This window comes from Nannobrachium achirus (assembly GCF_963921795.1).
Source record: "Nannobrachium achirus genome assembly, chromosome: 19".
Lineage (NCBI taxonomy): Eukaryota > Metazoa > Chordata > Actinopteri > Myctophiformes > Myctophidae > Nannobrachium > Nannobrachium achirus.
This window is the reverse complement of record NC_137826.1, coordinates 50,361,763-50,433,851: the sequence shown is the minus strand read 5'-3', so window position 1 is coordinate 50,433,851 and position 72,089 is coordinate 50,361,763. Positions and strand designations below refer to the sequence as shown.

At 43.2% G+C, this 72,089-nt stretch overlaps 5 protein-coding genes across 5 annotated transcripts; 2 read left to right on the top strand and 3 right to left on the bottom strand.

Moving 5' to 3' along the window:
- Window positions 1-21,480: 21,480 nt before the first annotated feature.
- Window positions 21,481-22,263, top strand: LOC308305080 (3-hydroxyacyl-CoA dehydrogenase type-2-like; the record flags this gene model as incomplete). Its single annotated transcript, XM_080749736.1, has 1 exon — window positions 21,481-22,263. The coding sequence occupies one exon, from the start codon at window positions 21,481-21,483 to the stop codon at window positions 22,261-22,263; it is 783 nt and encodes a 260-aa protein (XP_080605862.1).
- Window positions 22,264-40,967: 18,704 nt separating this feature from the next.
- On the top strand, window positions 40,968-42,086 carry LOC308304915 (casein kinase I-like; the record flags this gene model as incomplete). The annotated part of the gene is made up of 1 exon (XM_080749540.1): window positions 40,968-42,086. One exon carries the CDS (start codon window positions 40,968-40,970, stop codon window positions 42,084-42,086), a length of 1,119 nt encoding a protein of 372 aa, XP_080605666.1.
- A 4,145-nt stretch (window positions 42,087-46,231) lies between these two features.
- Window positions 46,232-47,422, bottom strand: LOC308304912 (casein kinase I-like; the record flags this gene model as incomplete). The annotated part of the gene is made up of 1 exon (XM_080749537.1): window positions 46,232-47,422. The coding sequence occupies one exon, from the start codon at window positions 47,420-47,422 to the stop codon at window positions 46,232-46,234; it is 1,191 nt and encodes a 396-aa protein (XP_080605663.1).
- Window positions 47,423-48,239: 817 nt separating this feature from the next.
- On the bottom strand, window positions 48,240-50,119 carry LOC308304911 (casein kinase I-like; the record flags this gene model as incomplete). Its single annotated transcript, XM_080749536.1, has 2 exons — window positions 48,240-49,303; window positions 50,065-50,119. The coding sequence occupies 2 exons, from the start codon at window positions 50,117-50,119 to the stop codon at window positions 48,240-48,242; spliced, it is 1,119 nt and encodes a 372-aa protein (XP_080605662.1).
- Window positions 50,120-50,662: 543 nt separating this feature from the next.
- LOC308304910 (casein kinase I-like) lies at window positions 50,663-51,769 on the bottom strand (the record flags this gene model as incomplete). The annotated part of the gene is made up of 1 exon (XM_080749535.1): window positions 50,663-51,769. One exon carries the CDS (start codon window positions 51,767-51,769, stop codon window positions 50,663-50,665), a length of 1,107 nt encoding a protein of 368 aa, XP_080605661.1.
- Window positions 51,770-72,089: the final 20,320 nt, after the last annotated feature.

Here is a 72,089-nt window from a genome sequence, read left to right as displayed (position 1 = left end):
TCACCGCTGAGTAGAAACTATAGCAGTAAAACTGTGCAGGGAAACACACTTCAATTGCACGTGGGACACACACTTTAATTGCACGTGGGACACACACTTTAATTGCACGTGGGGGACACACTTTAATTGCACCTGGGGGACCCACACATGTTAATTGATTTCTTGCAACCCAACATTCTGGCAGAGACCCCCAGACCACCAAGAAAACACAACCACGCACGCACGCACGCACGCACGCACGCACGCACACACACACACACACACACACACACACACACACACACACACACACACACACACACACACACACACACACACACACACACACACACACACACACACCATTCATCACACTGCAGCTCTAATGAAGCTCAGTGGTGTAAAGTAGCTAAGAGCATTTACTCAGATACTGTACTTATGTAGGCCTGCCCTATTGTATTTTATGGTTTTACTTAACTTGAATATTTCATATTTTCTATGCTTACGTTTACTTTTACTTAATCTGTCCCCTGCGTGTTGGCTGCAGCCTGTAAATAAAAAAAAGGCTTTGATTTAGCTCCAGTGCCTTTCCTTCTTCTAGAAAATGATACACTTTGTAAGTCTTTTTTGTTGTGTGTAGTTCTCTTTGTCAACAGAGAACTAACCAAGACAACACCGCCACAGGACACGCTGAAGTATTTGGTCTACGAGGATTGCCTGCTTGACCTTTATGATACACAGAGCAATGAAGTAAAGAGCAATGTAGAGGGAACCTTGACACAGCTGGTGTCAAGGTGAAGTCCCCGGACAACAAACGGGTTCTAAAAGGTTCTATGCATTTACAAAATGTCTATGGTTTTTAATCATGTCAAACCACGTCATTGATTTTGGTTGTTAAAATATCGATGGTTGTTTATTATTGATGCACGGCACCATTGGCAAAACGGTTTTGCTAGAGGGATGTCGGTTGGATCAGCTCCACGAATCAAAGCGCTCCTCTAAACGTGCAGGTCACAGATCAGTTGAAAGTGGGACATTTAAACATCAGTCGCATTTTTATTTAAACATCTGTCATTAACGGCACTGCAAACTAACGACATAAGACAAACAATTGGTCTGTCCGCAAGAGAGAATGTGATTGTTTGCGACTGCTCAGACATCTAAGATTGTGTGTGTGTGTGTGTGTGTGTGTGTGTGTGTGTGTGTGTGTGTGTGTGTGTGTGTGTGTGTGTGTGTGTGTGTGTGTGTGTGTGTGTGTGTGTGTGTGTGTGTGTGTGTGTGTCTATGTGTGTGTGTTATTTGAGACTGGTCATACTTGTGTTTCCCAGGAATGTGTATAACATTTTAGTTTTTTATATGAACAGTTTTACTTGTACACAGGCCCAATCATGCTGAACGACGATTCATGTTAAAGATGATCAGGCGATTAATCACAATTTTCTTTATTACTTTCTCTGGGGATAAATATTCTGTCAAAAAAGTATGTCCTACAATGTGCATAATGCTGTACACCTGGCAGAGGACGTCATGGAGTGCTTGAAATTTCAGTTTCGTTAAAAGCAAAAGCTGAAGAAATTAGTGAGAAACCACAGCACCCACTAATTATTAATTACATTAAAAAGCAACCTCTCTGGTCCTGTACCACAGTCCTTTTCTGGTTCAGAAGTCACGCTGTATTGTGAAGTCAGAATGGGGCACTTCACATACATTGTTTTTAGGAAGCTAAGCAATCAAAGGTAATTTTTCCAATTTCCACTACTGGTATATCTGACACATTTGGCTTTAAAAGGTCATGTTCCTGATTTAAAAAAAAAAAAAGATTGCCATGGTAGAACATAAGATGGTTCCGGTACCCTTTGAGGACAGATTCATTTTCATACCAGCAGACCTCATGCATACATTCTGAATGCTACAAGACCATGGACGGATTAACGCTTGTGCAAACTGTTCATCTGCACAGGGCCCACAGCCAATAGGGGCCCACCAATTTATAGGCTTTCAAAAAAAAAAAGTAAAAGAAAAAAGTAAAAAAATATATATATATATATATATATATTTTTTTTATTAAATGTAATTTTTGTAATTATAATTATACGTTTTAATATGTTTTTAACCGATTAAAATCAAGCAGTGTCACATAACATTCTGCCAATGAATGAGTGTGACGTTGTCACGTTGGTAGCTTACACAGGTGGTATGGTTCATACTTGATGAGTCGAGCGAGACACAGGTGACTGATGGGACATTTCATTTCAAATATGCCGACTGTTGACTTGACAAGATGCCGGGCAAACCGAAGAAGCACTTGAGTGGACACCAAAAACGTATAAAGAAATCACAAAAAGGAAGCTAAGCATGCTGCTATGGTGCAACAAACACCATCCATTTCATCTTTCTTCCAAAAGAATGAGGATGATGACCCTGAGGAAGGAGGAGATGGGGGCGCATCTGTTTCTTCAGGCGACGGCGGTGATATTGTTGTTAGCAACATTAGCAACAGTGCTGCTGAGCGGCCTGAGCCCGGCGCCGCCGACGGCCCCGGCCCCTCGGCCGGGTCGGCGTTGGCCCCGCAGCTGGCCGAGGTCGAGGCCATGGAGCGGGGAGACGGTAGTAGTGTTATGGATCTAATTGAGCTGGATGCATCATCGGCGGACCCCATTTCTTCACGATCACAACAACCAGGTCAGTCAGTGAGTGATGTGGTAGCTACTCTTTTAGTTTTATTTAGATCATTTTAACCAAATTGAAAGTGTGCCCCAAAATCTTCTTCTAAACAAAAGAAATGTGTTTCCCCTCAAACCCAGTGACACTGGGAGACGACAGCGTGACTGGAATGCAAGCCGAAAATAAGAGTCTGTGTGCAAGCGAGACCCTCGCCCCGCCTCGCCCCTTCGGTGAAGATGGTGTGTCCTGGTGGGAAAATGTTAAGGATCCTGCTCTGTGGGGAGATGCAACCGCGAGTGACAGGGTAGGCTATATAATTAGTATTTTATTAAGCTGGTGTCCTTACTGTATCCTAGTATTTTCGCAGAAACTAGGTTAAGTTCTTATTTCATCTCATTTCTTATCTTAGGTCAAACAGATTCTCATTGGAAGAGGGGCCTCCGCATTTCATAACCGAAAAGCCAAATATCCTGCTTCGGCTAGAGACTGTGGACTTGGTGGTCGATCCCGTCATTTCACAAACGACATGTTGAACACTAAATTGCCAAATGGACAAGTAGTACAGCGGGAATGGATGTTGTATTCACCATCGACAGGTGATGTGTTCTGCTTTGCCTGTAAACTACTTGGGAAAACTAAGAATGCATTTACAGAGGGTTATTCTGACTGGGCCCACGTAACAGCCCGTTTGGGTTCCCATGAAACAAGCCCAGAGCACAGGGCCAGCATGTTGGCATTGATACTGAGGGCACGGGACACTGGGACAATTGATTCTGCAAAAAACAGGCTTTGGATGTCAAGGGGGCTGGCTTTCAGGGGTGACGACGAGCTCTTAGGCTCGCCGCACAACGGCAATTATTTGGAAATTTTGGAGTTGATTGCACAATTTGACCCGTTTCTGGCTCAACACATAGAGAGACACGGCCAGAAGGGCAAAGGTAGTGTGTCCTATTTATCATCAACAATATGTGAGGAGTTCATTGAATTAATGGGAGAAAAAACAAGGCAAAAAATAGCAGAGGAGCTCCTTGAAGCGAAATATTTTTCCATTATTGTAGATTCAACTCCAGATCTTTCTCATGTAGACCATTACACTCTTAAAATTGTTGGGTCAAAAACAACCCAAGTTGGTTATTTATGTAACCCAACACGTAACACTGTTTTGGACCAGCCCAACATGGGTTATTGCAGACCAACAGGGTTGGGTTAAGGCTGTGACCCAGCATGTTGGGTTGGGATTGTACAACCAAATAATGGGTTAAAAGTGACTTTGCTGTTGGGTTAATGTGATACTGCTGATGGGTTGGAATCTAACACCCAAAAATGGCTTAAAAGTGACCTTGTTGTTGGGATTGTATGCTCATTCACATTAAATCTATTCATTTTTTTTTTTACAATATTTTCTTCAATGACATTTTCATGCTTAATCTACTCAAGGAAGAATGCATGCGTAGTAAAGTATGCATTTAATCGTGGCAATATATCACAACTTTGAACACAACAGATTATGTGGTGCTTCACATTAAAAGAACAGCAAACCTGTTTGTATGTGTCAGTCTGGACCATCTTAGTCATGGTTTCTGTTTCTGTAAGCAACTATGTTTTTTTATATATTTTTTAATTAGGGATTATGACTGGGCTACATCCACTGCGATCATCTACAATACAATGTTGTTTTCTCTATCTAAAACCATAAAATAATGGAAACGTTTGTAAAAAATATCTGTTTGGGAGCACAGTTGCATGCTGGGTAACTGCCCACCCACTTAGTTTAACCCAATAGTGGTGCAATTCACAAACCAATGTGTTGATAGACAGAGAGGGCGGGTCTATTTTAACCCAAGTTGGTGCAATGCAGTGAACCATGTGTTGGGTAAACTCGAATTCAAAAGCCTATACCAACACTTGGGTTATGAACTCAATGCATTTTATCTGATGATGTGGGCGGGCCATCCATAGCCCAACAGATGGTTTACTAATTTTAAGTATTTTTAATCCAATGTTTGGTCAAACTGACCCAACCTTTGACCCAACAGTGTCAACCCAGCAAAAGGGTTGAACATTTGACCCAACATTTTTAAGAGTGTACCATTTATCTTTAGATTCGTTAGCAAGGCAGGCAAGCCAGTTGAGCGATTTCTGGCATTTGAGCCAATTCACAGTCACACAGGAAAAAGTTTAGCTGATGTTGTTTGTACCATGGTGCACAGGCTTGGTTTGGATTTATCGAATTGCAGAGGACAATCATTTGATAATGCCAGCAATATGTCTGGGCGGTACAATGGCCTACAGGCGCACTTGAAACAAAAAAACCCGTTAATGCATTATGTGCCTTGTGCAGCCCATTCGCTTAATTTAGTAGGTGTTAATAGCATAGATGGAAGCAGTACAGAGGTGAGAGATTATTTTGATTTATTGAAATCACTCTATGCCTTCTGCTCGGCATCAACACATAGGTGGGATCTAGTTTTTCGGAATGCAAATATACATATAGATTTAACATTAAAGGCTCTCTCAAACACTCGGTGGAGCAGCCGAGCTGATTCTACAAAAGCTCTATGGAAGAATTACCCCAAAATACGGGCAGCTTTACAGAGCATAGCTGAAAATGAAGATGAAATGACAGACAGCCGTGATGAAGCCAGCGCGCTCTGTGAAAAATTGGACAAATTAGAAACTGCATTTATGGCTAATTTCTGGGATTCCATTCTCTCTCGATTCCACAAGACAAGTTTGAGCCTTCAAAAATCAGACATAGATCTCATGACAGCAGTGGAACTAATCGGGTCTCTCCGTGATTTTGTCACAAAACAAAGAGTTCGCTTTGCAGAGTATGAATCTATTGCTAAAGCTGTACCAGGTGTGAGCCAGGTGTACGTTCACGATACCCAGCGCATTAGAAAACGAAAAAAAACATTTTGATGACAGTGGAGAAGATGATGTTGTGTTGGATGGGAAAAGCAAATTAAAAATAGAAACATTTAATGTGGTTATTGATAAGTTGGTTAGCTGTCTTGACCACAGACTTGAGGCGTATAAGCACGTCTGTGATCTGTTTGCTGTTCTGTTCATTCCTGAGCTCGCTGGTGACACTGAAGTAATTGATAAAGCAAACACGCTTGCTTCTGCTTATCCATCAGATTTAAATGCATCAGATTTCGCTGATGAAATTATTCAATTCAGATCTTTCATTCGACCAACAACTCAAGGTCTTGTCTTGCCTCCGCCAAAACTCCTGAAAACAATAATTGGTTCTTCATCGCAGTCAACATTTCCTAATGTTTATTGAAGATCCCCCACAAACTCCACCCTCTCCCACCCTGACGCCACACAATTTGTTTTAAATTTCTCAAACAAACACTTTGCTCAGCCAGGTCAATCCTTAACAACACTTCACAGCCAAACTTGTTGTGCGGGGCACCGCTGGACTAGCGGTCCAGGCACATACCACATAGGCTCTGATGCTTGACATCCCCACAAAGGCAATTCCAGACAAGTTTTACACAGCAAAATATTTCAGGCCCGCAATTTGGGAGAGAAGAGGTTCAAGGTTTCCAGAGATACCGACGAGACCTCAAACTCCAGTTGTGAGATAAGACTATCCCAGTGAGTTCCAAAGCTTTTATAAACAAATGCCTTATAAACCACAATATTCAGCAATTATGTTGACCAGTTAAAGACCACGCTATCAGAATAATTCTGTTTTGTTCTATGTAATTACAGAATCATCAGACCGATCCTGGCCAGATGAGGCGGATGAGTAGGAAAGCGAGGGGGAAGAGTGAGGAGGCAGAGTGAGGAGGAAAATACCCCCCAAAACGACGACATGCCGTGGGTGGCAGTCCTACTGTATGTGTGCAGAGCCTTCATAAATGTGTCTTTGCATAGGTACATTTATATTATGTTAATGGCCTTGTACAGTTGTAATGTTTAATACACAGTATATATGTATTCCTTTGGTCTTGAAGTCTTTGAAATGGTACTATATTTGCACTTCATATCAATCATATCATTATTAAAATTGATTGATAATAATCACACATTCGATGTGACACAGACCAATTTATAATCAGCAGCAGTAGACAGTAGGAGTAAAAGGAGTAGTAGTAGCCTGTATATTTACCGTGTAGTAGTAGTGGAGAGTCTTTGCACCAAGCTTAAGTCTAAAAGCAAGACTTCACATGGCCGCAAACGCCCTAGTGCTGCTGCTCATCCCCCCCGAGATACCCCCATCCCAAGGAGTAGCACGGATCGAGGTCCTCGCCAACGTTAGTTCTGACATCCCTGTCATAGCCTAAGGCGTCCTTGTGTTCCTGCAATGCTCATTTGAAAGCTGTTCAATTTTAGCAAACCACTTGGCAAAGCAAGTTGTACAGTCACCTCTGTCCAGAAGCACAGTAGACAGACAGATGAGCAGAAGAGAGTTGATACTAGCCTAGTATTTGTCACCTTTAACATGGTGGAGTGAAGAAGAAAACATTTACAAGTTATTTTGTTAATATTATATATTTAAACTTATATTAAAAATCAAGGGTTGGGTTCGTCGCCATGTCGTGCCGGAGATCCAGATGGACCGCGTCCCAGACCCTGCTGTCCAGGCGGCTTTAGTCGCGCAGCGCCCCGCGGTTGCAGATGAGACCGAGTCAGACCCCTCGATCTCGGATGGCGGCGAGGAAATAGTCCCCGTCCCCCTCCCGCTCCCCACTACATCCAACTGCAGCTGACAGCGAGCCATTGGTTGGCTTTAGTCAAGGTAAGGTTATTTACCTACATTTATCCTACCAGTAAGACTCCCTAATCGGGAGATAAGCGACCGTAGGTCACATGTATACACAAAGAGGGCTGTAACTGCCATTGGTTCCTAGTTGTGTGGGCAATGTGTAGACATACTGTGTACCGATGTGCGTGATTTTAGGGCAAAATCTGTAGGAGCAGTGTCTAAAAATGTGTTTTGCAAGAATCGGCCTCATGGTGGCGCTAGAAGAGGGCCATGTGAGAAATGAGGGGTGGGGTCTCCGCGTTGCCTTGGCGGACGAATAGGTACCGGCCCCGGCTCTCCCGGACGCTCCTAGCCCGAGTTACGGCATTTAATGTGAGCTGCAGTGGAGGGGGTCCTCCACTGGGGGCGCCACCACTTTTGCATCCGTTCTGGAGCAGCAGGAGTCGGTGGTCCCCGGGAATTCCCCGTGAGCAGCCCCGTTGGGGTGGTCATTTGGTCATTTTTGCACATTTGGTCATTTTTTACATCTGGGGGTCCCCCAGGGACCTGGGGGTCCCTGGAGCTCCGGGGGTCCTTGGAGGTTGTAGTTTGGCAGGCAAGGAGTGTGTGTGCAAAATTTGGCATGGATCGGGGCAACGGTTGCGGAGATATGAGCAGGGCAATAGTGTGACGTGTGAGGTGTGACAGACAGACGGACAGACAGACAGACAGACAGACAGACAGACAGACAGACAGACAGACAGACAGACAGACAGACAGACAGACAGACAGACAGACAGACAGACTGACTGACTGACTGACTGACTGACTGACTGACTGACAGTTTGTGCAGGTTTTGATAGTAAGTGCGACCTATGGTCGCAATTATGTGTTCAATGCTTTTATCAATCTAAAAATCCAAACATCCACATAGCAACTGTGTCAAAATGCATGCCTCAGAGACATGATAGGGATGTAAATAATGTATTGATTTTGTATTACTGCTAATATCGCCACAGAAGCGCTGGAAACTTTTCCACCGAAATGGAAGGGAATATTCCATGGATAATCTTTGTATTTTATTGGGCATACCATAACTGTAACTATAGCAACTGATAGGGATGTATAATGTATTGATTTTATGCCCATATTTACCTTACCATAACTATAACTAGCCTTTTTGCTATATTTCGTTTTCAGCTTCTGAGCCAGTGGTGTCACAGCCAAGCTCTTCTGGACCACCGGTTGGCACTGGTTGGCAGTGCAAAGCGAGGTATGGACAAAACGTTTCTCAACACACACACACACACACACACACACACACACACACACACACACACAAATACATTGTATGTAACAATTGTTTTTATTATATTTTGACACTTGCTTTGTGTAAATTCATGTATTGCAATGTACAGTATGTATTTTATGGTAATTATTTATATAATTTACAGGTTGCCCACAGAAAGAAAAGGCCGTTCCTCCTGTGTGGTTTCACCTGGATGACCCGGATCAGCCGTGGCAGCCAGAGGACATCCCCTTCACTGCTGTTCCTGGACCCCGCAAAACAGGGCTGCTGAACTCCAGTCGGACGACCCACTGGACTTCCTGGAGTTGATCCTCACGGATGAGCTGCTTCAGATGATCGTGGAGCAGACCAACCTCTACGCTGACAAGACCATCCCCACTGTTACAAACAGGGCAGCGTCCCAAGTCCACGCCTGGAAACTTTGGAGGAGATGAAGACATTTCTTGGGCTCATGTTCCTGACCGGCATCATTGTCAAGCCGGAGCTTGACATGAATTGGAGCACAGATGAAGTGTATGAGACGCCCTATTTCGACAAGTGTATGTCCCGGAATAGGTTCCAACTCATCCTTAGGTTTCTTCACTTCGCTGACAACGCCACCTGTGACAAGAGTGACAGAGTTTCCGTGTGTACAACCCACAGAAGCCTATCCGGTATAGCATAAAGTCCTACATCCTGGCAGAGTCGAAAAATAGGGTAATGCTACAGCCTCAGGGCATACTGTGGAGACTACAGCCCCCTAGCTGACACCGTTGTGGGTCTCCTTGGTGACCTTGAAGGTCAAGGTTACAAGTTGGCACACTCCAAAAGGGCAGAGGAGCACCACCTGTCATCGATTCAGCCACCAATCTCGACCTGCGTGGTGGGGAGGACCACATATAGCACGCCACAACAAGAGGGTCATGGCATTGGCCTGGAAGGACAACAATGTTGTGAGGATGGTGACGACATTCCACCAGGACGAGGTGTGGGAAAGGAAGCAGAAGAAACGGGTGCCGAAACCAAAGCTGATCTGTGTGATGGACTACAATGTGCACATGAATGGAATGGACAGGTTGGGCCAAGTCCTTTCTTATTACCCGATCGTCCGCAAAACATACAAGTGGCCCAAAAGGTTTGTCCTGTACATGTTTCAGATTTGCTTGCACAACGCCTTTGTGCTGTACAAGGCAAAAAATCCAGATGGCCGCTGCAAAACCATGCTTCACTGGATCATCACTGACTCACAACTAGCCTAACTCACAACAGCTTCTCAACAGATTTATCGACACTTCGGTCTTTTTCTCCCCCTAGTGCTATATTTCATGGACCGGGCGATAAAGGGCTGGACTCGCCCGACACGCAGACCCATTGCTCCACGCCCTGCTATTGCCTGGCAGGGACCCCCAGCCCATGTCACTGTCTATCATCCATGATTTTGTATTGTTGCCCAACAGGGCAACAATACAAAAACAGTGCAAAGCGAGGTATGGACAACACGTTTCTCATCACACACACACACACACACACACACACACACACACACACACACACACACACACACACACACACACACTAGAGGATGACATTTGACAGGAATTCCCGTGGGTCCCATGGGATTCCCGCAGGACAGGAGTCAAATTTGTATTAATGCCAGGATCGGGACGGGACAGGAATGAAAATCAACAGGAGTGGGCAGGAGCGGGAATCATCCCAGACCAGTTCATCAAATCGCAGATATAAATTGCACAGGAAAGTGAGGTCTTTGAACTGCGAACATTATAAAATTATACATTATATAATAATAAACATGATATCAAATATAAGATGGATCAAAATAGAAAAACATCTGCACGATTTTATTTTATTTTATTTTTTTTTCGGGAGCGGGATGTGAACGGGAGTGATTTTGACCAGGAACGGGATGGGACCAGGAGTCATTGTACAGGAGTGGGACAGGACGGGATTTATTTTTTTTACTCTGGCCCAGGATTGGGATGGGACAGGATTTTTTCTACGGGAGTGGGACGGGACAGGAGTGAAAATCCACTCCCGTGTCATCCTCTAACACACACACACACACACACACACACACACACACACACACACACACAAAATACATTGTATGTAACAATTGTTTTTATTATATTTTGACACTTGCTTTGTGTAAATTCATGTATTGCAATGTATATGTATTTTATGGTAATTATTTATATAATTTACAGGTTGCCCACAGAAAGAAAAGGCCGTTTCTCCTGTGTGGTTTCACCTGGATGACCCGGATCAGCCGTGGCAGCCAGAGGACATCCCCTTCACTGCTGTTCCTGGACCCCGCAAAACAGGGCTGCTGAACTCCAGTCGGACGACCCACTGGACTTCCTGGAGTTGATCCTCACGGATGAGCTGCTCCAGATGATCGTGGAGCAGACCAACCTCTACGCTGACAAGACCATCCCCACTGTTACAAACAAGGCAGCGTCCCGAGTCCACACCTGGAAACTCTGGAGGAGATGAAGACATTTCTTGGGCTCATGTTCCTGACCGGCATCATTGTCAAGCTGGAGCTTGACATGAATTGGAGCACAGATGAAGTGTATGAGACGCCCTATTTCAGCAAGTGTATGTCCCGGAATAGGTTCCAACTCATCCTGAGGTTTCTTCACTTCGCTGACAACACCACCTGTGACAAGAGTGACAGAATGTACAAGGTCCAGTCTCAGATTACTTGGTCAAGATATTTCAGCAGCTGTACCAGCCAGATGTTTGCATCTCCATTGATGAAGTGAGCCTTCTGTGGCGTGGGCGCCTGAGTTTCCGTGTGTACAACCCACAGAAGCCTATCCGGTATGGCATAAAGTCCTACAGTACATCCTGGCAGAGTCGAAAATAGGGTACTGCTACAGCCTCAGGGCATACTGTGGAGACTACAGCCCCTTAGCTGACACCGTTGTGGGTCTCCTTGGTGACCTTGAAGGTCAAGGTTACAAGTTTATATGTGTGGCACACTCCGGAAGGGCAGAGGAGCACCACCGGTCATCGACTCAGCCACCAATCTCGACCTGCGTGGTACCGCATGGCAAGAGGGTCATGGCATTGGCCTGGAAGGACTAGCCTGATTTCAGACTCAGCTCACGCTTTAGTCTGAAACTGTGCTCCATTCTGAGCGATTTACGGGGGACTTTTTTGCGAGCGTGCACGCGCGTGATCGCGACGCACGGTGATCGAGACGCACGGTGGACGCGACGCACCGTCGGGGAGTGTGTGTGTGATTGTGTGTGTGTCTCTGTCTGTGCCAGTGACTGCTTCCACACAGAACTGCGACCAGAAACTTGTAATCAACATTAAACAGCTTGGTGAAATCAGTGCGCTCGTGCGTGTGTGTGTGTGTGCCTTCCTCAGCCTGCCTGTGTGTGTTTGTGTGAACTTCGTTTGAATCGTTTCAACTGCTGCGCGGATTGGATATTCGTTAGACCCACCCCACCCCCACCCCCACCCCGCGCGCTCATTGGACAGCCGAAAATAAAAACCGATTCATGTACTAAGCTCCAGACCAGAGAAAGAGTCCACTCTGAGAGTGGGCGGGGTCTCTGGTCTGGAAGCAGGCTATGGAAGGACACCAATGTTGTGAGGATGGTCCTCCAGACTATGAGGTATGTCTTTCTTGAAGTTGTAAGTCTTGACAGCCAAGCGATGCCGGCACAGTTAACAGCCAAGTCCAGCTTTCCAAACTTCTCCCGGGCAAGAGCAACGATGCCACATCTGCTTCTGAGGTCACATCTGCAGGTGCCCCCACAAAACTGTGAAAAGTGATGACTCATCAATAAACGATAGTTTTGTGGATCCGTTTTTTTGCCCAAGGAATGTTTTTGTGCAAAACAAATGCTTGAAATGGATTCCGATTTATTATTTTCATGTATAGTAAAGTCAATGGGACCCCAACTTTGATTGGCTCCCACCACTGGTGGAAAAAGTAAAAACCGGGCTGGTAGGCAAGCCACAATGACCGGGCACCCCAACTACCGCCGGTTAGGGGGCCATTCTCTAGCCTTCTTTTTTGCAGCACATAATAAAAATACCTACAAGTTAATAGACCTATTATGGATTTGTTGAGCTTCAAACTTATAGCCTATAGATCATACCTAGGAAACTAAACTGGCAGCCCGGGGGCCACATGCGGCCTCCACTTTCATTTAATGCGGCCTGCAGGTAAATAGGTTGATATATTATTGATTTCAGCTGTTACAATTCCAAACATCACGCTTTAATTACTTCAGTCTATATTAGTAGCTTGATGTCTAGTATAAAAAGTATAGTCTTTCTTATGTCTATTGTCTAATATTTACAGTAAATTCAGTGAGTAGAACTTAATGCATTTGAAATAATAAATACTTTATAATATTCAGGATTCCAATTAAAAAAATAGCTGATCTACAAGCTCCAAAAGCGTCACATTGTGATGCGTTTTGAGCTTGCAGATCTTGCTACTTCTGTGTGACATGTGAGAAACAAAGTAGGGCATTAACTACGAAACAAAAGTTATAACGGAGATAAGAGGTTTCTGCCCAACAGTATACGGTATGCAACGTGGCCCTCTGGAGTGAGTGTAGAAATATAGTGGTCCTCTCTATCATCAAAGTTGCCCACCCCTGCTATAGATGATACAGGCTACCAAACATCCTTTGGGTGTGGTGTGTCCCCATAACACAACAGCTAAAAATGTTTTATCTCCTTGTTCCTAATTTTCTCCTTTCACGTTATAGGTCCGGGGCGGCTGTAGCTCAGGAGGTAGAGTGGGTTGGCCAATGCTCCATGGGTCGGCGGTTCAAATCCCAGCTTCTCCTGTCTACATGTCGAAGTGTCCTTGGGCAAGACACTGAACCCCAAGTTGCTCCCGGTGAGCTGGTTGGTGCCTTGCATGGTTTCCACTGCCACCGGTGTATGAATGTGTGTGTGAATGGGTGAATGTAATGCACATTGTAAAGCGCTTTGGATAAAAGCGCTATATAAATGCACCATTTACCATTTTAGGTATCGGGAGAGGGTTGGCTAGTCCCTCAAAACAATTGATTATGTCCGCTGGAAACTTCGCTCACTTCATAGAGCGCAATGCCGGACGTAATCCATCATGTCTATTGGTCAAAGGGATGGAGGAGTCGATGCTGGTCTGGTTCCCGTTTGTGCAAACTAGACAGCAGGCATAGCAGCGACGCTCAGCCATCAGAAATGTGGTCATAAAGAACATTACTATTATTGGTGTGCACACTGTGACGCTGGTAGATCAGCATGAGGACATCCTGAAGAAATCTGTGGCAGGAATGGAGGGAAGTCTGAAGAAGGTGGTGAAGAAGTTTGCTGTTAAGCCAGAGGACGAGCCAGTGTACGTGGTGTGAACGAGGCCAGTTCTCTCCTAATTTTCTCCTTTCACATTTTAGCTATCGGGAGAGGGTTGGCTAGTCCTTTGTCTGCTGGTTGGAATGGAAGTTATTCACTACAGGCGGGTGCTTATTAGGCACATCAAACATCACGTCCGGCGGATAATGAGGCAGTTGAGACCGCAAACATTCATTACCGACTTTGAAAGCTCCCTGTTGCTGGCCATTCAAAGCCAAAGGAATGGTTGATACTTTCACTTCTGCCAAGCACTTTGGCCATGTGTGCAGATTGAGCTCGGAATGGATTGTGCATCCCGGGGAGATGCTCGACTCTGAAAGTGCCTCCTGAAATTCATGGCTATGGGGTAAGAACCACACTCCTTAAGTAATGGTTAATTTAGTCCATCCTTTAAACAAATACCAGAAGACATATTGGAAACAGTACACTGAGACATTGGTTTCTGCTAGACTGGTAGGCCCATGGTCGGTGAAACTAAATTCCTTTTGGGATTTAAAAATATATTAGAAAATTATGTCACTGTTGCTGCTGCAAGGTCTAAAAAGTTAATCCTTTCTGTTATTTGAATGTATTATAGGTATCTGCCTTTGCCTTTGGTGAGGCAGAATTTCCGGCTATCGTCTCAAGAAGATTCCAATCACTGACTCATCCGAGACTGCAGAAGATTGCCCCACTTCATTTTCTACCCGGAAAGGAATTATCTGAGGGGCGGCTGTGTCTTCCCACCGTTCTTGTGGAATGTTTATGAAAGAAACATGGACAACAGCACAAACTGTGTTGAATGTAAGAATTTAATGAGGCTTAAAAGGGATATTACACTTAAAAAAAACACAAAGAGGACGTGAATAAATCTGTGGCAGGAATGGAGGGAAGTCTGAAGAAGGTGGTGAAGCAGTTTGCTGTTAAGCCAGAGGACGAGCCAGTGTACGTGATGTGACACAAACGGGAACCAGGCCAGTTCTCTACGTGGCCGAAGAAAACTCCTTTACCACCAGGGTCTTCAAAAACATTGCAGAGAGGAACATCTAGTTTCCGACAAATGTGACCTACTGGAAGGAGCAGGGACGACCGTGGACAACAGCCGTGGCAGGCTCTGCTGCACGGACTTGCAGTAGGACCGGCAGTCGACCGGCACCTGTGCTGCGTCGCCTGTGTGAATCGCCTCCTTGTTACATCTCCCAAGTAAAGCCTGGCTTATACTTTGTTGTATGACGTGTGTTGCATGCCGAAAATAGCTGATCTACAAGCTCACAACGTCTTGTAGATGTGACATGTTGTGAGCTTGCAGATCAGCTATCTTAACCATGGTGAACCATGTAGGATATGTGCGACTGTAGGAAACTTCTGCCTTCACAATAAGGGTGCAGGAAGAGTGTGCAACTCAATGTTAAATTGGATGAAAGAATTGTTGTGTGTAGTTCTATATGGGCTGTGTCAATATGTTTTAGCTCGCACACCTTTAACAAAATAAAAAATTACATTTTGGGGAGAAACATGAACTTTAGTTCAAAATGTGGAATTATGAACTATGAAATGAACTAGTTCATTTTAGAAGTTGTGAACTTGAATTTGAACTAGTTCATGTAGAAAGTGAACTTTCGCAACACTGATGATAGGATTCTGGAGTTGGCCAGTGCTGCAGTCAAATACTGGCCACCGGGGGATAAACAAAAATGTACAAGCAGATCTACAGCACTACCAGATGAAACCAATGAGGACGAGGAGACTCAGGTGCCGGCTACATGAAGCTGGATATTTCTGAATCTAGAAATGTTTTGGTGCTGTTGGGGCTTGCAGCCACACAAAGCTGGATATTTCGGCCGCGAAGCTGGATATTTCTTAAACCGGATAAATAAGCGGAGAGATTGAAAAATATCTGATTCACTGGATCCGTGTAGACAGGGAACCCGGATATCTCTGAAGACTTTACTGTGTGTGTGCTTGTTAGATATATTTGTCGTGTGGACCTAGATATTTTTCTATGTGGATATCTGAAAAACCGGGATATATGAAATATCCAGCTCCGTGTGGACCTAGATATTTTTCTATGTGGATATTTGAAAAACCGGGATATATGAAAAATCCAGCTCCGTGTAGCCATGGCCTCAGGGAGCGGCGTGTTTGCTGACAAATTTAAAAACACTTCTCTGATACAGCTGGGCATAGTAGGCTATACCGATGTCAACAACCGCCTTGTGATCTATTAAGACAAAAAACAAAAGAGGAAAAGAAAAGGTACCAGTGTGGTGCTTGTGGTGTCCCCTTGTGCAGGAAGGGATGTTTCTCATTGTAGGACAAAAACTTGAACTATGGCGAACCTTAGGAATATCAAGGGCATGGTGGGGCTGGTGACAGACGGGGCATCTGGACTGGGACGGGCCACTGTAGAATGACTACTGCAGCATGGGGCAGATGGACACGCCCTGGCAGTCAGCCAGGCGAGATGCTCTACTCTGAAAGTGCCTCCGGAAATTCATGGCTATGGGGTAAGAACCATACTCCTTAAGTAATGGTTAATTTAGTCCATCCTTTAATACCAGAAGACATATTGGAAACAGTACACTGAGACATTGGTTTCTGCTAGACAGGTAGTCCCATGGTTGGTGAAACTAAATTCCTTTTGGGATTTAAAAATATATTAGAAAATAATTTCACTGTTGCTGCTGCAAGGTCTAAAAAGTTAATCCTTTCTGTTATTTGAATGTATTATAGGTATCTGCCTTTGCCATTGGTGTGGCAGAATTTCCGCTACCTTCTCAAGAAGATTCCAATCACTGACTCATCCGAGACTACAGAAGATTGCAGGAGGAATTATCTGAGGCGCGGCTGTGTCTTCCCACCGTTCTTGTGGAATTTTTATAAATGAGAAAAGTTATCGAAAAAACACGGCCAGCTCACATATTAGGAGGGTAGTATGAGTCACCAGAAAAGAAATACTGTGTTTTTGATTAATATATCATGGTTAAAATGGAGTTTGAAGTTACAATGGGGTTTGTATAGGAATGGGCCCTGGATGGAGATTGTCTGATAAATATTTATATCAAATATCTAAATATTGAATCAAGCAAATTAAAAACTGTCCAGGGTGTTCACAAAAGCCTGAGTAGACGATACAATGACCAAAAGCTTTTTTGAAAGTAGAATATCCCTTGGACATGATATATTAAATGTTCATGTTTTTGAAAAGTTCCAATTTAAAAGACTCGTACTGAAATGTCCCTCAAAACAATTATGTGCTCTGAACCTTTGCTCACTTCACAGAGTGCAATGCTGGACGTAATCCATCATGTCTATTGGTCAAAGGGATGGAGGAGTAGATGCTGGTCTGGTTCCCGGTTGTGCAAACTAGACAGCAGGCATAGCAGGGACGCTCAGCCATCAGAAATGTGGTCATAAAGAACATTACTATTATTGATGTGCACACTGTGACGCTGGTAGATCAGCATGAGGACATCCTGAAGAAATCTGTGGCAGGAATGGAGGGAAGTCTGAAGAAAGTGGTGAAGAAGTTTGCTGTTAAGCCAGAGGACGAGCCAGCCTAAGTGGTGTGACACAAACGATAACCAGGCCAGTTCTCTACGTGGCGTTGAGTAGTGAGTACTTAGGACACTCTTTGGGGTAACACTAAGTCTGGAATTCTTTGAAATGTTAGACTGCCGTAGTGATCTGATGAAGATCCTGTGAAATCAAACGTTGCTACAATAAAGTAAATCCTATGCCTGAAACTGGTGAACAGTCATAGGCATACAGTACCTGAACAGGATATATAGGATTGTATTTTCACGTGGATTCGGGCGACCTGTCTCCATTTAGGGTTCTGTGTCAACGCCCCAATTACTCATGTGTAAATAGTCACTGATTACCTCCCGCCCCTATAAAGCCTTGTGCCCATGCATTCATTCCTGTTTGGCTCTCTTTGAAGGCCATGGCTTCGGCTTGTTGTTTTGCTTTAAAATGATTTGTTTAGACCATTGTATATTTGCTTTCATTGTTCCTGTGTTCAGGCAGGTTGAGAACTTAAGGCCAGGTTGTTTGTAGGCCATGTGTTAGGGCCAAATCTCACCTAACCTGAGGTATGTGAAGTAATGTTGCCTTTTATTGTGCTTTAATTTGGTGGTTCTAACATCATAATATCCTTATAGGCCTGTGTAGGCCTACTGCTGCTGCTGCCATGTACCAGGTGCTCATGTCCCTAGGCACAACAGACCATGACTGTTAAGGTACGAAAGTGTTTTGCATTTAGATTTGTAAAGTATTTTGATTCAATAATGCCTTGCGTTATTGAAAATGAGTTTCCAAAGTTCAACACACAGAATTTCTTGACAGGAAGTAGATCATAACATGCCTAACAAACACTTTGCAGATAGAGGATAATTCAAGCTTTACATACAGCCGCAATGTAGTAGAGTTTGACGTTGTTTAATACAATCAGATAGCAAAAACCTTTTGGATGCATTGCCTGCAAATTGCAACTCTAATTTCAGCATTAAGAAAATAAATTATAATGAAAAGGGAAAGAAATTGGCTGTTTTTATTACCCAGATTAAACACTCACCCTACTAACCCCTCTCCTCTCCCTAAAGTCGACTGTGGCTTCTCTGCATGTGCATATATTGTGACTATTATATTGCTTTTTCACCTTTTTAATATTACATTGTGATATATAAACTGCTAAATTAAACTGAAACTTCCATTTGTGGACTAATATTTTATGGTTTGGTACTAAATAAATGTAGGCCTACTTGTTTACATCCACCTATAGTTTGATTGCTTTTGACTGTTGAGGTATTTAAAAGGTATTTAATCCTTAAAATGTGACCCACAAGTTGACTAAAGAACAACCTGTGCAAGGGGGAATATCATGTTGACTGAACAGATGTTTTTAAAGAAAAGTAGATGTTTGAGCAGGTAATAATGTTACTAATGGCTGAAATATACACAGCCCCACACAGGATTCATTTCATGAGTATTGCTATAAAGATGTCCTGCACCTGATTTTCAGGGCATGTACTGTATTTTAATCTTGTACCAGGACAGGGAAACAGAAAACCAAAACAAGAAATGAAACCCTCCGAGATAAAACAACTTGTGTCATTGGAGACTGGAGAACAGGGTGGCAGCAACTCAACCTCAAACATCCTGACTCTAAAGACGGTCCCCTTATATACACTGGAAACCCCACCCCCTCTAATCCAAATGGACCAATCACAGTCGTACACCAATCCACCCAATGTGTTACCCGTGTTCCTAATCAACAGGTTAACAGGCATCCATCAATCAAGTCTTAAAGGCCCAGTTCACCTCTGGGACAACCAGATCTCATCATTCATGCTGAACATTTCTAAATACTAAAATATCTCAAAACACAGATCGAACACAACAAATAACTCAGGATTGTGTTGATCTTGTCCCAAACAACAAAATAAGATCTGGTTATCCCGGAGGTGAACTGGGCCTAGGTCTTAAGCACCTGTGGTGGAAGAAATAGTACACATTTAGTTAAATAAATGTATTTAAATAAATAAGGCAAATCTTTCAAAAAATAGTTGATCCACAGCTGTGTTCTGTGATGTGACCCATTGTGAGCTTGCAGATAATTTTCAGTATAACAAAGAGTATAATATCAAAGTATAAAATAGGGATTCATTGTTTCATATATTTCTATCTAAAAAGTAACTAGTAAATTGACTAGTGGAGTGCAAGTGGAGTTTTAAATTATAACAATTTTAAATAAAGAAAATGTACCTCAAAATAGTACTTAAAGGACCACTTCACCCATTTTCCAACCTCTCTTCATATAGGTCCTCACTAATGCTCATTATACATTATACCCACTGCCAGGGGTTTATGAATTATGGTTCCTAACTTCTGCCAAAGGAGATCTCCACTTTAACCTTTTATTTAATCAGTGTATTAAGATCGATCTTACCTATCGTTGTATCCAGCTACCGTTGCTAATAGTTGCTAGGAAACAAAACATCCGTTCCCCATGAGTACGGACACACTTGATTGATTGAAGACTTTATTAGAAGTTTGCATAGAATAAGGTACAGTTTCATGATGGTACAGTTCACTGGTACAAGGTCAACTAAAAGGAGATCCTAGAAAAGACTAAGCTTATTTCTATAGGAAACCATTGAAGTATCTCATATAACATTGAATGACAGACGGATAGAACACAGTACTATGCAGTAGATATAGTAAAAAAAAAAGGAAATAAGAATTAAAAACAGCGCAAAAAATATATATACAGTAGGTAGGCTAAATTCAAAGAAGGGTCAGGGGAGGCTGGGCTATATTGCCAGTTGCTAATGGCTACCGCCTGTAAATGTTTTTTCAGGTCGATTTTAAAGGGTGCTGGGGAACCACACTCCTTTAAGGCCTTCGGTAGGACGTTCTGGTTGTAGAGCAGAAGAACGAGTTTGACCCTTTGTTTGAGTTGGCTTTGGGTTGAACGTGATCTGTGGCGCTGATCACGTTCAACACTGGGCGCTCGAAACTGATCGTGCTGGCTGTACTGTAACTGAGATACATAAAGTGGTTCCTGTGTAAATAAGCCAGAAAGCTTACTAGGATCTCCTTTAAGTTGACCTTGTACCAGGTACACTACTCGACATGAAATCATATGCACATGCAATTTAAAATATGAATTCTACATTATCCAGTAATATGAAAATATTAGTGCACCACCAAATATGAAAACAAATAACCACATGAACCCCCAGTCCCCAGCTATGCATATTCTGGGGGGGAATAAGCCAAAAATAGCCGACCTACAAGCTCACAACGTGTCACGCTGCAAAGCGTTGTGAGCTTGAAGATCTATTTTTGGTAAAGATTTATATAAATAAAGCAGTCAAAGAAATGTGGGTCAGTTTTTACTGAGAATAGAGGGTTTAATAGGCTACATGTGAATTAAATTAATAATTATTAATGACAGATTCATAATAGTTATTTATGACAACAAAGCGCAGATGTTTCTTTTTTTCTTTTCTTTTTTGTAGCCCACATTTGTGTTTGATTATTATGTTACTGGAGAGTTAATAAAAGATATTTTGGATAGTGCAATTCTTTATTTTAATATGCTCACATAAGCTCTTCAGATGAGAGAAACAGTGGAAATTAGTCTGGCGAGATACAATGAATCGATGGAGGCAAATATGGAGATGTTTGCAACTCCATATTTGGGCCTCAAAATAATGTCAGTACATGGAGGTAAGAGGCAAATATGGAGCTGTTTTTACTCCATATTTGGGCCTCAAAATAATGTCAGTACATGGAGGTAAGAGGCAAATATGGAGCTGTTTGACACTCCATATTTGGACCTCAAATGACGTCTGTACATAAACATGATGTCAAAGTATGTAAACATGATGTCACAGTGAGCTCACACTTTAAAAGATGTGTAAATAGTCTATTTACAAGCAAAGCAGTTGACAGTTTGAGAAGGTGTGAATGAATGGCGAACCTTAGGAGTATCAAGGGTATGGTGGGGCTGGTGACAGGTGGGGCATCTGGACTGGGACGGGCCACTGTAGAACGACTACTGCAGCATGGGGCATCTGCTGTGATCCTTGACCTCCCCTCTTCTGATGGACAAGCCCTGGCAGCCAGCCTCGGAGACCGCTGTGCATTTGCACCTGCAGATGTGACCTCAGAAGCAGATGTGACATCAGCTGTTGCTCTTGCCCGGGAAAAGTTTGGAAAGCTGGACTTGGCTGTTAACTGTGCCGGCATCGCTGTGGCTGTCAAGACGTACAACTTCAAGAAGGACATACCTCATAGCCTGGAGGAATTTCAACGTGTCATCACTGTGAACATTGGAGGGACCTTTAATGTGATTCGCCTCGCAGTTAGGGAGATGGGAAAGAACGAGCCAGATGCGGATGGACACAGAGGCTGCATCATCAACACTGCAAGTGTAGCAGCATTTGAAGGACAGGTGGGTCAGGCAGCATATTCGGCCTCCAAGGGTGGAATTGTTGGAATGACCCTACCCATCGCAAGAGATCTAGCACCCATGGGCATCAGAGTGGTCACTATAGCACCCGGTCTGTTCTCCACCCCTCTCCTGGCTGGCCTTCCAGAAAAGGTTAGTTCATTCCTGGCTCGCCAAGTGCCCTTCCCTTCACGCTTGGGAGACCCCGCAGAGTTTGCCCACTTGGTGACATCATTGGCAGAGAATCCCATGATCAATGGAGAGGTTATCAGACTAGATGGTGCGATCCGCATGCAACCCTGATTGTGTAATATAGATGATCACCCATGTTGGAGTCACATTGAATGTGTGAGTGTAATTTTGCAAGGCAGTAACTGTTTTATACATATTGATATGAATTGAAAATATTGTACCATTTCAAAGACTAAAGTAATAAATATACTGCATAATAAACATTACAATGGTACAAGGCCATGAACATATTGGAAAGTAACCTATGCAAAGACAAATGTATGAAGCCGTTGCACACTTAGGGCATTCACGAATAGTGATTTTTTGAATTCGAATTATTCGACCTCAAAGTATTCGAATAGTCGGAATTCGACGGGAATTATATATATATATTTTCATCCAATAAAAACGAGCCATTCTCGGCCTCTCAATCATTGATGCGCTGTTTCAAGTCTTGAACACAACATGCGAGTGAGGGTTAACCACTGGAGGCGGGACAGACCTGAAGGTTAGTGAAATACGATTGGCTATTGACCGTGGCATTTACAAATGAGCCGCGACCTGATTGGACTAAGCGACCAGCAAGTATGGGTGCGCTCAGTGCTTCCCCTGGAACAGTACATTTGACAGCTGTATAGTTTGCCTGCATCACAGCGCAACAGTTTCTAATCAGTTTCTCTTTCATGCTCTAAAATAAAAAGACTTTAACCCAGCGGTTCACATTACCAAACAGTTTAGCCCGTGACCCAAAATAGAAATTAGACAATCGCCCAGGACCCAAACTAGTGAAAACAGCAGATCTACAAGCTCACAACGCCGCGGCTCGCACCGTGAGCTGGTGGAAATAATAATAAAAAATGACTGTTCAAACAAATCTATAATCAGCAACAGGCAGTTAGGGTCGATCCATACCGTTATAATTTCGGTTCGGGAGGACGCCCCGACCCGAAATTATTTAGGTTCGGGGGAAGTTCATTCATACTTTCTTAACGGCTAGTGCCCAAGTCGCTTGTAAATATTGGAGGTCCGTGGCATGACGATGTTTGTGGCCGATGAATGAGCATTGCAGGGCGGATACTAGCTCTGGTCCATCGCGTCACCTCCCGCATCGCTCCGGGAGCGATGCGGGAGGTGACGCGATGGACCAGAGCTAGGCGGATACATAATTCTGACTACACTGAATGACTGGAGGTCCAGTGAGTAGCAGCTCCAGCAGGCAGCAGCACCAGCGGGCCGGGGTCTCTTCTCTCTCACTCACACTCACAAACGCTCGGCTCGAGCTCTGTCAAAAACATTTAATCTACAAGCTCACATTATAGACGTGCCGCCTCCCTTGCTGCATGTCATCACGCAGTCACAAGTCGTTGTGGAAAAGGAAAACATATTGTAATATATTGGGTTCATATACTCTTATTAATAACTGAGACAGAGACACGATGTATCGTGGATGCCTGCTTGTTTACTGAATGAAAGAATCACTGGGAACCGGGAACACACAGAGAGATATGCACATGCGCAGTATGAAGCTGGAGCGTACCATACTCAGCCATCAGGGGGAGCCGTGGTATAGACTATTACTATAGAGCCTAGAATGTATAGTAAATACATTACAGTCCTCCCCTTTAAATGAAAACTCCCTTAACTGTTTTCTTTTACTCAAAGCATGCACCACAAATACTCCAGCCAAACAACTTCAAAAGAGTACAGTTTCTTTTCTTTAAGTCCCGTTAATTCAGTTGGCAATCCACATAACAATAACAATAGTAACAATAGTAATAAGCATGCATAAATTCTTCTTAGCAATAATCATCAACAAAAATGTCCATAGCAAAACAAGTCCCTATTCTGAACAAGGGAGAGGTAGACTGCTCCACCCTTGTTAACCAAGGCAAAAGGGATTATTCTGCCCTTTGTACTGGCCTTGGGTCCCTGACTATTCTCTCAACCTTGCTGGTTTCATGCGCACTCGTTCAGGGTAGCGGCGCATGGCAGGACTGCTGGGGTTGACAGGCGCAGTAGGGCTCTGCGTTGGTTGAGCTGGACTCTGCGGCGGCTGTGCAGGGCTGACGCTGCTGGCAGGCGTCCTCGCAGGTGTCCCTGGAGTCATCCGTGGAGCGTGAGTCGGCCCAGGAGTGGACTCACAGGTTCCCGGAGGCTGAGTAGAAACTTGGCTGGTGAACGGCTCACTGAAGTCTCTGGCGGTTGTCGTGTGGTCACTGCAGTTCTGGTACTGCAGCTCGGTTTCTCTGGAGAGTAGCAGATGATCGATATGAACGGAGCGCTCTCTCCATCCATCGTTGATCAGGTACGTGACTGGTCCAAGACGCTTCACTACTGTGGCTCTGAACCACTTTTCCTTCCCCTCACGAAAATTTCTCACCCGAACTGAATCACCCGGGAACAGGTGTCTTAATTTGGTTGTAGTCTTGTCATGGTGAATCTTCTGTTTGAGTTGCTTTTCTTCAACAGTCCTTGCCAGGCTCGGCTTAAGCAGACTGAACCTGGTTCTGAGTTGACGTTTTAGGAACAGCTCTGCTGGCGAAACCCCCGTCACCGAGTGGGGTGTGCTCCTGTACATCAACAGGAAGTTTGCCAGTCTGTGTTGCAATGACACGGGCAGCTGCTGAGCCTCCTCTCCAAGAACTTGTTTCATGAGAGCAGCTTTGACTATCTGCACTGACCTTTCAGCTGCGCCGTTAGAAGCAGGATGGTAAGCGGGCACAAGTGTCTGCTTGATGCCGTTGCTCCTCAGGAACTGTTTGAACTCACAGGAAGTGAACTGAGGGCCGATGTCGCTTACCACTTCCTCCGGAAGGCCTTGAGAAGCAAACAGGTTGCGTAAAACATCAATGGTCTTTGCCGACGTTGTGGTTTTCATAGGCATGACCTCCAGCCATTTAGAGTGGCTGTCCACAAGTACCAGGAAGTACTGTTTGTCCTTTTCGCAAAAGTCTATGTGTACTCTCTGCCAGACACGTTCTGGCCACCTCCAACTATGCAACAGGGCTGCTGCAGGCAGCTTCCTCACGGATTGACAGGCTCCACAGCTCTGTACCGTTTTCTCAATGTCACTGTCCAAGTGGGGCCACCACACATATGACCTGGCCAGTGCTTTCATGCGGCAGATGCCCGGGTGTCCGGTGTGTAGGTCACTGAGCAGTTTTGCCCTAAGTGCGAGTGGTACAATGACTCTCATTCCCCACAGAACACATCCTTGCTCCTCCGATAGCTCAGTTCTCCGGATGAAGAATGGTCTAAGAGTCTCATCCTCCACGTGGCCTGGCCATCCATTTAAAGTGAACTCTCTCACTTTGCTCAATACTGTATCCTTGCGTGTGCTTTGTGCTATGTCACTGGCATGCACCGGCAAGTCGTCCATTACTGAGAAGTAGAAGACGCTGCTTTCTTCAGCCGTTTTGTTTTTGTCTGGTCGCGGCAGCCTGGACAAGGCGTCTGCGTTTGCATGTTCTGCTGATTTGCGATACTCAATGTCGTAGGTGTAAGCCATTAGTATTAGTGCCCACCTTTGCATTCTCAGGGCAGCCAAAGTGGGGATTCCTGACTTTGGCCCCAGGATTGCCAAGAGCGGCTTGTGGTCAGTAGTGAGTATAAACTTTCTCCCGTAGAGGTATTTCAGGAGACGATCACTTGGGTTAAGATATACTTTATTGACCAGAATGAAGCAGAAAGCAAGCATCACACAACATGGCATATTGAGCACCCTACTATAGAGACAGCATAGAATCTAAGCCTATATCTAAGCGCATAGTATTGGCAGTCTACCTTAGCTCTACTATAAGACAGCATAGAATCTATAGCCTAAGTTAGCATGGTTTGGCATGGGGTTCTGCCTCGGGCCATGGCTCGCTGAACCCACGATCCTCATGTTACCATGAGCATCGAGGGCATAATCTAATTACAGCGAGCCCTGGCCCGATACCCCCCGAGGGGGATCTAAGGCAGAACCTGAAGGTGGCGCTGGGGTGGTGGCGGGGCAGTGCTATGCAACGAGACTGAGTCCCACCATCTGACTTCCCTAAGAACTATGGGTAAGGGGGGGGGCAGGACCTAGTGACCCACCCCCCTCCGCGCGCGCGCTCCCTTGGGACCGCCCCCTGAACTCGCTTTGATCCTTACGAATCGTCGCACTATTTCAGGAGACGATCACTTGGGTTAAGATATACTTTATTGACCAGAATGAAGCAGAAAGCAAGCATCACACAACATGGCATATTGAGCACCCTACTATAGAGACAGCATAGAATCTAAGCCTATATCTAAGCGCATAGTATTGGCAGTCTACCTTAGCTCTACTATAAGACAGCATAGAATCTATAGCCTAAGTTAGCATGGTTTGGCATGGGGTTCTGCCTCGGGCCATGGCTCGCTGAACCCACGATCCTCATGTTACCATGAGCATCGAGGGCATAATCTAATTACAGCGAGCCCTGGCCCGATACCCCCCAAAACTACAAACCCCCAAAGCACGCCAAAATCTCAGAATCCCATGCCAGTGCTAGCCAATATTACTAAGCAAAATATTAAGCAATGATATTGGCAGCTTGCCAAAAACGCTATAAGTACTGCTAAAATAATTTAATAATTAAGAATGTTAGCAGCTGCAGACCGAACCCAACGGTGAGGAAAGGTGGTACTGCTGACTATAACTATATACTGCAATCTGACTGAAGCCATACTAAACACCCTAGAGAAAGCGGAAGCAGCAACATGGACGTATATATATATAGACAGCAGAACCAAAAGCAGCGATGAAACCTTTAATTCATATAACTACAGCGTCATACAGCTTCACATCCTACCTAACTAACACCCCAGCAACCACCTAGCTTTTGCATGATAGAATTTATACTCGCAGCGATGATTGAAATATTAAAGCGTAATATTTATCGTGGCCCGCAACCTATCAGGGGCGCGAGCCCCGAGTAACGCAACAGAAGCAGCAAATAAAACCCTAGGAACAACCCTGCTAATAGTGCCTGCAGCACTATTAACATCAGCAGCAGAAGCGTTAACTGAAACGCGTCCAACTCCAGCTTGGAACCATTACGCTTCGGTCAGTCCTGTGTTGTGTGTGCTTGATAGCTTGGCGTGCAGGATCTTGAGTTAGCTGAGGGCACCAGAAGTGCTGGTGGTGTGGCTGCTCCGATCCGGAGAGAATGCAGAGTGAAGAGGGGCGGGCCGCAAATCTGGCAGCTCTCTCCGGGGGTCGTGTGACGAGGACGTCGGGCAGACGGCCCGGTGTTCAGCATGGACATGAAAGGACAGAAGGGAGAGTTAGTTCTGCGACTGACACTGGTGTACCTTCTCTGCTTAAACTGCGAGCTGCAATCTTCAGAGGCCATGTGCTAGTCGCATCTTAAGCCTGGCCTTGGTGACCGCATGTGCTTGCCGCAGAAATTACAATCTTAGCTTTAGCTGACCATAACAATGAAACCACGCCTAAGGACGCTGACTTTTAGATCACAGAGAAATTTTCGCAGCCCACGGAGCGCTCTGCTGCAGAGTCTGCTGCTGCACATATGAGAATCTCCACGAGATACCCGTCTTGACCTTTAAAGGCAAGCTATGCAAGCCTAGAGAGCGGCTAAAGCCCAACATTCAGTACAAGTAAGACGCTGCCATGTAACTATGGTTGCCTATTATTAGCAAGCTTAGAGAGCGGCTGAACGCTCACAGAATCGAACAAGCGAATGCGTTGCTATTTACCTGCTAGAGTGTGGCTCCTCAGGGCATCTGGCTGAGCCCGAGGGCGCCCGGAGCGCCGCCGCTGAAGCTGCTCCACGCCCGGGGCACCGCTGCCGAAACTGCTCCGCTCCGCAGGGAATGCGGCGTGTAGAGAGATGGCGCGACGCCTTCACTCTGGCCCTGCTCCCTCAGTCTCGCGGCGAACCAGCATGCGTCATGGAACAGAGGGTCGTTGGGGCAGACATCGGGCGGACAGCCAGGTGTTTCAGCATGGAAATACAGGACGGAAAAGTGAGTTAGTTCTGCTGCAGAGTTTGCTGATGCACACATAAGAAACTCTACAACCCATCTCTTGACTTTTAAAGTCAAACCATACCAAAACGTGGCCCAACCGATATGCGTAAATTCCCCAGCTTAGAGCGACTGCACCCTGACAGAACTTAACAAGCAAATGCGCTGCTATTTACCTGCTAGAGTCTGGCTCCGCCGTGCTTCCAGGGCAGCCGTCGCTGGCGAGAAAACTGGCTCCCGCCGTTGGCGCTAGAACTGGCGTTCCTTTGCGGCGTGACGGCGGTGTCGGTGTGCCGCTCCCCCCGGAAGATGAGCCTGTGCCCTACGTGCCTCCGTCGTGGGCTCGCGGGCCGCCGGGAAGTCAGGAGGCTGGCGGGCCGGCTGTCCCAAGGCAGCAGCGGAAGCAGCTGTGGCCGTCGCAGCGATACCCTCCGTGGTGCCGACCGACTCCCGACTGGACTCCCAGCCGCACACAACATTAGACGAAGCTAGAAACATAACCTTCATGACATGATTAGTGGAACCTGCAGCTAAAGCTGCCATGATAACCTGCTGTCCTAGCCGTGGGCCTGCAGCCACGCCGGCCTGAAGCTGGAATAATAGACAGGATGAATAGCAACCAGCAAGTATTAGCTTTAGCATGAGCTGAAGGAAAACAGTACTGAAGCCAAGTGCAGCGGCTACGGAAACACCACTAGAACATACGGTGTGCTATGTGACCCAGTACTATAACCTTAGTTTGCAACAAATATTTGAGTTAAACCCCTTTAACTTCTGAAACACTGGTAGCAGCTTAACATGCAGTAGAAACACCCCGCAGCTGCCGTGCGACGCTGCAAAGACGACCTGCTGTAGCTGTCGCTATGCGTCGGCTTTAGCCCGAAGCTGAAAGATAGACCTGATGTTAGGGTTAGGAAACCTGAAAAATAAACATAATGTTAGGTTAGGAACCTGAAGTTAAAACGTAGACCTGGTGTTAGCCGCGCCCTTATAGCCGCCGCAGCGAGACGCTGTTAAGAAAGTGATTTAGCTGGACCTGTGCCGCTTTAGCCTGGAGCTGCCATACTGGAGCAGTAATGACAACATGTTAGCAGAAAACACTCAACACCCTGGTAACAGCTTGACATGCAGTAGAAACAATAACTTGCTGGTTTTTATAGCATTTAGTATAGCAGTACCGCTGACAACTTAAAACTTATCAACTAAAAGCCTACGATGCGAGGAAAAGCTACAGCTGATGGATGCTGAAACTGAAAGAGAATGTTTAGCTGGATGGGAGGGAGGGAGGGTGGTCTATCGAGCATTTAGAGTAGACTACGATTCCCTGCATGCACTAGCGAGTTCAACTGGTGACGTCAGGACAGACAGGCACGACTGTGTTAGCGGAAGCAAAACAAGTTCGCACGTAAACTGTATAGCCTGCGGGTTTTCCTCCTCCCAGGAGCTCACACGGAAAACATCCTTAATAGGCTTCTCAAAGAGAGGCGATTACTGTTTTTAATAGTTCCTCCCGCGAGGGCTTCTACGCCACGGTAAATGGCAGCAGCCCTACTATGGTCCAAGAAGCGACAGGAACCATTTAGTAGCTGCTAAGGTATAGCAACTAGCACCTCATAAGCAGCAGCTGTTAAGACGGCCAGACAGTGCAAAAAGAGGAAAACATACACATAACCCGAGGCGAGGCAGAAGCAATATAGGCCCCATACTAACTAGATTAAGCACGCTGCGGGCGAAGCTTGCTACTAGCACGACGCCGAGCTTGGCATGATAGAGAACTACATTTCCCACACGCAGCGCTTAGTATTTGCTGCCGAACGTCATGCCGTAAATCACCGCTTGACGTAACTCGGCTAGCTCAGGAGCTAGGTGAACTCTGCCGTTTACAGACACCTGCAACCTACAAACTGAATCCTCCTAGCGTGATTCATTACCTGCTACGGGGCTGTGTTTTCACGCGGGCCGCCGCTCTAATGGCTAGCACATTGATTTACCAGCTAACAGCATCCTTACCGAAATAGCCGGCTAGCAATAGCCACCAGCTAGCTCCTAGCTGACTATACATTAAACCTGTTGTTCCGCGCTAGCCGATACGGCCCGCGCCGTTGCAAAGTACTGACATGGTTATCGACAAACCCAACGACTGAGATTACTTTAACTCATGGTAGCCCAGTAAAGGCCCACCAGGGCACGAAATAAGTTAGCATTTAGCCCGTAGCCACAGCCAACTTCTATGATACTGAGTTTACCTTTAGCAACTTTAGCAAGCCTGTAACACCTTTAAAATAGCTTTAGCAACAAACTGAAAGTACAGAAATCAGCTAGGCACCAGCAACGATAGCAAGAAATCTGAACCTTGAAACAGCAGTTTAGAATTCAGCGATTACCAGAATAACAATCTCAAACTTCCCATACAACCTGGCCAAGAACACAGCTTCTTAGTTTGGCAGCTAAGTTTACAGTTTACAGTTTACAGTTTAGGCATTTAGCAGACGCTTTTAATCCAAAGCGACTTACAATAAGCAGATACAACATCGCAATAAACAAGATAATAGGTCAGTACATTAACAGCAATATAACAATGTAAATGGATATCTATCTAGAGAAAAACACAATATAATCAAGTTCTAAAGAAACCTAACAAACAAATGTTAACTAGCTTCATGTATGGTCATTGAACATACATGAATTGAGCGATAGAAAAATAGCAGAAACAGACAGGAATACTCAGCCAAGTTAGGCACCCTCTCCAAGCGGTGGGCAGCAGCACAGCTACCTGCAAGCAACAAGTGTGGCACTTGTGTGTGTACTGCAGCATGGTAGCAAGCAGCAGTGCTATGCAACGAGACTGAGTCCCACCATCTGACTTCCCTAAGAACTATGGGTAAGGGGGGGGGCAGGACCTAGTGACCCACCCCCCTCCGCGCGCGCGCTCCCTTGGGACCGCCCCCTGAACTCGCTTTGATCCTTACGAATCGTCGCACTATTTATGGAACTTTCTCACTCCGAAAATTATGGAAAGGGCTTCTTTCTCTATTTGAGCATATTTGCTCTCTGCATCCGACAGAGTTCGTGACGCAAAAGCGATTGGCTTTTCTTCACCGTCTTCCATGATGTGTGATATCACCGCCCCCACGCCATAAGGGGATGCGTCACAGGCTAGCCTCACTGGCTTCTTGGTGTCATAGTGTACAACTACTTTACTTTCTAGCAATAGTCTCTTTGTCTTAGTGAACGCTTCCTCACATTCCGGTGTCCATTTCCAGGGAGTCTCTTTCTTGAGGAGAGCATGCAGGGGCTGTAATTGTGGGCTCGCCTATAAGGCGAGCACACTTTAGATATTGTCATTATTTATTTATCTATCAGGCAATCAGTAGACGGGATCTTCGGTTCCTTTCTACTCCTACATACTTAGTGAGAAAATGAAAATAAAAACATCAATGTGTTCAGCTTACTGTGGCGCAGTGTGCTATTACTTTTTACAGCAATCGGCCAAATGGTGGCGCTGTAGGAAGCCTTCGAAAGTGCGATCTTTGAACAGGTATAGCTCATGCTGTGTTTTAGGTACAGCCATGAAACCTGTATACACGTATGCGTCTCCTCATGCCGAACAACTTTTACCCTCTAACTTTTGACCTCTGACCTTTAGGTCTCCCACAATTCGGAATTATATGAAAAACAGTAAAAATCTATCTCCTCCTGGGTTTTTTTCGTTACACGCACAAAACTTTTTTCACATGAACTTTGGACCAATACGGTCAGATTTATCTCGGCGGATTTCTTTTAAAGTGAAATATCATTTTTTTAATAATTCAATAGATATTGCGGTTTTATGCAAATTATTCTTCTGCCTCTAAATCATACATGCAAAGTTACACGTTCATGGCATTTGGCAAAGATGTAGAGGGTTAGTCAAAGTATCACTGAAACCAATTTTATTCCAATCGGCCAAAGGGGGGCGCTATACGAAGCGTTTGAAAATTCAAACTTCAAACGGGCATAAGTCATGACTCGTTTCGTTTGAAGACATGCAACTTGTTACACGCGTGCTTTGACTCGAGCGGAAGACATCTGTGTCGTTGTTAAGTAAGCTCCGCCCTTCGGTTTTCCGCCATTTTGAGCAGTTTGTAAAACGCGTAAACCCGCTTTTATTCTGGAATTTTCGCTCCACGTGCACAAAACTTTTTTTACGTGAACTTTGGACCGATATCTAAAGATCTGTCAGATCGGATTTCTTTAAAATTGAAACATGCTTTTTAAAATAAATTCAATGAATATTGCAGTTTTATGCAAATTATTCTTCTGCCTCTAAATCATACATGCAAAGTAACATGTTCATGGCATTTGGCAAAGATGTAGAGTGTTAGTCCAAATATCACTAAAACCAATCTTACCCCAATTGGCCAAAGGGGGGCGCTATATCATTTTGAGCAGTTTGTGAAACGCTTAAACCCGTTGGGATTTTTTTTTTTTGCAATTTGCATGAAACATTCTACACACAATCTAAGGACCTTTATCTAATATGCCTATGAAGTGCACACACACAAAAGAATTATAATAATAATGAATATAGCTGCAAGCAGCGATAAAGTGTCCAAAGCCAAAAACACCTCAAATCATGAACACAGCCTGCAATGTGCGTGAAATCTTGCAAACACATTCCCAATAGGTCAAGGAGCAGATACCACCCTTCTTACATTGGCCTGTTATAGCGCCACCAGCGGGTCAACTTTTGCACAACACAATTTTGGAACAAAATGGACCAATCTTTGATGTCAGTAACGTCAAAGAGAGCACTGCCTGCGATCTTGACATTTTGTACTTTTATAGCCATTGTTTTCTGGCTTGAAGCGAGCCCACAATTGTTTCGAAGGAACAATATTTTTCTAGTAGTGTAGACAGACCCTTTAGGAAACGGCCATAATAATTTAACAGCCCAAGAAACGAGCGTAGCTCAGACACATTTGTGGGGCTTGGAACCTGCACTACAGCTTCCACCTTCTCGTCAGTGGGATGTAGTCCCTCACTGTCCACGATATGGCCTAGAGACTCCACTCTGCTTTCCATGAACTTACACTTGGCCCGTTTTACTCTCACACCATACTTCTCCAGACGACTCAGGACTTCGTCCAGCTTTTGTAGGTGTTCTTCTCTGGACTCTGCTGTGATAAGGATGTCATCCAGGAAACAGGTCACATGGTCAAGTCCCTGCAGTATTTGATCCATCACTCCCTGAAAGATGGATGGTGCACTTGAGACACCATAAGCGAGCCGGTGATAGACATAAAGCCCACGGTGAGTGTTTACGGTGAGGTATTTTTCTGAGTCTTTGTCCAGTTGTAGTTGCTGATAGGCATGTGACAAGTCTAATTTTGTAAAAAGTTTGCCTCCAGCCAATGTTGCAAACAGATCTTCTGCATTAGGCAATGGATACGTTTCCTCCTCCACACTCTGGTTGATGGTAACCTTGTAATCACCACATATCCGTATAGACTTGTCCGCTTTTGGAACTATGACAATTGGCGATGCCCATTCACTTCTGTCTGTTTTGGAAATGGTGCCCATCGCTTCCAATCTGTCCAGCTCCTTTTCGACTGGTTCTCTGAGGGAATACGGCACAGGTCTGGCCTTTTTACAGATGGGCTGTGCGTCTGATTTGACTCGAATAGAGGCTTTGAACTCTTTAATGATGCTGGGGCCGTCCTCAAACACAGCTTTGTGCCTCTGTAGCACAGCCTCCACATCTGGAACTCCAGCACCACCTGCTGCTTTCACAGCGAATATTTCCCCCCAGTTCAGTTTGATTTTGTCCAACCAGTCACGCCCTAGGAGCGCTGGTCGGTCTCCCTTCACAATCACCAGAGGTAACCTTGCGGCCTGCTGCTTATATCTTGCATTCACCGTCACTTGTCCCAGTGTGGGAATCCGTTCCCCAGTAAATGTGGACAGTCTCTGGCGGCATTTCTCCAGGGGCAAATGAGATAAACACTCCTCAAAGAAAATCTCAGACACTAAGGTTGCATCTGCCCCAGTGTCTAGCAGCATATCCACCCCTTTTCCTTCCAGTTTCACATGCACATTAATGCCACGCTTATTACTAGAAGCTGTAAACACAGAGCACACTCCCAGCATTGCATCTTCATCATAATTTTCATCCTCTTCATGCGCTTCCTGTTCCACATAGTGGGTATTTTTGTTTCTACACATGCGTGCAATATGGCCGATTTTTGAACAATAGTGACACTTTTCTTGCTTGAATTTGCAAAGCTGTGCAGCATGCTTACCCCCACATCTGTAGCAAGGCTTGTCCTGCTGCTGCTGCCTGCCATCATCATTTCTAGGTGCTGGTCTGGAGCTCTGTTGAGCACTGCTGCTCCGTGGCTTCCATCCGCCCTTATTCTGTTCCAGGTGCACTTTGTTGACTGTTTCTGTGTCTTTCATGCGTCCCGAAAATTCCTGTGCATTGCGTGAGGCCATCTCCATCGCTAATGCCGTCTCACATGCCGTTTTGAACGTCAGCTGTGTCATGGATAGTAGTTTCCTTTGCACATCCTCAGATTTTAATCCACTTACAAAACGGTCACGTAGTGCATCATCTAAATGTGTACCGAAATCACAGTGTGTGGACAGCTGCTTTAATGCAACAATATAATCAGCATTTGACTCACTGTCATGTTGATTTCTCTTCTGAAACCGGAATCTTTCCACAATGACAAGTGGCTTTGGTTTATAATGGTTTCCAAGTGCATCACACAGCTCTTTGTACGATTTTGTGCTGGGTTTGTCTGGACTGACAAGGTTCTTCAAAAGTCTGTAGGCATCAGCTCCAATTACTGACAAGAAAACACTGACCTTTTTCTCATCTTTCACATCATTTGCTGTCATCCACATGTCCAATCTTTCCATGTAAGATTCAAAATCTTCCTGTCCTTCTTTATACTCTCCTATCGCGCCAACCTGGAATGCAGCCATTGTGCAAACTTTGTAGTCTCTTCCACAGTTAAACTTCCACAAAGTTGAGATCTACTTGCTGCAAAGTTGTGTCTCTTCAAGGGGGATCCTCTTTTGTTAGAAAATCCCATCCACCTCGTCGCCACTGTAATATATTGGGTTCATATACTCTTATTAATAACTGAGACAGAGACACGATGTATCGTGGATGCCTGCTTGTTTACTGAATGAAAGAATCACTGGGAACCGGGAACACACAGAGAGATATGCACATGCGCAGTATGAAGCTGGAGCGTACCATACTCAGCCATCAGGGGGAGCCGTGGTATAGACTAATACTATAGAGCCTAGAATGTATAGTAAATACATTACACATATCAACACGGAACACTAGCAATTAGCAAAGTTGTGTTTAAGCTCCTCTTTTCTCTTTAAAGCGGTCGGCGACGCGTTAGCAGCGATTAACCTCGCCTACCAGGCTTTCTCCCGCAGCGATACACGCAGCAAAGGCGCGTGTGTGTGTGTGTGTGTGTGTGTGTGTGTGTGTGTGTGTGTGTGTGTGTGTGTGTGTGTGTGTGTGTGTGTCGCGCGCGCGCCTCCCAGTCCACCAGCTGAATATGTATCCGCTCTCTGATGCCCAATACACGGCCACACAAGCATTTGGAAGTCGGCGTGTCTCCCACTCAAACGACGTCTGTTTCCTTGGATTCACAGCCGAGAATATGAACGTGAAGCCGGGATGAATGAATGAGAAGACACCGCTGAGTACCGAAATTAAGTCGGGAGGTCACAACATCAGCAAGCATCATGACATCAGTATATAGACTGCACCAATTCATCCACCAGGGGCATTGACAAATCATCTTTTATGACTTCCTATCTAGCCAAGCTGTATGAACCATGAATAAACACTAATAATGATAATAATTTTTAAAAAAGAAAAAAAAAAAAAAAGAGTAAAAAAAATATTTTTAAAAAATAAGCGATTTTCGAATTCAGTTTACCAAGTCGAATAGTGACGTTAGTATTCGAATATTCGAATATTCGAATATTCGGTGAATGCCCTATTAGGAACATGAAACTGCAATTCAGTAGTTCAAGCAATGAAAAGGAAATTATAAAAGTTAATAAAAAAGAATGATTGGGCTCTTACTTCTTCCAATTCTCAGAAACCGCTGCACCACTAATTACAACAACAATAATAATAATAATAATAATAATTAATAATAATATAGATAAAACTAGAAATACTGTTCCTTCGAAACAGTGTGGGCTCGCTTCCAACCCAACAAATAGGATACTTTAAGGAATTGTAAGGTACAGTACCTTACAGTATTGTACTGTACCGTACCGTACTATACTGTACTGCACCTTACTGTACTGTACTGTACTGTACTGTAACTTAATGTACTTTACTGTACTCTACTGTACTGTTCCTTACTGTACTTTACTGTACTCTACTGTAACTTACTGTACTTTACTGTACTCTACTGTACCTTACTGTACTGTACTTTACTGTACTCTACTGTACCTTACTGTACTGTACTGTACCTTACTGTACTATACTATACTGTACTCTACTGTACCGTACTGTACCTTACTGTACTGTACTCTACTGTACCTTACTATACTGTACTTTACTGTACTCTACTGTACTTTACTGTACTCCACTGTACCTTACTGTACTTTATTGTACTTTACTGTACTTTATTGTACTTTACTGTACCTTACTGTACTTTACTGTACTCTACTGAACCTTACTGTACTTTTACTGTACTCTACTGAACCTTACTGTACATATTCTATGTGTTCTAGAGGTGTATATTGAGTGCATATACTGTAGGTTAACAATCCCAGATCACATCTGTCCTCCACTATGTCTATAACCAAGGCGTTCTTCTTTGTGGCCACTCCAGACTGAGGAGTGTAGCATGACTTTTATTGTGTTTGTGGATCTGATTTGAAAATGCATTGGTTGTGATATCTCCCTGAAAACCAACAACAACCACTAATACGGCTGATTGTCCCTGCGGGTTCTAGGATATATACTGTAAATCCCATTGCCCGGTATCCTAAAACCTTATTCTTTTTAAGTAAAATTTCTAAAACACTACAAAACATGTCTCAAAGACAAATACAAGCAAACGTCTCCACAGTAACACAGTAACAGTTGTGTGTGTGTGTGTGTGTGTGTGTGTGTGTGTGTGTGTGTGTGTGTGTGTGTGTGTGTGTGTGTGCGCGCTCGCGCGCGCGTGCGTGCGTGCGCACATTGTAGATCAACTTCATAGCAGTATTAAGTGGTCCATCTATGTTTTTTATTAATAATACAATCTGCAAAGTAACAAGTAACTGAGGCTGTCAAATGCTGTATTTATAGTAGAGTATATGTAACAAAAATGGAAAGTAGAGTAAAAGTACCTCAAAATTGTACTGTAGGTACAAGTACTTGTATATACTTGAGTAAATGTACTTGGTTACTTTGCAGCACCACAGAACAGCCAATGACAGACAGGCCTTTAATCACAGCTGTCTCAATCAGTAGAGTGGAGAGGGACATTTATAGATATTTGTAGTTTTAACTCAGAATATATACATCACAAAGCTTAGATATTTGGATCAAATCAGAGAGCAGACCTGTGTGAACGCAATGATATAGATAGCATATCTGAAGTGTGAACACTGCAGCCACAGCGCCTTAACATAAACATGGGTCTATTATCCTTCTCTCCACTCTGTCTTTTGATTCCCATTGGAAATGCATTGGGTGCTTAAAGTTAAACATTTTTATTTTTTTATATTTATACTACAAAACATTTCAAAACGAAAAATACAAGCACACGTGTCCTCAGTAAGCTGAACACATAAAAATTTGAATGGTGTTGAAAGGTGTAAGCGTTTAAGAGATGAATCGCGCCAAAATATTGAGGAGATACTGACTGATAGATAAACTAGAAAATGTGCAATTTGTGAAATTGCGAGTGTGGTTGCCCGCCCCGCCCCGTTTCGCCAGGCGATTGCGTTGTCGTGTCGCATCCGAGATCGCTTGTGTTTCGTTTTGAGAGGGTTGTTCCCCCTGAAAAACACGTTTTGGCATGAAACGGTTACGTTTTGCGCGTCTGTGGCGCCCCCTAAGGGTCGAAGTAGAAATGCTTTTGGGGATTTGTTGAATATCCCACCCGCGACTTGTGGTTAAAATCTGGTGTTGACTGGATGTTTCGTTTGTGATTTATGGCTATTTCTTGCGGGCCCCTCCCGTTAACTTTGGAAGCCTGTTACGGACGAACGCTATGGAGTATCAAGATATCGCTTGAATATGTTTATCGCATGGGTCCATAGATCATGTGTAACGATTTTTGTGACATTTGGAGAAAATATGTGGGAAAAGGAGCAAAAAGTGTGTTTTGAAGAAAATTCAAAATGGCGGAAAATCTATCCTGACGCAAATGGACGGGGCCTATATTGGGAGATGCGTTATGACCCAAGGAATCCAGGGAAAAAATAATTTTAATTTTCCGACCTACGGTTCAAGAGTTATAAGCAAAAACGTAAAGTGAGCTGTTATAGCGCCACCATGAGGCAGACTGGTGTAATTATTTTTTATTTAATCCTTGTACGCATTATGAACCTCCTCTCCAAGTTTTGAAACTGTAGCCCCTATGGTTTGCGAGAGAAAAATAATTGAACGTGAGTTTTTGCATTTTCCCATTCAAGTCAATGGGGAAAATGAATTCACTAATAAATTAATATCAATTAAACGATACAACTTTTCTCTTAGCAAAGTACAAGCACACGATTCCCGATGAAGCCGGTCGATTTGACATATGGCGCGAGTGTGTGGCGCAAAAACTGTGGGCCGTGAAACGCGGCGAAATAAAAGTTTATCTAGAAATAAGGAAAAAAAAAATAAAGTTTCCCTAGAACTATAGTGTGTTGCCCTGATAGGGCAACCACACTAATAAATAATGAAGATAACATACGTGTGCTCGCCTTCCAGGCGAGCCCACAATAAATAAATGAAGTGCGGTTGCCGTGGCGCAAGTCACACTTTGAAATTAATTCCGTCTCATAATTTTACCCCATTCAAGACAATGGGTAAAATTAATTCACACATATATTAATGGCCATACAGTATATAGAGATTTCTGTGTCAGTCCTTGTCCCTTTTATGCCCATATATGGATATCCCTGATGTCATCAATATTATGCCCATATCTCGGAATGCCCATGTATGACATATTGTGTCTGTCTCATGTGGTCCATGATGTCATACTTCTATGATGTCAGTCATCTCCATATTTGGGAAGAGCAGTGATTGTGATAGCGATGTGTTGGACTTGGACTATGAGGTGCAAACAGGTTATAAGGGGTAAGCCAGGCTGTTGAATTTATGCAAGTAGATGAGTGGAACGATGACCTACTAGTAAGACACCTTGGCCATCTGGCCAGTGATGTATATTGGACCAGTTACCCATATATGGAGACACCTGGTACCCATATAATGAAGATCCATGTACTGTATATGGAGATATGCTGTGAGACCCCGAACATGCTCACTCAGGTTTTCGTTATGTTAAAGTCCTAGGACGTCTATGACATCTGACATCATCATACATACAATCCCTTTTGTGCCCATATATGTAAATCCCTGTCTGTAGAGCCAGCCTGGAAGGCATCTTTCTCACTTTAAGCAAATACTGCAATCAATGTTGCATGCCTTGTCTGGGAGCTCATTTTCATCCAACAGATCAGAATTTGAGCCATAGTCAAAGTAAAAGAAAACACAGCAGAAAGAGAATAATTTGCTAAGTGTATTAGTTTGTGTATACTGTAGCTAGTTGCAATGTATTATCTCACCGGTCACTATTATTGCCGTTGATATGTTTGTTTGAGGAGCCTGGCTGTTGAGGGCCTTGTAGGTGGTGATCAGTATTTTGAATTATGTGTTTTACTGGGAGCCAATGGAGGTCATGGAGAACTGGGGTGATGTGGTCTCTTGATCAGGTCTTGTTGAGAAGGGGGCAGCCTTCTCACCACTCTCTCAGAAGCTTAAGAGGGTTGTTGGCACCCCCTTGAGGTTGAACTGGTTACATGTCAGACTCTTCATCTCCATCCTCTCCTACTATCATTACCTGTTTTGCATCTGGAGTCGGAGCTCTCTCCTTAAACTCAACGTGACCCTGGGCGTATAACAAACTTTGAGCGCTTTGTGCCAAGATGTAGGCCAGATGTAGGCCAAGTGCCCCACGAAGCTTGGCCAATGTGACCCTGGGCGTACAACAAACTTTGAACGCTTTGAGCAAAGATGTAGGCCAGATGTAGGCCAAGCCTCGGGTCCCGGACAGAGCCAGATGTTGGAGCTTAGCTCCTTTGAAGAGCACCGCTCAAAAATATCTGGATGAATGTCGGGAAGGGGTTGAAAGCCTTTGGCCTGAGACCTAATAACAAGCAGTTCAAGCATGCACAAGGTTAGTAAAGTCAGGGAGATCATTCCCGAAATGACATTGCATAACAGTTAGTTTGCCAACAATCCCCTTGTCATGTATGCTTCACAATTGGCTTTATAGATTGGCCAAGCCTTGCGTGACATTTGTGCCGCTGAACCAGTATAAGTATTGTCATATACAACAGGACTCCAATCTTGTAATCTGTTAGAAGGGATACACTGTTTTGAAGAGGTTACCACCAGACCAGTTTTAAATATCCAATTAACAGAACAAGATTATTTCATACTCTATACTCATTTTCTATTGATCAACAGAACTCCATTCTTTTGTGGTCAGAGTAGACAACTCCAATTTCATCCAAGGAGGTGCATGTGTGTGAGATGATTCATGTCTAATGCAGCAAGCAACAGTACTGGACTCGTGGGCCAGAGTTCAGGGACCAACGACGGGGCTCTTATGGTTGGCCCAAACTTCCGTGTTTTGAAAAAGATCGGCAGTGGCAATTTTGGAGAGCTGCGGCTGGGAAAGAACCTCAGGACCAGCGAATATGTGGCTGTCAAATTGGAACCCATAAAGACCAGAACGCCACAGCTCTCGTTGGAGTATAGATACTACAAAAAGTTGGGAAAAACTAAGGGAATCCCTCAGGTGTACTACTTTGGCACCTGTGGGAAATACAACGCGCTGGTGCTGGAGCTCCTCGGACCCAGTCTAGAAGACCTTTTTGACCTCTGCAAAGGCACCTTCTCCCTCAAGACAATCCTCATGATAGCCATACAGCTGATAACGCGGATGGAATATGTCCACACCAAGAACCTGACATTCAGAGATGTTAAGCCGGAGAACTTCCTGGTCGGAAGACCGGGAAGCAAGCATCAGCACACCGTTCACATTGTAGACTTTGGTCTGTCCAAGGAGTATGTCGACCCCGAGACCAAAAAACACATCCCCTACCGCGAGCGCAAGAGCTTCACCGGCACGGCGCGCTACGCGAGCATCAACACACACCTGGGCAAAGAGCAAAGCAGGAGGGATGACATGGAAGCACTGGGTCACATGTTCATGTACTTCCTGCGAGGAAGACTCCCCTGGCAGGGTCTGAAGGCCGACACCACAAAGGAGAGGTACCAGAAGATCGGGGACGCCAAGCGAGCCACGCCGATCGAAGTGCTTTGTGAAAGCTTCCCCGAAGAGATGGCCACCTACCTGCGCTACGTCCGGAGGCTGGACTTCTTTGAAAAGCCCAACTACAGCTACCTGAGGAAACTCTTCACCGATCTGTTTCATCGGAAGGGCTATGTCTTTGACTATGAATACGACTGGGTCAGCAAGCCAATCCCCACACCAGTAGGTCCTGTCCCCAACGTCACATGCCTGCAAGCCATCAGAGATAGAGCACAACAGCGGCCCAAGAAACAGTTACCTGAGCCCAAAGTCAGTAAGTCTAGGCCCAAAATGTTAAAAACTGTCGATTCCACCGCTGGACGAGTTATCACCGCTTTTTGAGGTTTTCTAACGCATTTGTCATGTATTTTCCGTAAAGTTCCCCGCACATTGAGAGCGTTTGTTGTTTCCCTTTGGTTTGTTTTCATTTCATGTGATTAATCTGTCAGAAAATATATTTTTTTCTCATTGTTTAGGTCACGAGTACATGTTACGCTGGGATAAAACAACATTTCTTTTGTTGTTTTTTGGAACAACATAGATTTAGATTTTTCACCATATATATAAAGGCCTGTATGAATGAAGTGTCAACTATATGAATAGCTATTTCTGTTTATTCAACTGGTTCTCAACGTCAGATCCTGGGACCAACAGTGGTCCAAATGGACCCTTATGGCCCTTTAACACTGAGAGTGCACAAATGTACATCCACAGTTAAATTAACACTGAGGATTTTCCAGTGTAGATTGGGGTCCCAGAGATTAAAAAAAAAAAAGAATCGTATGAAATGGGGGTCCATGGACTAATGCATATCAAACTGGGGTCCTTGACAGGAATCACTGGCTTAATGGCCAACCCCACTTTGTGTAAAGAAAGGGTCCAACGCTCCCTGAGGAAGCACCCACCAGCAGGCGCAAGAGGGTCCAAATGGAAAAGAGAGGAAACCGAAAAAATAACGTTGGGAACAAAAACTTTTAGAAATATATATGTATAAAATAAAATACTGCTGCATAATAATTAAATAATTAAACAAAATATAAATTAACTTTTCGGTTGCACATTGACCTAAAAAAAGCACCACTCCAACCACAGCAATTGAATGGACAGTCCCCTGTGTCAACCACATAAGAACGTATAAAAACTAAATCACACAGCTCAGATTCTGTATATATTTAATCTTCAACTTGATATTTAGATGAGGTATTGCCAATGCCATCCTGGCTGGCTCTCAGCTGACATACACATCTGTCTCATTTACCACCACGGCATTGGAAGCTGAACATGTCCACAGACAGCGATTCATGAGCATAGCATTTATTGATGCCCCCAACGATCGAACCTACGCCTTGTAATCTGGGATATTAGCAAAGCTCTGTTACATACATGCATTTACACAGAGACGCATCAGTAATTAAAAACGCGGTACTGTGCATGGCATGTGGCGCTGTGACGTGCCACGTTCTACTTCACAGCTGTCATGTCACGTTTGCTTTGTATACTGTACATTCAGCGTGGCTCCACACTTCTGCACTGTTAGCCAACGTGAGCCATGACATCGCACGTTTTGCGTCTTCAAAGATTTCCACTCTGAAAGGTGGGTTTCACTTTGTTACGGATTCAACCCCCGAAAACGCTGCTGTCGTCTAAACGGACGGCATATCCAACATTTTATTTAGCAGTTTTCTCCAGAAACCGTCTCCGTTTAAATGGCGCCTGAAACGACGATAAGCATTGTTTTCTCATGGTAGTGGCAGAAGATTCAAACTCTAGTGTGTTAGATGTTAGATGACCGTGTTGTCAGACACAGTCCAGGCGGATGAAACGTGACATTGATGAGCGGTGTTCCTCCTTCTATTCAAAATTATGTTTTTATTTGGCTGGGTTATGTCCCCATATTTGTGCCTGTGTGTTGTTCATGATTAGGGGTTTGCAAAAAGATCATGTTCCACTCAGGGGTGATGTGACAGGCAGTCACTTTGGCTAGCTATGGTCTGCACAGTACACATGTCCATCCATCAGTCACGACTGTTCATTTAGTGATATGCACAGGTATTCCAACAGAGGTAGTAGCCCTACTGATTTCAAGCCCTGTCGTTTGTACAGCAATATGGGGGACATCTTTCCTATACTTGGCAGCCGTTCAAAATGATTTACCTTCCTACTCAAGTTAATCAGTTCCTTTGAAACAACTTCAAATTCTCATTAAAAAGATGGTTGGCCATGTTTTTAGTTTTTTTATTTTGATTTTTTTGTTTAGTGACTTAATTTCAAACCAAGTAATTGATCATTTAGATTATTATTATTATTATTTTATTATTATTATCTTTTTCAGTTTTGTGTTTTTTGTTCCTGTTTTGTATTTGTATTGTTGCTTCTTTCCCTTCCCCAAAAGGACCACAATGGAAACAAGCCTACTGGCCTTCTTGAGTATTTAAATAATTTTCAATAAACTGCTCAATCAATCAATCAATCAATCAATCAATCAATCAATCAATCATTGTACCGCAGAGCAGACGCATTGGGCAAGTCAACAGTGAAATTCATAAAGGTCGGGGGGATGAAGATTTACTATTCTATAGAATAGTAAATCTTCATCCCCCCCGACCCGTCGGGCGGTGCGGAGTCGGCTCATGCGACCTTCGCAACGCTCGGCGCGGCGACTCGGTTAAGGTTAGGTTTAAGCATAGTTATACTGAGGTTAGGGTTAGGTTTAAGCATAGTTATACTGAGGTTAGGGTTAGGTTTAAGGTTAGGTTCCGGTGCCGGGAAGTGTATTCGCTGTCCCTCCGACAGAGTGCAGTCAAGTTGGTATTTACTTTTCAGAGTGCAGTCTAGTTGGCAACGCCACCACTAACAGCCAATGAGGGACCAGCATTCCTGGCCTACTTGTGCACAAGACGCAAGTTGGCAGCTGAATCTATCTATCTATATACTAGAACTGCACTCTGTCGAGGTACCAACTTTCACCTTGTGCACAGTTAGGCCATGTATGGCCTACTTGTGAGCAAGTACTGCGTTTGACTGCGTATGTAGGTAGGTAGCTAGCTGTGTGTGTTTAAGCCCGTAGCCCAATAAGGGACCAGCATTTCTGACAATGTCGTCATTAACAGCCAATGAGGGACCAGCATTCCGGGTGATGGTGAGCGAACCTCATGGCACCATACAGTATGTCGGATAATAATAAGCGCTTAATTAGAGTAATTAGAGTCTATACCCGTAGCCAAACGGATGGGCATAAACGGGCATATGTCGGATAAGCTTGAGGATTGGTGGACTATTATAAATGGGCCAATCTCCATGATTGGTCAAGTTTCACGTGACACCAAGAGATCTCCATCTCCACCCAGGCACATGACTAGTCTCACTGTAAAATGGTTAATTTGAGAATTCAGAATCTCACCAAAATACACCGATGAGGAAAGAGGCAGAGGGGAACACGACATGAGGCCAAACTTGAGGGGTCTCTGAAATTCCTGTCCTGGTTGTGAATGTTTGAAAATGTCATGAAAAGTGTCAAATGGCAATCGAGAGAGGCTTACGATCCCAAGAAAAAAAGCCTTCGGTTCTAGGCTTCTCTGGCAGATCTGTCTGACTCCTTGAGCGATAGGCATCAGTAACACTTTCTAGTAGTGTATAGTATATACCGTTTGAATATAGAGTTTGTACAACATAGCCAATGACATAGTCAAAACATACCAGAGTGGCCTCTTCTTCTAGGAAGTTGGACTATTGAGATGTCCTGTGCACAGTCCCCTCATGATCAGAATACTAGTGGAGAGGATGAGCACAATATCTCAAAGATGCAGAAAAAAATGTGATAGATTTAACCTACTGGCAAGTTCAACGTGCACAAGAAATCAGTCCAGCAGTTTGCAATATTACCTACACACACACACACACACACACACACACACACACACACACACACACACACACACACACACACACACACACACACACACACACCTCCCACGAAGAATATAATAAAAAGATGATTTTAACCATGCATCTTTTCCTGAATCGCATAAATAAAGAACTATTCTCTAAAAAAAATTGCTGATTTCTTTCAAATCGACCCACAGACATCGAAGTTTCAAACAGTATTGTTTTCTCATAGTCAAGGATGTTTTGCGAAGTTGTTGGAAGCACAACGTTCCTTTACTTGTCAGCTATATATTATCCCTATTCTATCCCGATTAACACACACAAAGGAACTCTAGAAAAATGCCAAAAATGCATAACGTCTTAAGACTAGGACTCGAAGGGAAGGGAAAATGCAACAATGTGCCCTCTGCTTTGTAACAATCAAATCGGAGGAAATTGGTCACCAGGAAAAGAATGGTATAGGCTGTGCTGGTGGAGATGGCAATCTCCCCTCCACTTAAATATCATGATAGGTGGAGGAACATTATCAACGATTACAGATCATAATTCTTCTGAAATGCTTTGCCTATTTTCAACATAGGGTCTCCTTTCACTTATTCTATTTAGCGTCTCTGGGCTTTCTTCTTTGTCCTCTTAAAGAGACCACAGCAGTATGTGGCAACCTCGACCTCAGTGGGAGCAGTGATGACTCGTCCAGCGATATCTACAGTATTTGATGTTTTGGCCTGAGACTTACTTCTTTTGGACTCGGCAGGCAACTGTTTTTTGGGCGGCTGTTGTGTTTTAACTCGGCTACTGGATTGCATGCGCATGTAACTGGGGTTAGGACTTACTGTTGAGGGGACTAACTTGTCATCCCAGTCGTATTTATAGTCAAAGACAAAGCCCTTCCTTTGAAACAGATCGGTGAAGAGTTTCCTCAAGTAGTCGTAATCAGGCTTTTCAAAGAAGTCCAGCTTCCTGACGTAACGCATGTAGGTGGCCATCTCTTCGGGGAAGCTGTCACAAAGCACTTCAATCGGTGTGTTTTGTTTGGCGTCCCCAATCTTCTGGTACCTCTCCTTCGCAGTATCCGCCTTCAGACCCTGCCAGGGGAGTCTCCCTCGCAGGAAGTACATGAGCATGTGACCCACTGATTCCATGTCATCCCTTCTGCTTTGCTCTCTGCCCAGGTGTGTGTTGATGCTCACATAGCGTGCCGTGCCGGTGAAGCTTTTGTGCTCACGGTAGGGGATGTGTTTCTTTGTCTCTGGGTTGAAGTACTCTTTGGACAAGCCAAAGTCAACGATGTGAATGATGTGCGGAGACTTGCTTCCCAATCGTCCCAGCAAAAAGTTCTCTGGCTTAATGTCTCTGTGTGTCAAGTTCTTGCTGTGGACATATTCTATCCGGATTATCAGCTGTATGGCTATCATGAGGAAGGTCTTGAGGGAGAAGTGGCCTTTACAGAGGTTAAACATCTCCTCTAGACTGGGCCCGAGCAATTCCAGTACCAATGCATTGTGCTTCCTACAGGGGCCAAAGTAGTAGACCTGAGCAATTCCCTCTGAATTTCCCAACCTCTTGTAGTGTTTATACTCCAAAGGGAGCTGTGGCACTTTGGCCTTCATGGCTTCCATTTTGATGGCCACATAGCTGTTGGTCTTGATGTTCTTTCCCAGCCTCACCTCTCCAAAATTACCAACACCGATCTTTCCCATAACAGAAAAGTTTGCGCCAACCATAACAGTTCCATCATTGGTCCCTGAACTGTGGCCCACTCGTCCAGTACCTTTACCTGCTGCATCAGACATTAAACATTCCACACACCTGAACCACACTTGATCAAAGTGGAGTTGTATGGCCTTGCTCTGCACTGTTGCGTGTGCTACCACTATATTGGTACAGTGGTACAAACGTCACACCAAGCTTGGCCAACCTGCAAAGCCCAAGGGTCGAGCCGGCCAATCAGTGAATTTGTTGATCTTCCTGATGAATTGATCATCATACTAATCCAAGTCTAGGCAGGCTGTAAAAATTCCCCATGCTATTCTATTACTGCTGATCATACAGCATTTACAGCATGTTTTTACTTTTAATTGTATACATGCAATCTGACAATATTTTCATAGCTACTATACGATTCGATTTCTACAAAGCAGAGGTCATATTGTTGGTCTTCCCTTTGTGCAAACTAGCCGTTTTTGTCACAGTCAGGACTCCCACAAGGCATCAAGTGGTAACTGGCAGCAATGACTTCCAAAATCATGAGAAAGATGTAACATCCCACTAAAAAAGGGAAATGGCAGACTTCCTGTTGGGTTTGGGTCATGACACCAAGAGGATTTTTGTAATATAGGCATGATAGACGTGTCTACTGAAATTGGTACATCTAAGTGACACCATAATGTTGGGCTTCACAGTCAAGCTACAAAGTACAGGAGAAACATAGATGTTCAAAGCTTCCCCACCCTCACGTGTTGTTGTTTTGTTTTTTGTTTTTTACAAAAAAAAAAAACATACACTTATCGAGGGTCCCTATGGTGCCTGTTCACATGCTAAGGACGCACAGGTGAATATAACTCAGTGACCAGAATTGTATCAAGTCTTCCCCAAAATCTTTCACTTCTTCTAGTTGTATCTCTGGTCTTTCTTTGTCCTCTTGAAGAAACCACAGAAGCCTGTGGTGTCCTCAGAGGGAGCGGCGATGACTCGTCCAGCTGTGAGATTGACAGTGTTCAATGTTTTGGGATGAGACTTACTTCTTTTGCGATCAGCGAGCAGCAGTTTTTTAATCCACTGTTGCACTTTAAATCTCCGGCTAGGTTGCAGGCGTGTGTAACTGGGGTTAGGACCTATTGTCGCAGGGAATAACTTGGCATCCCAGTCGTATTTATAGTCAAAGACAAAGCCCTTCCTCTGAAACAGATTGATGAAGAGATTCCTCAAGTAGTCGTAATCAGGCTTTTCGAAAAAGTCCAGCTTCCTGACGTAACGCATATAGTTGACCATCTCTTTGGGGAAGCTGTCACAAAGCAATTCAATCGGTATGGTTTGCTTGGCGTCCCCGATCTTCTGATCCCTCTCCTCTGTGGTGTTTGCCTTCAGACCCTGCCAGGGGAGTCTCCCTCGTAGGAAGTACATGAGCATGTGACCCAGTGATTCCATGTCATCCCTCCTGCTTTGCTCTCTGCCCAGGTGTGTGTTGATGCTCACGTAGCGCGCCGTGCCGGTGAAGCTCTTTTGCTCAGAGTAGGGGATGTGTTCTTTGGTCTCAGGGTTGAAGTACTCTTTGGACAGACCAAAGTCAGTTATGTGAATGGCCTGCGGATGCGTGCTTCCCAATCGTCCCACCAAAAAGTTTTCTGGATTAATGTTTCTGTGTGTCAAGCTCTTGCTGTGGACATATTCCATGCGTGTTATCAGCTGTATGGCTATCATGAGGAAGGTCTTGAGGGAGAAGGTACATTTGCAGAGGTTAAACATCTCCTCTAGATTTGGCCCGAGCAGCTCCAGCACCAATGCATTGTGTTTCCCACTGGGGCCAAAGTAGTAGACCTGAGGGATTCCTTCCGAATTTCCCAACCTTTTGTAGTGTTCATACTCCAAAGGGAGCTGAGGCCCTTGAATCTTCATGAGTTCCATTTTAATGGCGACATAGCTGTTGGTCTTGACGTTCTTTCCCAGCCACACCTCTGCAGAATTACCAGAGCAAATTTGTCTAATAACACAGAAGTTTCGGCCAACCATAACAAGCCCATTATTGGTCCCTGAACTGCGGCCCATGCGTCCAGTACTAAAGGTACTGGACTGCATTAGACATTTAACATTTCACACAACTGGACCAGCCTGAATGTAAATGGATGAGTGGACTTGTTCCGCACTATCGTGTGTTTACCACTATATTGGTACAGCGGCACAAACATCACACCAAGCTTGGCCAACTTGCATAGCCGATGGGTTGTGCTGGACAATCAGTCAACTTACTGATCTTCCCGATAAGGGAAACTTATCACCATACTAAGGTCAGCAGGCTGTAAAAGTCCACCATGCTATTCTACTGCCTACACAAACATCATGTTATAGTTTGAGCGAATAGGGATAAATGTCACGTTATTGATTGGTCCAGAAAAAACTCAGATATTTGTCTCATAGAACATGATTATTGGCAGGATCGCGGAGAGTTTTAATATTTGGCGTCCCGTTTTAATTTTTAATTACCGGTAGATCGGTGGTTGTGCTATTATCTGCATTACAATACTTAACCCTAACAATGTAACAATGTATGCGTTTCCGTAATGCAATTCCAATGGCGAAAGCTGTGTTTTTCAACCTGGAGAAACAATGGCGGATTCAGCCAAGCCCCAAAGTACCTCTATGTGTCTCAAATAATTCTATTACTGCTAATCATGCGCACTCAGACCATTATACAGTACCTGTGGTGCGTTGTTCTAACTGTGCTCTTCCGACGGGATCGAGATGAACTTAGGCAATTGGGCTGTTTTGTACATCTTCTAAAATTAGGAAATATTTTCATAGCTATATTAAACAATTTTATTGTTACAAAGCAAAGGCCATAATTTTACCTTTCCAGACAGTCTGAAGACGTTATGCAAGCATGCAGTTATTGAGTAAAATCTGTCACAGTCTGGACTCCCATACAGCAGAAAGAGGGAACCGGTATCCATGACTACCAAAAGCAAGGGAAAGATATAACAGCCCAGGAAAAAAGGACAATCTCAGACTTCCTGTTGGGTTTAGGTCATGACAACAAGATGATTTTTGTAAATATGGACTATTGGACTATTTGTGTCCTGAAATTGGTCCATCTAGGTGAAATCATAATGTTGGGCTTTGCAGTCAAGTTATAAGTACAGGCAAAACATGTACATTTGACGCTTACTCACCTCCACGCGTTTTATTTTTTTACAAAAAAACTCACACTTATTGAGGGTCCCTATGGTGCCTATTGACACCATATAGGGAAGTCCTGGTGGTTAAAACGTAACAGTGACCAGAATTGTATCAATTCTTTCCTATTATCCTTTATTCGTCTATTTGTGTTTCTGGGCCTTCTTCTTTGTCCTCTTGAAGAAACCACAGCAGTATGAGGCCTTTTCAACCTCAGAGGGAGCGGTGACGACTCGTGCAGCAGTGAGATTGGCGGTGTTTAATGTTTTGGGATGAGAATTTCTTCTTTTGGGATCAGGCAACTGTTTTCTGGGCAATGTCTGTGCTTTAACTCTGTTGGGACTAGGAACTACTGGCGTGGGGATTGGCTTGCTGACCCAGTCGTACTCATAGTCAAAGATATAGCCCTTCTTGTGAAACAGATCAGCGAAGAGTTTCCTCAAGTAGTCGTAATCAGGCTTTTCAAAGAAGTCCAGCCTCCGGACGTAACGCATGTAGGCGGCCATCTCTTTGGGGAGCTTTTCACAAAGCACTTCAATTGGTGTGTTTTGTTTGGTGTCGCCAATCATCTTATATCTCTCCTTTGCGGTGTCTGCCTTCATGCCCTGCCAGGGGAGTCTCCCTCGTAGGAAGTACATGAGCATGTGACCAACTGATTCCATGTCGTCCCTCCTGCTTTGCTCTCTGCCCAGGTGTGTGTTGATGCTCACGTAGCGCGCCGTGCCGGTGAAGCTCTTTTTCTCGCTGTAGGGGATGTGTGTTTTGGTCTCTGGGTTAAAATACTCTTGGGCCAGACCAAAGTCAATGATGTGAATGTGCTTATGCTTGCTTCCGCTGCCATGCTTTCTTCCCAGCAAAAAGTTCTCTGGCTTAATGTCTCTGTGTGTCAAGTTCTTGCTGTGGACATATTCCATCCGTGTTATCAGCTCTATGGCTATCATGAGGAAGGTCTTGAGGGAGAAGTGGCCTTTACAGAGGTTAAACAGCTCCTCTAGACTGGGCCCGAGCAATTCCAGCACCAATGCATTGTGTTTCCCGCAGGGGCCAAAGTAGTAGACCTGAGCAATTCCCTCTGAATGTCCCAACTTTTTGTAGTGTTTATACTCCAAAGGTAGCTGTGGCCCTTTGATCTTCATTGCTTCCATTTTGACGGCCACATATTCGTTGGTCTTGATGTTCCTTCCCTGCCACACCTCTCCAAAATTACCAGCACCAATCTTTTTCACAAGACAGAAGTTTGGGCCAACCATGAGAGGCCCATCATTGGTCCCTGAACTGCTGCCAACACGTCCAGTACTTCTGCCTGCTTCATTAGACATTAAACATTCCACAGGCCTGGACCCCACTGGCTCAAAGGAGAGTTGTGTGGACTTACTCCACACTGTCGCGCGTGCTACCACTATATTGGTACAGTGGCACAAATGTCACGCCAAGCTTGGTCAGTTGGTATCAAAATGATTAGCCAGATTAGCCAATAGCCAGATATACTCACAATACAAGGGAAGTCCTACTGATAATGTTTTGGTGGCATGTAGTCCAGCAGGAACTGTTTCATTTGTGTCAAATGACAAAATCTGCAGGGGGATGCATGAGTGACAAGGAAATAGTCAAAAGGTCAGGCATCATTGACTTATTAGAAAGGGGTGATAACTTGCTGGGTTTAATATCCAAGAACTACTTCTTGACAAATGAGTGACCCTTGTAACCCGGGGCGGCTGTAGCTCAGGAGGTAGAGTGGGTTGGCCAATGCTCCATGGGTCAGCGGTTCAAATCCCAGCTTCTCCTGTCTACATGTCGAAGTGTCCTTGGGCAAGACACTGAACCCCAAGTTGCCTCCGGTGAGCTGGTTGGTGCCTTGCATGGTTTCCACCGCCACTGGTGTATGAATGTGTGTGTGAATGGGTGAATGTAATGCACATTGTAAAGCGCTTTGGATAAAAGCGCTATATAAATGCACCATTTACCATTTTTACCCCTTCATTCTTGAAATACAAAAAGCAGTTTTCAGATGCCGATGATACACGAACCAAGCAAGTTGCTAATGCTGGAATTCACATTGAACGTGTTATTGGCAGGATTAAGGAATTTGACATAATGAAATCTGAACTACCATTACAAATGTTTGACATTTTTTATGACATTGCAGTAGTCGTGGCAGCTCCTATCAACTTACAGCCACACATAATTCCACTGAAATGTCACAGTATGGTGCAAATGGTGCAGTGTAAAAATGTATTGTAAACCAAAACAATAACTGAAATTATTTTTTCACATATGTTCAACTATTCAACCTCTGTATACATTTTGATGTAATTTGTGGTAGCTCTTACAGCCACCCATACTGTACACTGAAATGCCACTGACATATAGGCATAGAAAGAACGTTAGTGCAACAGATGCAGCGCAAACATTCATTGTAAACGAAATTAACTCAAGTTGTGCAAAATGTAATGCAAAATGTTAACAAAACAGGTATTTCTTTTTTTTTTAAATGTTTTTTATCCCACGTTTTTGCAACCCATTTTTCTCACCCGGTGACTACCTAACCTGTAGTCCTGGTTTCCGCTCTCCCCCTGCCGCGCCAGGGGACATTGGGGAGCACCCGGCTGGCTAGGGGGAGGTAGTATAGAAACCAGGACTACTGCATGTTTTTGTGTGAGGGCCTATGCACAAGGAGACACGGGGAGAACATGCAAACTCACCACAGAGAGGCCCTATCGCCAACCCCACCCTAGGGTGTGGGTGCTGATGACGCGGGTGGAGGAACACGCCCCCAGCGCCCACAGCTTCCCCCGGCGGGAATCGAACCCAGGACCTTCTAACTGTGAGGCGAAGTGCTAACCACTGCACCACCGTGCCCCCCAAAACAGGTATTTCAAGTGTACGTTTTATTTTATTTTATTATTATTATTATTTATTCTCCGTCACTCTAAACATGGCAAATGTGATCACTCCTTACAAGAGACAGAGAACAGACAACACAAGGAAACTCCACAGTAGAGATGGGTGCAAGCACATTTACTGCACTGGATGGTGGCGGTTCATCGCTTGTTAACCAACACACAGATGTAAAGGGTGTTCACTAGTCCTGATTTATGCCAAAAAACCTTACAAATGGAGTTAAAAGATTTTGGCCAGACAGTGACGATATTATGATGGAGGGTCTCAGCTGCCAGCTAGTCAGTGCCCCTTTGTTTTATGGCTGTGCTTAAGGAGTTAAGCTGGTTGCACACTGCTGCGTTTTTCGGGCCGAATATCGAACTGAATTTCGGAGCACGCAAATAAAAAAATCAACCTCACGTTATGTCAGTCACGTTTGCACACTGCCGCCCGTTTCGCGCACCACTCGGTCTCTTGCTCTCTCTATCTCTCTCTCTCTCCTTGCCCTGAAAAACGCATTTCGCAACGAAAAACGCAGCAGTGTGCAACCACCTTTAAGGTTTGAGCTCTAACAACCTGGAGAGAGTGGAGAACATCAAATTAAGCAATATTACACGAGAGGGTGTGCATTAACGTGGTTATCCTGCATGACAGTCTTTTCGCAGGAACGAGCTGACAGGCGAGTTCCGTAGGAAGGGCTGGAGATTGTGATTATACACACGTCAACGATTAAACAAAAACAATAACACATTAATTAAAACACGCCAACTTAACTCATTGAGTGCCAATCCCGAACTAGTTCGGCTTTATTAGCGTATCGTAGAGTGCCGATCCCGAACAAGTTCGGCTTTTAAAAAAAAAAAAAAAAAAAAAGATTTGAAAAAAAAAATTTTGATTTTTTTTTTTTTTTTTTTTTTTGGGACCCCATCAAATCTGGTGAACATGATTTCAATCGCGATTTTGCATGTTCCACCCCCATACAACCCCATCTAACATACAGGGCAGCCATTTTTGTTTACATAACATGTAAAACATAATGGCGATTATCTCAAGAATGCCTGAACGGATTTCCAATCGGATTTTTTTGTTTGAAAGCTGTGAACAAACTGCACAAATCCACTCCAATGCAATCCAGGATTGCATTGGATTTTTTAGAGCTCATTCTTCTCTGTTTTTTTCCCATGCATGAGGTGTGCAAGGTTTAATCATGGCTAAGTTGACGAAAATAAGGCTTCTAAAATGCTTGGTAGCCAATAGCTAACTTCAAGCTAACTTCATCCTCTTCCTGTACATGCACAAAGGAAAGTGTTAAGGCAAGTCATGGCTCCAGGGCTTGGGCATGCATTACCAGCATATCTCTATTATTCTCTGGTCACTGGGCGCCCTCTAGTGGTGATAGGCTGGCACTCAATGAGTTTTTAATTTCATTGTATTTAAGATATTCGATAGGAATTTGTAATTTTTTAATGCCACATTTAGCTACTGTCTCCCTGAACGTCACATGAAAACCGCTAGCCAGCCGCCTAGCATAGTGTGGGGAGAGAGGAGTGCTTGCTGTCTTTCGTGACCAACGCAGCTGATTTCTTTACTTGATGAGAGACAGTGCAGTAGTGCTCGTTATATGCACGGTTGAAGAGCCTGTTTTCCATTGAGAGCCCGACTACCTGTTGTATAATGTGTTATTGTTTTGCTTTAGCCAATGATGAACTGAGAGTCGGGTAGCCTGGGATCCCTTCACTTTTCGAGGTTTGATCCGGTCGGGAGCGGAAACCACTCTACGTCACACGTTGGCCGGAACTATCAAACCGGAAACAGTTTTAACCCCAAACAATTCCCCTGCGCTCAAGGACATACTTAATAAACCCCTACATAATAAACCCCTTGGTGCGACGTAGTTTTGCCTTTGGAAAATTATTTTGTTTATATGCATCTTTTAGTCCAACTCGTAGCGACTGGCAAGACTACACTTCTCCCGCAGGGGAAACAAACGGGGAACCAAAACAAAGCGACGCCGCTCGCTTCTTCTGCCAGCCGGCCTAAACCAGATCAAACGGCCCGTTGTAAACCAATACCAGACTTTCTAACCCTTTAGGAAAGACTGGTGACGCGAGTCAGGTAAGAGCTGGCCAGTCTATGTAGGATGTACTGTATGTGAATGTTGTGTGACTAACTGACTATCAAAGCAAAGTAAATAAATCTTTCTATTATCGTTTAATATTGTAACTGAGTCACTGGCCCCCCTGGTTCAAAATTGGTTGCAGATGAGGTAATAGGTATGTGTGTTTACAAAGCAGGCACGTGCACACATAGACATCAAAGGGGGCTTGAGCCCAGCATGCCCTTTTATCAGTCTGTAAAAAGTTCCCTCTCCAGACCATGAATACAGTTTTTACTATGGTGAAAGAAATGCAAATGCCCCCACTTTCCATGCCATACCTGAAGGCAGCATTCAAGAGAATTGCCTTGTCCAAACTCTCCTGAACTTGAATGCAGCATCTTATGTTGAAAGAATTGCCCTCTCTGTGTAGAAATCCATGCCGTTACGCCACATCTCCAGTATCGACTTGATTATGCTTAGTTTAAAGTGGTATCAAGCACCGACAATTAGCTTACCTCCAAGCTCACAAGGTCTGCTATTTTCGATATTTTCACCAAAAGGCCCTTTTAGAAATTTCAGCCCCTGCCTCTAACATTCTCTGCACATGGATTAAGTTGAATTTGTTTCAAACCTCAAATTGGGCCTTTTTTTTTTTTTTACTGAAGCTGTAGATTAAAACCACTCTGTCCACTGGGTGTCTCTCAAATATGTAGCAGATCTACACATCCTGTAGACACCAACATTTAGAGTATCTGTGGTCTGTTAAATCAGTGATATGGAACTATAGCTGCTGCCTGAGGCTTGTCATGATGTTTATATTGACATGTAAACATATTATTGACATGTAAACATATTATTGACATGTAAACATATTGACATGTAAACATATTGACAGGTAATAAACATATTATTGGGACCGAATAATATCTGGACGTGTACACTTTTTTACGGTCTATGGGTTTGTCGCTCTGACATCATGCTCTGGCTTCACTGTGATGTCACACTAACAGAATACCTTTTATGCCCATATGGAGTTCCATGATGTCATAGATATTGAGCCCATATCTAACAGGAGTTCATATGGGAATGCCCATATATGGAGGCCACATCGGCCCCATAACACACTAACAGAATCCATATATGGCCAAGACAGCCCATATCTGTGTGGCTGGTTCTACAAACAGGGATCCCCATGTATGGGGCATAAAAGGGTACAATGGCATGATGTCATAGACATCATTTGACTTTCACATAAAGAATAACTGAGTAAGCATGTTTGGGCTCTGACAGAATATATCTCCATATAGAGTAGGCCAACATGGAACTCCATATATGGGTACGAGGGGTCTCGATATATGGGTAACTGGTCCGATATACATCACTGGCGCGTGATTATGGATCCAACTGGGAAAGATGGATAACCACGCCCCGGACTCATTTTTGAAGCTTGTGATTGGCTGAACCGGACGTAGGGAGCGCTCCGTTGTATAGTCACTTGGACCGCGCGAGGTGCACCAAAACCCAATTATCATGGCGTTTATCGTGCGCTTGCCCAGGCCTTACGGCCTGGGCATAAATATAACGGCGCTCGGGGGCGAAGAGCAGGACCAAGGTCCGCTGGCCTTCGCGCCGCTTGCAATGTCGTGGACAATAACTGAAAACGAGCGCTCTTTGCCGTTTCCATCCATCTTTCCCAGTTGGATCCATAATCACGCATCACTGGCCAGATGGCCAAGACACAGCGCGACCTGGTCGCTTGTCGCCCCAGAGCACAAACATTCAAGTAAAATGTTTAGTATATATATGTGTGTGTGTGTGTGTGTGTGTGTGTGTGTGTGTGTGTGTGTGTGTGTGTGTGTGTGTGTGTGTGTGTGTGTGTGTGTGTGTGTGTGTGAGAGAGTTTGTCTAGCTATACTTATGGGGACTAAACGCATGTTCACACAGTCACCTGCAGAGGACCTCTGACAGTGTGGGGACAAAATAGTAGGTCCCCACAACGGTTAGGTTTAGGGTTAGGGTTAGGGTTAGGGGTTAGGTTTAGGGATAGAGGTTAGGGTAAGGCCACAGGACTTGCATAAAAATGAATGGACGTCTACGTAATGTCCCTACAAGTGATGTAAATATATATATAGTGTGTGTGTGTGTGTGTGTGTGTGTGTGTGTGTGTGTGTGTGTGTGTGTGTGTGTGTGCGCGCGCGCGTGTGTGTGTGTGTGTGTGTGTGTGTGTGTGTGTGTGTCCATTGCTGGCCTTTTTAAACAAAGAAAAGAGAAAAGTATCAATTCCACAATGTGAAATGTAGAAACAGACCGTTGTGGACAAATACATTAAAAGCCACAAATTGCAACACTAGATTATATTTAAAATCTAGAGTTGCAACAGCAACCATTGACAGCCTATGCATCTGTAGTCTGTAGCGCTGGCCCTTTAAGGGTAAGGTGTATATATTGGGTGGCCATTTTGGAGGCCTACTGGCCTGAAGCCTCTCATTTGAGTGTTTGTAGCAGACCTGGAAGCATGTGTTGTACTGGGCATCCAGTGGAAGCCTTGACTACATTGCCTGGGTAGGCTATGTTTTGCTGTTTTGTTTTGTTTGAGTCATTTAGCTATATTTTGTATAATGTAAAGAATTTGTATTGAGGGGTAACCTTATGTGAGCGATTGTAGGAGGACTAGCTTAGCTAACCAAGCTAACCTACAACATTTCACTGTCATGTTCTATTTGAGACTAGGTTTTGTCAGGTTGTTTGTTGGGCCAAACTGCCACAATAGTGCTGAGGGCATTTAGGTGTATAGGCCAGGGGTGCATGGACAACTTTGACAATGGAGAGAGCCGCTGTATTTTCACACTCAATCCAGAGGGCCACGATGCATTTACTATCAAACATAGGCTATGTTTGTTTAAATGCATGCATGGTGGCCCTCTGCTATGTTAGCCGATCTACAAGCTGAAAACATGCAGTCTGCGATGCGTGACACTCACACTGCCATGTGTTTTGAGCTTGGAGATCTTCTATTTTTGCATTTTTTTTATTGAATCCTGATAGAAGTAATTTTATTCAATGTTATATGCATTTAGGCCTATATGCTCTGTTAACTTTATGCAATTTAAACACAAATACATTGGACATAAAAGACTAGTAGGCCTATTAAGCTACTAGTGTTCACGTTATTCCTGGCCCTGTCCCCGGCTTCCTGTTCATATCCTGAAAGAGACGGAGGCTGAAAAAGCTGGCCTGAAAAACAACATTAGGTTTCCTGTTGTCCTTGCATTAAAGTGTCAGTAGTTGGCGTGCTGGGCTCTGTATGTACCTGGGTTGCCATGTCTGTTTATAATAAGCAATTAGTGTCTTTAAAATAAATAGTACAGTTGCTTATTGGGCTTACTTTCTAATATTTTTTTTAAACCAGTGGTTCCCAAATCTTTTCATATCAAGGACCCCAGATTAACATATTTGTCCACAGTCGCAGACCCCCATCTGGAAATATGTGGTGCCAGGGACCACCACACAGATTTATGTTGTTAAAATGTTTAAAAAAAAAAATCTTCCCCTCAATAGTTTTTAAATAGCAAATATACAAGCTAACAATATGTCTCAATGTGACACATTGTGAGCTTGCTGATCTGCTAAAGTAGTAGGCCTATAGCCTAGTTGCTTCTGTTGGGCTTATTTATTTGGCAAAATCTGGCAACAGACAATTCCCTGTCACTTCCTTACTTGGCAGGAAGTGAAAAGATGTTTTACCCTCTGTAAAAGAAAATGGCTTGTAGATCTATTTTTGAATTTGAATCCTTTTAGGCCTACTATTTGAACTGAAATCCTGTAAAGTACATTTCTAATCTAACATCAAATACATTTACTTTACTTTTTTTGTAAATTATATTTGAATTTCATTCAGGCTGAATCAAACCAATCCCACTCCAATCTGGACACAAAATCCCACTTGTGCTGTCAGCAGGGACGCGCTGGCCATTGGGAAAAGCGGGACAACTCCCGAACGGCCGGTTCATTCCTGGCCGGTCCAGGCCGGCCATTAGGAAAAAAATAAAATAAAATGACAGCCTTTGTTCCATTTTTGGGGCTGGGCGGCCAACAAAGTAAATCGTCACTGTTGTTGGGCAGAATCCTCGTATCTCTAAGTTTCAAATTTGTACATTTCTTTCGCAAAGCAAAGCCCTGCTTCATCACACAAGGCCGTCGCACAAAAGTAGTGAAAACAGCAGATCTACAAGCACACAACGCCTCGCGGTGCGAGGCATTGTGTGCTTGTAGATCGGCTGTTCTCAAACTGTGGTTCCAGGGGGTCCCCAGGGGGTCCCCCAGCAAAATGAGTTGATCCGGTATCAGAATCACTTTAACCACTTTAAACCATACACTAGTATATAGAGTGCATCTGCTATTTGAGAATATCCCATCTGCAAGCTCACAACGTGTTGAAAAGCGACACATTGTGAGCTTGTAGATCTGCCATTTTTTTTTTTTTTTTTTTCATGTAAAGAAGCATTGAATTTCATAAACACATTTCATATACATTTCCTTTCCCTGGAAAAAAAAAGGAATAGACTGAAGCCTAAGCTTATTACGTCTACCCTAAAGTTGTTTTTAAAAACATGTAAAACATCATTTATAGTATAACAATTGCCAATTGTCAAAGCTTAAACATTTCAGTGTGTTTGAAAGCTTGCACAAATCTTGCATGTGGTTCCCTGGCCTACAGTTTGAGAGCCATTGCCTTTAGTTGGCACGTTTCTGAAACTGGAGCAAAACTGGAACTGGTGTTTCTGAAGCATAGTAGACAACTGTGTTTGATACAGGAATAGTGAGCACCTCTTGGTTACATTGTTTCCCTCTGAAATGTAAAACAAATTACGAATTGGTAAAATGGTCTTGTAGTATGTAGTAAGTATATGATGTGAACATGCACACTACGTATTAATGATGATGTAAACTAAAGTATGCTGAGATGAGATGGATTATTCAAAAATAGCAGATCTACCAGCTCGTAGTGCGGCACTTGTAGGCTATATCGTAGTGCAAGCTTGTATATATCTGTTTTTTTTTTTCTAAAGGCCAGTGTGACACAGATACGTTCCAGGTCTTATTGGGTTAATTGTCGAATGTTCAAACATGTTCAAATCATCTAAGAAATGCCCACTTACACACTGAAGTGATGCCCACTTACACACTGAAGTGATGCCCACTTACACACTGAAATGCCCACTCTTCCAGTTACATGCGTTTGTGTGCTCAGTGACCAGGCCTGTCACACATTTGAGATAATCACAATTATTTAGCCTAAAATTGTCAATGGCATCTTCAAACATGTTCATAAATATGATAATTATAATTGTATTTTATGAGAATGGTTACACAGCCCTGCCAGGGACCACCAGGTTATGATGATGATGATGATAACAAAATGTCACCCTGTAAGCCGACAAGACTCAAACGTTGCGCTCTTCTTTTTTGTCTTTACAGAACATGAAGTTGACAAGAAGACATCTGTAAGGTACAGAACTCTGCTGCAGAGATGTTGCTGCTTGCTGCGCGCGGTGGAGATGGTGATGCTGCTGAGATGTTGCTGCGTGTCGTTGTCAAGGTCATTTTAAGGTGTGGATATTTAGCTGTGCTGCTACTCTGTCAGCAGAAGAAGAAGGTCTGTGACCGAAACGTTGCATAACGTTGCATATCTATTAATAAGATGTTTTTTTTTTTGCAAGTGTAAGATGGTGTGGTATGTGGTGTGGTATGTACACTCCTGACAGTCCTGAGTGCTAATATTGGAAAAAATTATATTAAAGGTTGTACATGTAGGTCATTCATGCCCTACAAGGTAGGTCAATATACACCTGCCAAGCAGCAGTCTTGCGGTACCTGACTGTTGCCCACAACGGAAATGGCAGACGTAGGTAAGCTCACAAAATGAATCTCATCTGTGATTGTAGATGGTCTATTTTCAGTCATAGATTCCTTGGACTGGCAGGTTGTACTCTTGGCATTTGAGATGATGCTCTCTCCCAAAGACAAATGTTAATACAATTGGTTTGAGGGCCACACACTGCAGATTAATGTTTGATGTTGACCCTGAAGTCAAGAACCAGTAATATGCAACACTGCAATATTGAAGCTGTTCATGTATCATTTCGCTTCTCACTTTGCAGCCCACTCATTGAGAACCAGAACGCGTGGAACGCGTGGATATGAAATTAATTAACTTTTTTCAGAAACCCCCAAAATTACATAAGACTATAGTAAGGCGTCAAAACAGATTTTAAGTCTAAAATTTCCGATAGTGCCTGTCTTTTAGTATGTTGTATAGATCTTCAAGATGAACGCGTGGATATGAAATTAATTCATTTTTTTCAGATTGTCTTCAAAACCCCCAAAATTACATAAGACTATATAGTAAGGCGTCAAAACATAGATTTTAAGTCTTAAATTTCCGATAGTGCCTATCTTTTGGTATGTTGTATAGCTCGCCGAGACGAACGTGTGGATGTGTGACACATTGCTGTGCGACCCCTGGAACCCTACTTTTTTTCGACAAATGCAATCCTAGATTTTTCAAAGTGCGATAACTCGGAAACCAATAGGTTTTAAGCGCCTGTCTCTAAGTATGTTGTATAGCTCTTCGAGACGAACGCATGGATATGAAATTAATTCACTTTTTTCAGATTCTCTTCAAAACCCCCAAAATTACATAAGACTATAGTAAGGCGTCAAAACATAGATTTTAAGTCTTAAATTTCCGATAGTGCCTATCTTTTGGTATGTTGTATAGCTCGTCGAGACGAACGTGTGGATGTGTGACACACATCCACACGTATAGTCCAGTGTAAGTGTGCCTGCCATGCAATGGCAAAACACTTATTGTAATCTTGTAATTGATTAAGCCCCTCTGTATTCCTATTGGCTGGGCTTTAAACAGCCATAACTCCAGTTCACAGCATGGTACCGTCTTGAAACTTGGTGTCTGGACTTAAACGGCGAATAGGGACTTATTACTTAAGCCCTGCCAACTTTTAAGCCCAGCCCCATCTTCCTATTGGCTGAGCTTTAAAACAGCTATAACTCCAGTTTGCAGCATGGTACTGTCTCGAAAGTACTTAGATAGCCAATAGGAATGAGCTGTAATGGTAAGCACCCACTCTGTCTTGCCTGTTGGCTGAGCTTTAAACCGCCATAACTCCAGTTTGCAGCATGTTACTGGTCTCAAACTCGGTGGCTGGTCCGACAGACCTAACGGCTAACCGATAATGCTAACCGCTACTTCCGCTAATGTTAAAAACGCTAATGCTAACACTAAAATGCTAATGCTAATAAAAAAAGTTAATGCTAATGCTACAAATGCTAATATTAAAAATGCTAATGCATACACCCAGCGAGCTGCAGGCACACTTAAAAATTGTCTTTTCTAATAGTTAAGTTTGTCTTCCACCTGTAAATATGTCAAGAAGCAAAAGACGCTGGTCTGGCACTCCTGGTTTACTAGGATGGGGTTCAATTCCCTGCGGTGTCCTGCTGATTGCACTTACAGGAATGTTCATTTGAGGGGTTCGTTGTACAACTGTATTGATTCATGTTTTGATCTTTCCTTCCTTTCCAATTTCTTTTCATTAATTCTAATTCTTCTTCTGTCCTGGTTCTATATAATCTACATCTATACATTGTATGTGCTATATCTATACATTATGTGTGCTAGATTTGTGCATTTATAGATATAGAACACATAGAATAAAAAAACACAGATCGAGAACACAATTTATAGATCTAGAACAGAGAATATAAAAACCTTTTTTTTTCAAAGTCCTCGAAAACCACCAAAGACGACCAAAGCTGTCGTCAAAACATGTGTTGTATAGCTCGCCAAGACAAACGTGTGGTTACATTTTTTCCAATTGTCTTCAAAACCCCCAAAAAGAAAAAAGACATCGTATGTCGTTAAAACAAAGATTTTAAGTCTTAAATTTCCGATAGTGCCCATCTTTTAGTATGTTTTATAGCGTGTGGATGTGTGACACATTGCTGTGCGACCCCTGGAACCCTACTTTTTTTCCGACAAATGCTAATGCTAAGAAATGCTAATGCTAAAAATACTAATGCTAACAAATGCCAATGCTAACACCAACCGCTACACAAGATTGCACACACTTAACTGGATGACTGCCAGGCGCCACAAGGTGCCGCTAGAGTGCCAGCCATTCCTCCATAAGCCTTCACTATCACTTCCGGGTATCCAGGCAAAACTGGCTTTGTTTTTCACTGCAATGAGTGTTATGAGAGTGAACCGGAGGGAGTTAGCTAACAGTTAGCAATCGGCTATTTTATTTTTTAGAAGACCGATCTGAAGCTATTCAGCCGCAAAACAACTTTTCCGCTGCAGTAGGAACACAGTTCAGAGAAAATGCTCTCTAAAGATGTGACTTTGTATTAGATTCAGCGGCGCGATGCGGCGACGTTACCCGATTACGGGCCGGTGGAAAGAGAGTTTGGTAGGCGGCTTGGATCCAGGGCTAGACCGGGGCTTCGTTGAGGCCTCCGATTATATAATTCATTTTATTAAAGGAACTGAAAATGTTCGGTTTTTGTAAACCTCAATACGTCTTGCAAAAATAGAGTTTTTTTGGGGGGGCTCTAATCTTTATTCTAAACCATTTTCAATGGAATAAATCGTCGCAACATGTAGCATGGCTCGTTGGAAAGCAATGGACGTGCCAGGACCACCCATGTCGCTACTAGCAGCTCAGGGTAAGTAAAATAGCAAAAAAAAAATAGTATTGGAATGAAAAAAAGAACCGAAAATATTCGGTTTTAGCACTAAAAGAGTTAACGAGCTGCAGGCACACTTAATTCTAAATCTAGCTAGGTTTTAAGCGCCTGTCTTTTAGTATGTTGTATAGCTCTTCGAGACGAACGCGTGGATATGAAATTAATTCATTTTTTTTCAGATTGTCTTCAAAACCCCCCAAAATTACATAAGACTAATTGTAAGGCGTCAAAACATAGATTTTAAGTCTTAAATTTCCGTTGCTGTGCGACCCCTGGAACCCTACTTTTTTCCGACAAATGCAATCCTCGATTTTTCAAAGTGTGATAACTCGGAAAACAATAGGTTTTAAGCGCCTGTCTCTTAGTATGTTGTATAACTCTTCGAGACTAACACGTGGATATGATTTTTTTTTTCTTTTTCAGATTGTCTTCAAAACCCCCAAAATTACATAAGACTATAGTAAGGCGTCAAAACATAGATTTTAAGTCTTAAATTTCCGATGCAAATCTTTTGGTATGTTGTATAGCTCGTCGAGACGAACGTGTGGATGTGTGACACATTGCTGTGCGACCCCTGGAACCCTACTCTTTTTCGACAAATGCAATCCTAAATTTTCAAAGTGCGATAACTCGGAAACCAATAGGTTTTAAGCGCCTGTCTCTTAGTATGTTGTATAGCTCTTCGAGACGAACGCGTGGACATGAAAACAATTCATTTTTTTCAGATTGTCTTCAAAAGCCCCAAAATTACATAAGACTATAGTAAGGTGTCAAAACATAGATTTTAAGTCTTAAATTTCCAATAGTGCCAATCTTTTGGTATGTTGTTTATCTCATCGAGACGAACGTATGGATGTGTGACACATTGCTGTGCGACCCCTGGAACCCTACTTTTTTTCGACAAATGCAATCCTAGATTTTTCAAAGTGCGATAACTCGGAAACCAATAGGTTTTAAGCGCCTGTCTCTTGGTATGTTGTATAGCTCTTCGAGACGAACACGTGGATATGGAATTATTATTATTATTATTTTTTCAGATTGTCTTCAAAACCCCCAAAATTACATAAGACTATAGTAAGGCGTCAACACATAGATTTTAAGTCTTACATTTCCAATAGTGCCAATCTTTTGGTATGTTGTATAGCTCGTCGAGACAAACGTGTGGATGTGTGACACATTGCTGTGCGGCCCCTGGAACCCTACTTTTTTTCGACAAATGCAATCCTCGATTTTTCAAAGTGCGATAAATCGGAAACCAATAGGTTTTAAGCGCCTGTCTCTTAGTATGTTGTATAGCTCTTCGAGACGAACACATGGATATGAAATTATTATTATTTTTTATTTTTTTCAGATTGTCTTCAAAACCCCCAAAATTACATAAGATATAGTAAGGCGTCAAAACATAGATTTTAAGTCTTAAATTTCCGATAGTGCCAATCTTTTGGTATGTTGTATAGCTCGTCGAGACAAACGTGTGGATGTGTGACACATTGCTGTGCGGCCCCTGGAACCCTACTTTTTTTCGACAAATGCAATCCTAGATTTTTCAAAACATAGATTTTAAGTCTTAAATTTCCGATAGTGCCAATCCTTTGGTATGTTGTATAGCTCGTCGAGACGAACGTGTGGATGTGTGACACATTGCTGTGCGACCCCTGGAACCCTACTTTTTTTCGACAAATGCAATCCTCGATTTTTCAAAGTGCGATAACTCGGAAACCAATAGGTTTTAAGCGCCTGTCTCTTGGTATGTTTTATAGCTCTTCGAGACAGACACGTGGATATGAAATTATATATATATATTTTTTTTCAGATTGTCTTCAAAACCCCCAAAATTACATAAGACTATAGGCGTCAAAACATAGATTTTATGTCTTAAATTTCCGATAGTGCCAATCTTTTGGTATGTTGTATAGCTCGTCGAGACGAACGTGTGGATGTGTGACACATTGCTGTGCGACCCCTGGAACCCTACTTTTTTTCGACGAATGCAATCCTAGATTTTTCAAAGTGCGATAACTCGGAAACCAATAGGTTTTAAGCGCCTGTCTCTTAGTATGTTGTATAGCTCTTCGAGACGAACGCGTGGATATAAAAACAATTCATTTTTTACAGATTGTCTTCAAAACCCCCAAAATTACATAAGACTATAGTAAGGCGTCAAAACATAGATTTTAAGTCTTAAATTTCCGATAGTGCCAATCCTTTGGTATGTTGTATAGCTCGTCGAGACGAACGTGTGGATGTGTGACACATTGGTGTGCGACCCCTGGAACCCTACTTTTTTTCGACAAATGCAATCCTCGATTTTTCAAAGTGCGATAACTCGGAAACCAATAGGTTTTAAGCGCCTGTCTCTTGGTATGTTTTATAGCTCTTCGAGACAGACACGTGGATATGAAATTATATATATATATATATATATTTTTTTTTTCAGATTGTCTTCAAAACCCCCAAAATTACATAAAACTATAGTAAGGCGTCAAAACATAGATTTTATGTCTTAAATTTCCGATAGTGCCAATCTTTTGGTATGTTGTATAGCTCGTCGAGACGAACGTGTGGATGTGTGACACATTGCTCTGCGACCCCTGGAACCCTACTTTTTTCGACGAATGCAATCCTAGATTTTTCAAAGTGCGATAACTCGGAAACCAATAGGTTTTAAGCGCCTGTCTCTTAGTATGTTGTATAGCTCTTCGAGACGAACGCGTGGATATAAAAACAATTCATTTTTTACAGATTGTCTTCAAAACCCCCAAAATTACATAAGACTATAGTAAGGCGTCAAAACATAGATTTTAAGTCTTAAATTTCCGATAGTGCCAATCTTTTGGTATGTTGTATAGCTCGTCAAGACGAACGTGTGGATGTGTGACACATTGCTGTGCGACCCCTGGAACCCTACTTTTTTTCGACGAATGCAATCCTAGATTTTTAAAGTGCGATAACTCGGGAACCAATAGGTTTTAAGCGCCTGTCTCTTGGTATGTTGTATAGCTCTTCGAGACGAACGCTTGGATATGAAAAAAAAAATCATTTTTTACAGATTGTCTTCAAAACCCCCAAAATTACATAAGACTAATAGTAAGGCGTCAAAACATAGATTTTATGTCTTAAATTTCCGATAGTGCCAATCTTTTGGTATGTTAGATAGCTCGTCGAGACGAACGTGTGGATGTGTGACACATTGCTGTGCGACCCCTGGAACCCTACTTTTTTTCGACAAATGCAATCCTCGATTTTTCAAAGTGCGATAACTCGGAAACCAATAGGTTTTAAGCGCCTGTCTCTTAGTATGTTGTATAGCTCTTCGAGACGAACGTGTGTATATGAAAACAATTCATTTTTTTCAGATTGTCTTCAAAACCCCCAAAATTACATAAGACTATAGTAAGGCGTCAAAACATAGATTTTAAGTCTTAAATTTCCGATAGTGCCAATCTTTTGGTATGTTGTATAGCTCGTCAAGACGAACGTGTGGATGTGTGACACAATGCTGTGCGACCCCTGGAACCCTACTTTTTTCGACAAATGCAATCCTCGATTTTTCAAAGTGCGATAACTCGGAAACCAATAGGTTTTAAGCGCCTGTCTCTTGGTATGTTGTATAGCTCTTCGAGACGAAGACGTGGATATGAAATTATTATTATTTTTTTTTCAGATTGTCTTCAAAACCCCCAAAATTACATAAGACTATAGTAAGGCGTCAAAACATAGATTTTAAGTCTTAAATTTCCGATAGTGCCAATCTTTTGGTATGTTGTATAGCTCGTCGAGACGAACGTGTGGATGTGTGACACATTGCTGTGCGACCCCTGGAACCCTACTTTTTTTCGACGAATGCAATCCTAGATTTTTCAAAGTGCGATAACTCGGAAACCAATAGGTTTTAAGCGCCTGTCTCTTAGTATGTTGTATAGCTCTTCGAGACGAACGTGTGTATATGAAAACAATTCATTTTTTTCAGATTGTCTTCAAAACCCCCAAAATTACATAAGACTATAGTAAGGCGTCAAAACATAGATTTTAAGTCTTACATTTCCGATAGTGCCAATCTTTTGGTATGTTGTATAGCTCGTCAAGACGAACGTGTGGATGTGTGACACAATGCTGTGCGACCCCTGGAACCCTACTTTTTTCGACAAATGCAATCCTCGATTTTTCAAAGTGCGATAACTCGGAAACCAATAGGTTTTAAGCGCCTGTCTCTTGGTATGTTGTATAGCTCTTCGAGACGAACACGTGGATATAAAATTATTATTATTATTTTTTTTCAGATTGTCTTCAAAAAGAGTAAGGCGTCAAAACATAGATTTTAAGTCTTAAATTTCCGATAGTGCCAATCTTTTGGTATGTTGTATAGCTCGTCAAGACGAACGTGTGGATGTGTGACACAATGCTGTGCGACCCCTGGAACCCTACTTTTTTCGACAAATGCAATCCTCGATTTTTCAAAGTGCGATAACTCGGAAACCAATAGGTTTTAAGCGCCTGTCTCTTGGTATGTTGTATAGCTCTTCGAGACGAAGACGTGGATATGAAATTATTATTTTTTTTTTTTCAGATTGTCTTCAAAACCCCCAAAATTACATAAGACTATAGTAAGGCGTCAAAACATAGATTTTAAGTCTTAAATTTCCGATAGTGCCAATCTTTTGGTATGTTGTATAGCTCGTCGAGACGAACGTGTGGATGTGTGACACATTGCTGTGCGACCCCTGGAACCCTACTTTTTTTCGACGAATGCAATCCTAGATTTTTCAAAGTGCGATAACTCGGAAACCAATAGGTTTTAAGCGCCTGTCTCTTAGTATGTTGTATAGCTCTTCGAGACGAACGTGTGTATATGAAAACAATTCATTTTTTTCAGATTGTCTTCAAAACCCCCAAAATTACATAAGACTATAGTAAGGCGTCAAAACATAGATTTTAAGTCTTACATTTCCGATAGTGCCAATCTTTTGGTATGTTGTATAGCTCGTCAAGACGAACGTGTGGATGTGTGACACAATGCTGTGCGACCCCTGGAACCCTACTTTTTTCGACAAATGCAATCCTCGATTTTTCAAAGTGCGATAACTCGGAAACCAATAGGTTTTAAGCGCCTGTCTCTTGGTATGTTGTATAGCTCTTCGAGACGAACACGTGGATATAAAATTATTATTATTATTTTTTTTCAGATTGTCTTCAAAAAGAGTAAGGCGTCAAAACATAGATTTTAAGTCTTAAATTTCCGATAGTGCCAATCCTTTGGTATGTTGTATAGCTTGTCGAGACGAACGTGTAGATGTGTGACACATTGCTGTGCGACCCCTGAAACCCTACTTTTCTTTCGACAAATGCAATCTTCGATTTGTCAAAGTGCGATAACTCGGAAACCAATAGGTTTTAAGCGCCTGTCTCTTGGTATGTTGTATAGCTCTTCGAGACGAACACGTGGATATAAAATTATTATTATTATTGTTTTTCAGATTGTCTTCAAAACCCCCAAAATTACATAAGACTATAGTAAGGCGTCAAAACATAGATTTTATGTCTTAAATTTCCGATAGTGCCAATCTTTTGGTATGTTGTATAGCTTGTCGAGACGAACGTGTAGATGTGTGACACATTGCTGTGCGACCCCTGAAACCCTACTTTTCTTTCGACAAATGCAATCTTCGATTTGTCAAAGTGCGATAACTCGGAAACCAATAGGTTTTAAGCGCCTGTCTCTTAGTATGTTGTATAGCTCTTCGAGACGAACACGTGGATATGAAATCATTATTATTATTTTTTTTCAGATTGTCTTCAAAACTCCCAAAATTACATAAGACTATAGTAAGGCGTCAAAACATAGATTTTATGTCTTAAATTTCCGATAGTGCCAATCTTTTGGTATGTTGTATAGCTCGTTGAGACGAACGTGTGGATGTGTGACACATTGCTGCGCGACCCCTGGAACCCTACTTTTTTTCGACAAATGCAATCCTCGATTTTTCAAAGTGCGATAACTCGGAAACCAATAGGTTTTAAGCTGCTGTCTCTTAGTATGTTGTATAGCTCTTCGAGACGAACGCGTGGATATGAAAACAATTCATTTTTTTCAGATTGTCTTCAAAACCCCCAAAATTACATAAGACTATAGTAAGGCGTCAAAACATAGATTTTAAGTCTTAAATTTCCGATAGTGCCAATCTTTTGGTATGTTGTATAGCTCGTCAAGACGAACGTGTGGATGTGTGACACAATGCTGTGCGACCCCTGGAACCCTACTTTTTTCGACAAATGTAATCCTCGATTTTTCAAGTGCGATAACTTGGAAACCAATAGGTTTTAAGCGCCTGTCTCTTGGTATGTTGTGTAGCTCTTCGAGACGAACACGTGGTATGAAATTATTATTATTTTTTTTTTCAGATTGTCTTCAAAACTCCCAAAATTACATAAGACTATAGTAAGGCGTCAAAACATAGATTTTATGTCTTAAATTTCCGATAGTGCCAATCTTTTGGTATGTTGTATAGCTTGTCGAGACGAACGTGTAGATGTGTGACACATTGCTGTGCGACCCCTGAAACCCTACTTTTTTTTTTCGACAAATGCAATCTTCGATTTGTCAAAGTGCGATAACTCGGAAACCAATAGGTTTTAAGCGCCTGTCTCTTGGTATGTTGTATAGCTCTTCGAGACGAACACGTGGATATAAAATTATTATTATTTTTTTTTTCAGATTGTCTTCAAAACCCCCAAAATTACATAAGACTATAGTAAGGCGTCAAAACATAGATTTTAAGTCTTAAATTTCCGATAGTGCCAATCCTTTGGTATGTTGTATAGCTCGTCGAGACGAACGTGTGGATGTGTGACACATTGCTGTGTGACCCCTGGAACCCTACTTTTTTTCGACAAATGCAATCCTCGATTTTTCAAAGTGCGATAACTCGGAAACCAATAGGTTTTAAGCGCCTGTCTCTTGGTATGTTGTATAGCTCTTCGAGACGAACACGTGGATATGAAATAATTTTTTCATTTTTTTTTCAGATTGTCTTCAAAACCCCCAAAATATAGTAAGGCGTCAAAACATAGATTTTATGTCTTAAATTTCCGATAGTGCCAATCTTTTGGTATGTTGTATAGCTCGTCGAGACGAACGTGTGGATGTGTGACACATTGCTGTGCGACCCCTGGAACCCTACTTTTTTTCGACAAATGCAATCCTCGATTTTTCAAAGTGCGATAACTTGGAAACCAATAGGTTTTAAGCTGCTGTCTCTTAGTATGTTGTATAGCTCTTCGAGACGAACGCGTGGATATGAAAACAATTCATTTTTTTCAGATTGTCTTCAAAACTCCCAAAATTACATAAGACTACAGTAAGGCGTTAAAAAACTTAGATTTTAAGTCTTAAATTTCCGATAGTGCCAATCCTTTGGTATGTTGTATAGCTCGTCGAGATGAACGTGTGGATGTGTGACACATTGCTGTGCGACCCCTGGAACCCTACTTTTTTTCGACAAATGCAATCCTCGATTTTTCAAAGTGCGATAACTCGGAAACCAATAGGTTTTAAGCGCCTGTCTCTTGGTATGTTGTATAGCTCTTCGAGACGAACACGTGGATATGAAATAATTATTATTATTTTTTTCAGATTGTTTTCAAAACCCCCAAAATTACATAAGACTATAGTAAGGCGTCAAAACATAGATTTTAAGTCTTAAATTTCCGATAGTGCCAATCCTTTATGTTGTATAGCTCGTCGAGACGAAGGTGTGGATGTGTGACACATTGCTGTGCGACCCCTGGAACCCTACTTTTTTTCGACAAATGCAATCCTCGATTTT